Below are 72,089 nucleotides of genomic sequence, written 5' to 3' on the forward strand. Positions count from 1 at the left end.
AGTATCTTTTCTCCTTTATGCCAGATCTCTCTTTGCCTATTCGTTAAAAGGTTTCTGAATATTTTTTCTTTTCCTTTTATAACTAAAAAATATCCTTCCTATTGTTTTATATGTTTGCATGCAATTTAGGTTCTCATTTCCCTTCAGGCAGTGGGTTTTCAGTTAATTAACATTTTTATTTCACTTTATATTACTCTTTTGCTCTTTCTCCCTCTGCTATTACACAGACTTACCAGCTTGTCATTAATAACTTCCTCCAACTGATGAGGATAGGTCATATAGATCAAACACTCTACTAGAAAGATGAATGTGCTCTACAAAAATTTAGGAGGAGGAGGAGGTTGTTACCTCCCTCTTTGAAGAATTCCAATAATGGTGAACTCATTACTTTCTGAGATAGCACATTATTCTGGTACAACTTCTGTAGATGGGAAGTTGTACTGTTTGTATTTGTTTTGTTTTTATTAAGTTTTCTTTTCAGGATAGGATATGATATGGTTGGATGAATTAGAGCCTGAGGCAAGGTATGAACTAGATGACTTCTGAGATTCCTTTCTGATTTTGAAATTCTGTGAAGTTATCTGTTCCTAAATGACACCCAACTGAATTTAATCTGTTTAGTCTTGATGTACATTGTCTTTTAAATCTCTAGGAGAACTAGCTAAGGCTCTCTTTGTCACCTTCTTGAGTGAATTAGTCTCCCTCGGTTTCCACTGTCTGGGAGAAAATTTTGGTTTTGGATTCAACAGAATTATTCATTAGGCTTTCCAAAAGAGATTCCTAAAATACTAATAATGAGGATTAGTTAGTTCCTGATTCCATATGCTTTCCTATATAAGATTTTATAGAGAGCATATTCCCATATACCTCCCAAGAAAATTTCTCTCCTATTGGACTTTGCTTCTTTAAAAAAGTATAATCCAGTCATTGGAACATTGCCAGAGTCTTCTGGGAAGGCCCCTGGACAAAAGGCATGACTCCATTTCAGAGGTGCTGATTTGAGAGGAAAAAGTTGCTAGCCTCTCTTACTGACAAGCTGAAACTCTTGAAAAGTGAATGATTGCCTACATTTTGCTTCATATATTCATCTCTATACTTTGATGCTAATAGACATATATATATATATATATATATATGTGTGTGTGTGGAGATTATATAAGTATACTTGTGCTTAATTGTAGTCTTTTGAGGGAGGGGGGGGAAAAGGGGAAAAAAAGAATAAAGTAGTAAAAATTTTCACAGCAGAGAGAAAAAGGGTATCTTCAAACTGCCAAGAAATTATAGATCTAGGAAAATAATAGCAAAATTTATTTGGAACAAATAGGGAAAAGAATTTCAAGGGAATTAATGAAAAAAAAAAAAAAGCAAACAAAGATGGCCTAGCGGTACCAGACATAAAACTACATTATAAAGCAGGAGTCATCAAAACCATTTGGTACTGACTAAGAAATAAAATATTATTAATCAGTGGAATGGATTAGGTACACCTGTCACAAAAATGAATGACTATAGTAATCTAATGTTTGATAAACTCAAAGACTCCAGCTACTGGGATAACATGCCATTATTTGACAAAAATTGTTGAGAAAATTGGAAAATAACATGGCAGAAGTTAAACATTGACCAATATCTAATAATATTAATCCAGATAAGGTTGAAATGGGTTTATGATTTAAACATAAAGAAAGGATGATACCATAAGCAAAGTAGTGTAATGCTGGAGAAACTGAGCAAGGCAGAGGTTAGAAACCAATTCAATAGTTTATTAAATGGACAGAGATAGTGGGACCAGTACTGGGATAGCAAGATTATATATAGGATAACAAGAACAATGACATAATGGGGAAGGTACCTAGGTGGGGATAACGTAATGGTGGGGGAGGCCCCTAGGAAGATACAATGGAGGGAGATTACTGATATTCTAATGACATCTAAAATGGAGAAACCTTTATCCTGTGAACATTAAGAAGGAATGTCTATAACCTAAAGATATAAAACCTTCATCTCATCAACCATTTAAGAGGGAATGATTATAGCCTAAGGTTTTGGGGCAGAGCCACTGAGGTAGACCTTTATCTCATCAAACATTAAGAGGGAAACGTTATAACCTGAGGCAGAATAATTAAATCTGACAATTGGAGAAACTGTGTCAAGACATTAAAAGGGAACTTTGGTACAACAGTAGGAGAACAAAAAATAGTCTATCTCTCAGATATGCGGAAAAGAAAATAATTTATTATAGAAGAAGCATTAGATAACATTATGGAATGAAAAATAGATAATTTTGATCAAATTAAATTAAAAAGGTTTTACACAAACAAAACCAATGCAGACAGAATTAGAAAGGAAGCAAAAAGCTACGAGAAAATTTTTACAGCCATTGTTTCTGATAAAGGCCTCATTTTAAAAATTTATAAAGAATTGACTCAAATTTATAAGAATGCAAGTCATTCGACTCCATTGATAAATGATCAAAGGATATAAAAAGACAATTTTCAGACAAAGAAAGTCATTTCTAAACATATGAAAAATGTTTCAAAACACTATTAATGAGAGAAATGCAAATTAAGACAACTCATGCCACTTCACACATCTCAGATTGGCTAAGATGACAGGCAAAAATGTGGGAAAACTGTGACACTAATGCATTGTTGGTGGGAGTTGAAAATGAAGCAATCATTCTGGAGAGCAATTTACAATTATGTCCAAAGGGCTATCAAACTTTGCTTAACCTTTGCTCCAGTGGCGTCTCTATTGGGTCTGTAGTCCAAAAAGATCATAAAGGAGGGTAAAGGACCTGTTAATACAAAAATGTTTGTTGCATTCCTTTTTGTACTGGCAAGGAATTGGAAATTGAGTGGATTACCATCAGTTGAGGACTGGCTGAATAAGTTATGGAATATGAATGTATCAGAATATTATTTTTCTATAAGCAGTGATGAACAGGTTATTTTCTGAAAATCCTGGAAAGACTTATATGTACTGATGCTGAATGAAATGATCAGAATCAAAAGAAGGCTGTACACAGTAACAAGAGTATGTGATGATCAGCTGTGATGGATTTGACTCTTTTCAGCAATGAAGTGATTCAAGGCAATTCCAACAGATGTGATGGAAAGTGCCATTCACATCAAGAGAGAAAGCTATGAAGACTGAATGTAAAACATGGTATTTTCATCTTTTCTGCTGTTGTTATTGTTTGTTTGCTTGTGTTTTTTTTTCCGTTATGTTATTTTTTTTCCTTTTGATCTGATTTTTTTTCTTGTGGAACTTCATGAATGTTTAGATAAACATTTTTAGAAAACATTAGATAAACATATTTAGAAAATATGTTTAGAAGAAATGTTTATGTTTAACCTATATCAGATTGCTTGCTGTCTTAGGAAGGGGGAAGAGTGAGAAGAGGCAGAGAAACACAAAGTTTTGCAAAGGTGAATGTTAGAAATTATTTTTGCATGCATTTGGAAAACTAAAATGCTATTAAAATAAAATGTAAAAAAAGAAAAATGCAAATTAAAAAAAAAAGAAATGTTCAACAAAGCAGATAACTTAGGATGGACCCTTTGAGGAAGTAATCTTTGTGTTCTTTTATAAGATTCATAAATGTTAGATCATATAATTGAGTTATTGAGTATTAGCCAAAATTTCTGTGACAATCTGGTTATGATTAGTATATGATACTAATGATAGTATATGATAGTATCATGATAGTATATGAACTGAAAATGATATGGGTAGTTTTTTGTTTGTTTTTTAAAAACAGGTTAGTTTGCAAAAGGTACATGTGGTTTACAATATCTACAAATTTGCTCAATCACCCATCCAACGTTATTCATTTTTTAAACAATAACTTTTTCTTTTCAAAACACATGTATAGATGGTTTTCAACATTCACCCTTGCAAAATCTTGTGCTCCAAATTGTTCTCTCTCCATTCCCCTTCACCTCCTCCACTAGACAACAATACAATATAGGCTTTACATGCGCAATTCTTTTAAGCATATTTCTACATTTATCATGCTGCACAAGAAATAAAATAAAAAAAGGGGGGAAATGAAAAAGAAAAAAAAAACAAGCAAACAACAACAAAAAATGGTGAAAATACAATGTTGTGAGCTAAACTCAGTACCTATAATCCTTTCTCTGGATGCATATGGCTCTCTCCACCACAAATCTATTGGAATTGGTCTTACCTCATTCTTCAAAAGAGCCAAGTCCATCAGAGTTGATCTGTCATGCCAAAGTTGCTTTTAATAGGGTGACCCAGTTCCTCCAATTGTCCTATTTTGTTATTCTGCTTTAGGTTAAACCGTCCCCTCTTAATGTTTGAGATAAAGGTTTTATAGACATTCCTTAATGTTAGACAAGATAAAGGTTTATCCATTTCAGATATCATTAGAATATCAGTAAAGTCATTGTTCTTGTTATTCTATAAAAAGCTTGCTGCCCCAATACTGGGGGCTAGACTCTTTGAGATGACAGTCTAGTCTAGCCCTGGGATCAACATGGATCCATTGGTCCCAGTATTTCTCTCCATTTAATAAATTATTGGATTTGTCTCTAATCTCTGTCTTGCTCACTTTCTTAGGCATTACAGATCATCACATAATCTTGTTTTTGCTGAATACTGTGTTCTCTTGGCTCTACTCACTTCATTTAGCATCTGTTCATGTAAGTCTCTCCAGGCTTTTTTGAAATCATCCTGCTGATCATTTCTTACAAAACAATAATATTCCATTATGTTTATATGTCATAACTTATTCAGCTATTCCCCCAACTAAAGCCATCCAATTTTAGAGAAAGCTTTTGGAAACTAGATTTTTCAAAATCAGGAGATTCTGAACAAAAGGGGGAGGTTCAGGGGATTTGGTAGGAAGGGAATCCTTAGGGGTCAGAGATAGCTTGGTAAAACCAGAAAAGAAACATTAATCTCCTCACCAATACATAACTTTTTGTCCCAGCCTCATGAGAGAGTGACTATTAAAAATAACAAAATCCCAGACTTAGTCTGGGATACATGGCTTCAGTTCTAGGTTGTCCCAGTTTCTTTTTATATCTATAAGTTTACCTAAGATCCTTGTAATTCCTGAGGCTAGGATTTTTTTGTCTGATGGAAATGCCAAAATCAGAGGATGAGAGTACTTCCTAGATAAAAAGGAAACAGGTGCTTAGTAGGCATGTATGTGAAGTATAAAGTCAATTCAATAAGTATTTATTCAATATCGTTTATGTACCAACATTGTACACAGTACTAGAAATGCCAAGAGAGGCAGTGACAAAATGATTAGATTGCTAGATACTAATCTCTCCTCTAATTTTTATTCACTGCTCCCTCTATTGATGGGAAGTAGAGGTACACTTAAATCTAGGAGTTCTTCAATATTCCCTAGGTTCAGAAGCAATATGTTTCATGAAGGGGAAATAATAATAATAATAGCCAGCATTTATATTAAAATCAGAAAGACTCATCTTCTTTTGTTTTCAGACATTTTCTAGCTGTGTGACTCTGCAAATTATTTGACCCTGTTTGCTTCAGTTTGCTCATTTGGAAAATGACCTGGAAAAGGAAATTACAAATTGATCCAGTATTATTGCCAAACAACCAAAAATTCTAAAATGGGGTCCATAACTAAAAAATGACTTCTATAGCAGCAACATCATTTATGTAGTACCTACTCTGTACCAGAAACTGTGTTGAATGTTTTACAAATATCTCATGTGATCCTTACAACAATCCTAGAAGGTAAGTACAATTATGACTCTGATTTTATAGTTATGGAAACTGATCTGTCGAGGTTCAACAGCTAGTTAGTTTCTGAGGCTGGGTTTGAACCTGTATCTTCTATCTATCTATTCAGACTTTATTCTATTCTACTTAGAATCTATCACCATTATTTTTCCTAACTACCACTCAAAGAAATGAAAATAGGAAAGCAGTCATTTTCTTACAAATGATTGGTGGATAGAGAAAAATAATTATGGGTAAAAGAAATGCATAGCTGTTTTCAGAAGGAAAGAAAAGGAATTAATTTCCAAGTTTCAGATTAATGTGGATTGCCCTTCTCTAACTTCTTCCCTCTTTATTCCCCACTCTAGAAGCCCCTTTTCACATGCTCCAGAGGGAAGGCTCAGTGAACAAAATGTATGATTGGATAGATCCTCACAGGCCCAGGAACAGTCATGGAATGAATTATCTTCTGATTTATCTGCTTTTCTGTCCTTTTGTTATTGAAAATGATGTGGAAGTTCTCCCTATACAACAGAGGCTAGTTCAGGTAGTATAATAGAATTGTCATTAATGGAACATGTCCTATTTATCTTTGAATGCCTATAGAACAGAACCCCAGTATATCATTTTGCATGTTTTCCCATTCTTATTTCAGAACACTCATTCTCATTTTTATGACACTTGGTAATCATCTCTCTCTTCTATATGTGTTTCTTGTTTTTCTTTATAGCATGCAAAAAGATTCCAAATATGAATGTATAAAAATGTATAGAGTTAAACTTTCTCTCTTTTTGTCTCTGTGTCTCTCTGCCTGTCTATCTCCTCCTCACTCTCTTGGTCTGCACTACTTTAATTGCCTCTGCCTTTATAGTTGTCTTTTCCTTTCTTCCCCCTTTTTCTCTCTGCCTCTTTCTGTCTCTCAAAATGATTTTTACATTTACTTTTCCTGTGACTCTAGGGAAAGGGTTAGCCCAATATAGAAATATCTGTGCAAAGACTTAAGAATATACTAGGTCATATCCATCAACTTCCATGGCATTATCCAAAATACACTAAGCTGGTGATCTTAATAGTAAGATGAGAGTCCCCTGAGAGAGCAGGGCATGACTCCAAAGTATGTATGATAAACAGAAGGGTGGAAAGTATTATACATCCCCACCCACCCAAGTCAATCTAGGGATTTCTGTCCAGTATAAACTTATCTTGCTTTTACTGTTTACAGCTCAACTTCTCTCCCAGCCAAGAAGGTCCTGACCTTTCTTTTTTTGTGGGGCCTGATAGATAATTAGATGGTTACTCCTGCAAGGAATTATAATCAACCTTGAGAATTCACACAAAGAGCACCTCAAATGCTCTGGGAAAGACTGTCACATCCCTTTCCTTAACAATCATGGGACAGGGCTGGGTAGAGGGGAAATAAAGATAGGGGTACAAGATTAGAAAAAATTTTGGAAAATTCAGAGGCATAAAGTAAGTACCTAGCCTTATGGCTTGGGGTTGAGGTGAGGAAAGAAGGAAGCAATGAATGGAAATTATTAACGTGATTACTGTTTTGTAGCTAATCTCATCACTTTACCTTCTCCCTAGGAAGCTAGCCTCATCCCATCACCCAGGACCAGCATTTTATAAATTCTCCAGGGAACTTCCAGAAAGATTCCATAGTTTAGAGTAGGACTGGAGTTTCAATCATGTTGCCTTCTCTTCTCATCATTGCCTTTTTCCTCCCCTGCTGTTTGTCTGTTCCAGTTATTCCCAAAAATGTTGTTGATGATGTGAACTTCTTTAAGGTAAGTATCATGTACCTTTCTTTCATTTGCAGCGCTCATAGGAAGCATGGCCAAATTTCCTTTCTATTCAATTAATGTTTAATTCAGTATTTTCTGTATTTACTAACCTCCTCTGCAAAATGAAGGTTTAGACTACTTGTAAATGTATTGTGCTTGTCAATTGAATTAGATCAGTCATGGAAATCTTCATATAGAATATGCCTGGAATATTCTGATGCCTCTGACTCGGGTTCATTTTTTTCCTGTTTCCTTTCTCCTAGAATTACTTCCATCAATTCTTCTTGACCAAAGAAAAATCCCAGAATTATTCTCTGGAGTCTCAATTGCGCTTCTTGCAGAATTTCTTCAAATTAGAAGAAACTGGCTGGTTAGATGAGCCCACAAGGGCCTTGATCCAGGGGCCTCGATGTGGGGTTCGAGATATTGCTGATTACTCCTTTTTTCCTGGGATGCCCAGAATTGAAAATAACCCTGTAACATACAGGTAGGTGTTCTTCGACCAAAGAATGAAAATATGTAGGAGATTCTTGAAGGGAAAAGGAGGAACGGGGTGTGGAGGAGTGGGAGAAGAGGAGATAGAGGGAACATTGTATTGTCAATTAAAAATTGAATTCACAAGAGAATTCATTAATGTTAATATTAATCCATTAATAGGAAAAAATTTGTAGAATTATTTCTTGTTCCCAGTCTTATTGTGAATTCAGGTACCTGATTCTAAAATTCAATATTCCTTCCAGGTGGTTATGATATCCGACACTCAGTTTTGTCACTTCCATCTCCCTTATTGCTCTCCCTTTCATATTGTCATTCTTAGAATTGTTAACTATCCAACAAGCATCAAGCCTAGGAGAGTTGAAATAATCATGGAGAAGGCAATGCAAGTCTGGAGCAATGTGACCTCCTTAAAATTCCAAAGAGTATATAAAGGACATGCTGACATTGAGATTTTTTTCTTCTCTAGAGGTAAGAAGACAAATGGAAAATTGAGAATTCCCTCAATCATTGAAGACCTTTCCTTATCCAATTAGCCAACTAATTAGCTTGCTCAGGATCTGAAAGCATGTTACAGTAGTAAATTCCTTTCTGAACTGCTGTTTGTTCTGCCTCTCATTTGGTACTGAAACTATCATCACCATTAGAAAACTGAGGTAAACAGTACTGAATTCATATTTAAAATGAGGAATTCCTGACTCCAGATTCAATACTATCGACTACTTTTCTGAGTATAAGCAAAGTGTCCCCCCACAGTGACTCAATCTAAGTCAATGTAACATGGGATGGGTAACTTCTGGAATTTGTCAAACTTCCAAATAGCATGTCCATGTCTTTTTGTTTCCCCAGTATGATCTCTCAATTCTTATCTGAATGACATAGTTTAAATTGCTTAGCACACAGTCCCTGTTATACTTTATATAAAGAGAAAACAAATCCCCTGTTGCTACAGATCATGGTGACTTCTACCCCTTTGATGGAAAAGGAAAGGTTTTGGCTCATGCTTTTCCTCCACATCCTTACTACCCAGGAGCTATCCACTTTGACAATGATGAAGAATGGTCATATTCTGAGAACGGTAAGTCTTGACACCTTTTTGAGGAGGTTGTTTTATTTATCCCAGCCTTCACTGACTCCATATGATAATGCAAGAGACACTGGGAAGCAAAGATTTTGGATTCCAGTGGGTCCTAGCTACCATTTTAATCTTCCATGTTTCTCCTTTCATTTTGTTTCTTTCTAAATCAGGGACCAACCTCTTCCTGGTAGCTGTTCATGAGATAGGCCATGCTCTGGGTCTAAACCACTCTCAGGATCCAAACGCCATCATGTTCCCCCCCTATAAATACCGGGACACAGAACATTTCACACTTGGTGATGATGATATAAAAGGGATCCAGACCCTTTATTCAAGGTTAGTTCCTTAGGAATAAGTGGTTGAATATAATAAATCCTCAGTCTATTGTTTTGTTTTGTTTACCAATGGTCTCAGAAAACTTCCTTCTCCACTCCCCCCACCACCACCTTGATAGTTGTAATTTTTTAGCCTAAAGATAGGTGATAGCTCTTAAAAACGATTTCCTTTTCTATCACCTATGTGTTGGGCACTTTTAACTTGGAACAAACCTAGGGGTAGGTGCTCTTGAGATAGGCAGACTTGAAGTGGCTTGCACTGTGGATCTTGGCTATCCCTTGATGAAGGATGAGGGTGTGCTTCTCTTTTAATATAAATATCATGCATATTCTACATGGGATAACCCATTATGTCACTAACACCAAAAAACTTAGCCACTGGGCAGCTAAAATACATGCTCCAGATTATCACATTGACGAAGACATGTAAGAAGGGGGAAATTAAATAGGCAATGACTTACTAACCCCTGTCCTAATTTTCATTTTCTTAACTTTTTTCTTTATCCTCAGCCCAAAAGACCAGCAAATATTCCCAAGCTCTAGCCTTGGTGCAGATGAATCCTCTTCCAAAGAAAGTAAAATTTCCCCGACTCTAGAAGCAAGCCAGTAATCTATGGAGAATTCTTATGTTCCCTGGGAGGTTTGCTGGGAGCAGAGGGGAAAGGAATGGGTTTCAAATACATTTTAAATGTGAAACTACCACCTTATTTGTAAATAAGTATATATAATATATAATAATATAATATAATATAATAATATAATAATAATATAATATATATAAGTATATATAATATATAAGTAAATTTGTTACTTATTTGTAAATAAGTTGTAAAAACTTGTGTAAATAAGTAAAAGCTTGTTTTGTGGGATGATTTTCGTGGGTTTTCTTGGTTAAAAAACGTCATAATGGTTTGCCAATTCAAGTGAGGATTCAAATGGCTCATGTCTATACATACTCACTGTTGCCCTCCTTGTCCTCTTGGTCTTTATAACTCCAAGTTGTCCAGTGGGTAGAACTCGGCCTGGAGTCAAAACACTAGGGATAAAAAAATCTGGCCTTACAATTAATAACTATTTACTTTTCTGGTACTTGGGATAACAGTATCTCCTAGTGCTCGTCTGATAGAAAAGTGCTTTACAAATGAAATTGTCTACTCTTATAAGGATTGTGTGTGGATTCCATTGCTCAGAAGCCTACATCCTGGTGTTATCAGTTATGCTCATAACTCCATGAATGAACACCAGAAAGTCAAGATAATCATTAGCTCTTGTCTTGGTGCCAGCTTGATGTATTTGCCATGGTTACAGAGCACACATTAATAATAAAATAGGATCATAGATTTTAGAGTTGGAAGAGGTCATTTAGACTAATCCTTTTTCATTTTACTATTAGGGAAACACATACTCTGCAGAGAGATGGGGAGGGAAAAAACAATGAGGGTGGGCAAGTGAGACAGGGAGAGGAAGATTGGCCACAAAGTGATTAATTTTTCAACAAAACTAAAACACTTAGTGGGGATTATTTAATCTTTTATCAATTATATTGGCTAGTATTGCAGAAAAATTATTATCAACATCATGTTATATAACGTCTATTTCTCTTGACAAATTGGAAAACTTGCCATAAATTTCATGCAGAGGCTGACTGGCTTTTTGGGTGTTGCCAAGGGACCTTGAATTCTTCCCGGGAAGTTTCTGGACAGAACCTGCTGCAAGCTGGAGTGCCAGGATATCACTTTGGTAGTTTCAGGTGTCAGGGCTCGGGGAGTGCTGACCTCTGGAGTCTCCCCACTCATACACACACACACACACACACACACACACACACACACACAGAGCAAATCTAAAGTGAATACATAACTCAAATGAAAAGATTTGAGAAAATAGTTCCAACTTCCCAATCCCCTTCTTCCCTCAATTCCCTTGGAGGTGTGAGATCCACAGGTGTAATGCATCACCTCTATTTTTAGACTTTTTCAATGAAATGATCAATTATGTTGATATTGTTTTTAATATCATTGAAAACATACTTTTAAGTACTTGTGATGATTCTCCATCTCAAGAGGAAGTATAGGGGGAAGAATAAGATAATTCAAGAAACAGACATTAAAAATAAATAACAAAAATAAAATAATATATAAAATTGAAAAAGATTAAATAAAGAACAGGCTAGCTACTAGCTAGCTCCAAGAATATACTAGGTGATTTTTTTTTTAAATCAGGATTTCCATAAACTAGATTTATTTTCACAAATGAGTTTTATTAGATAACCACTGATACCTTCCAACTTTTAGATTTAAGTGATTTTATGAGCATGCTTATTAACCAAACAGCTAACATTTGTCAAATATATTATTGTTCATTACTAATATTGCTATTAAATCCTTTTTTTTTCTACAATTCATTCTCATCTCCCACAATGAAATGGTGTGGCAAAGATTGTAAGGAGGAAAAGCATGAGGATGGGATCCTATGAAGAGAGTTGGCAGGAGAAAGAACTATCAAAAGCTTTTTCTTGGGGATCTGTATCACAACCATAATGTGTGTTTTATTCAGTAGTTGATACTTGGGCAATACTAGTCAGATAACTCTGGGTACTAGCATAGATTTTTATGTCCTATTCAGCTTAGGATGCCCATGAGATTTGAAGATAATTCCCCCAGCAGGGAATTAGAACCTTTATAAAGTCCCTCATTGGAAGCAGTCTAAATTATTCAAAGAGAAAGAATACAGGGAGTCAAAGCTTCTTGTCAGCGGAATTATTCCGGCATTGGCAGAATCTCTAATCCAGAATATAGTGACCAACCAAGACAGGTAGGAAGACAGCTCCCTGAACCAATACATCTAGTCCAACTGTCTCATTTTATTAATGAGAAATTTAGGAAAACAACCTAAACTTTGGTAACATAGTAAATGGCAGAGCTAGGATTTCTGACAACAGAACAGTTGTCCTTTCTAGATTCACTTTCCTTATCTATAAAATTAATTAGCTGGATTAGTAGTCTCATGAGAATTATGAGTAAAAGATGGAAGATATAAATAACATCATTCCAGGTCACTGAAAGGCCTGAGATCTGGGATTCAGAGCTGTAGACTAGTAGCAGTAAGGGCCTTTTCCTTGAAACAAACCCTCATACCTCCTGTCATCAACACAGGTTGTTTATGTCAGAGAAACATTTTCTCTATCCTAGATGTAAATAGGTTTCCCTCTCTTTCTGACTCTCCTGTCAGGAAGGTATCTGACCATATCAGAAATCAGAGAGACTGGAGAACAGAAAAAGAAAATTATTTTTCTTTTTATAAGAGGTCAGATGGCCCATATTGAGTCAAGGGCAGAGAAACTTTGAAGTTTTTCTCAATGACAACCTAGAAATTGAAGATCTATCTGTTCTTTTTAAACCTCTCTCCATAGTTCAAAGAAACAGAACTGTGATATTGAAAAAGGATTCATGGAAAAGATCCTTGAAGGCATCTGGCCACTTCTTACTGGTTATCTCTGATTTACCTAAAAGATTAAAACAAAAACAAGAAAGACCTCTATATAATTAGCAAAGATGCATTGAATTTGACAAAGGTTGAGAAATAAAGCGAGACAGAGGCAGGAAATGGACATTTACTAATGATTAGACAACATACTAGGAGCACAGAGAAGGTAAAAATTTCAAGACCTGTTGGTGTCAAGATTTCTAAACCCAAAGAAATGAGATGGGCAACAAGACCAAAATCAGAAGATTCTGGGACCTGAAAGTGGTACTATGTCAGGAGGTCCAAATAAAAAAATGTCTTAGGAAATGGTATGTCTTTGACCTAATTCTAAAATCTTCAGTCACTTTATTTGAGGCTCTTTATGTTCCCTTCTTTAAGCTAACATTTCAATAATTCTCTTAGGTTGGTAAAGTGCTTTTCTTTATTTTTCCATTATGCCATGTCTTCTCTAATTCAGCCAGTTCCATATAAACATAGGTTTACAATATAATTTTTCCCTACATGAATAATTATTCTTCAAACACCAGAATATTAACTTTCTTTGAACTTCATTTTCTTCTATGTAAAATAAAGTAATTGTCTTAGATCGTCCTTGATATTCCTTCTAACCCTGACAAAGATAAAGAGGAAAGGATAAAGAGAGGGATGAGGAATTTTGTAAAAAAAAAAAAAAAAAATTAAATTTAAATTTAAAGAAGAGAATTGGAATTTAAGTAATAATCTCAACAATAGTAACTTTAAAATGGCAGCACAACCTGAAGAATAATTTTCATTAAACCATTCAATTTCATCATTTCAAGATTTGGGGCATCTTAACCTTTTTTATTTTTATTTTGTTAGTTTCTTGAACCACTTTGGCTATACGGTAAAGCTGATGGATATATCAGGACAATAATTTTTAATACATAAAATAACATAGGATAACAAATATCTAATATTTATTTTAATCTAATCCAATATTTAATCTAATAAAATATAATAAAATAACAGCTTACATTTATAAAGCATTAGCTATGTGGCAAGCATTGGGCTAAGACTTGATAATTATCTCATTTGATCTTCACCAAAAAAATCTTGGGAGGTAGATATTATTATCTCCATTTATTGATAAGGAAACTGAGGCAAGTAGAAGTTAATTTACTTTCCCAGGTATATGCAGCTAATAATTATTTGAAACTGAATTTGAACTTAAAGCTTCCTGATTTAAAGGAAATAAATTATATTGAAATATAGTTTTCAAAAGATATATATTTTTTAAAAGTTCAGTGCCTCGGCCCACGAGGCAGAGTGTGTGGACCCTGGAAGAAAAGAGATAAGGGCAAGAGAGAGGGGACCCACAAAATGGAGGCAAGTCAAATCATTCTGATCAAGCCTCATTTTAATGGGTGCAATAGTACAGATATATATAGCAGTAGAAAAGAAGGCAGGGTTGTTCAAACACAGTACAGGGTGGGGGTCCATGACAAAGGGTTGGTATCCCGCCCAAGGATGAACTGCTCAGATGTTTCTGGTTGACAGGAAGCTCTATGATGTGATTAGGGGATACCTAGATATCTGCCCATTCAAAGTTAGGATGTGATTAGGAGATTCCTATTCAGGAAGTCTTTGATATAATGTGATTAGGAGATTCAACCTATTCAAGGTTGGCCTTATGTGGCTGTAGATTAGTGCCTCCTCCCCACAGTTCAGGAATCATAAATTAAAGGTGATTGCATATGGTTTCCTTTTTACCCACTTAAAGATTAATCAGTAAATTCAACAAATATAAGTCCCTATTAATGTATAAACAAGGAAGAGACATATAAGGTATGACTTTTATCATATGTGGAACTTAAAGGCAGTCTAGGAAATCTGGATACAAAAAAAAAAAAAAGAAGTCCCTAAGGTATTAGGAACAGCCATTAAAAATGTTCTATTAGGAAATGTGTGTCTTGTTCCAGGAAAAGCAAGGATGAAGTGTAGCTGAATCTCAGAATATGTGGTGAGAAGGAACTTAGAGTGTAAGAAAACTACAATGGGAGGAAGAAGTGAGAGAGACTTTGAATGCCTAAAAGAATATTTTATAATTGATTCTGTGATTAGTAGGAAGATGTAAGTACAAGTACAAAGGACAACAACCATAATCAATCATACCATGTTTATTGAGTAATGAAGAGTGTGTGGAATAATGGGGGGAGGGAGTGATTACATTTTTAGATTTCCACTTTAGGAAGATCACTTTGAAGACTAAGTTTAGGATTTGCTAGATTGAGGGAGATACTTCTGGTAGAGAAACAAACTAGTAGATTAATGTAGTCAAGGAAAAAGGAATTGAGGGCTCGTTCCAGGTTTTACTAGTAATAGAGAGACACATACAAATGATGTTACAAAAATAAAATTGATAGATCTTGTCAAAAGTTTGGATTTGAGGAGTGAGAAAAAGAAGTTAAAAATTATCAGCTTCTCTTGCCTGTCTGGGGGACTGGGAAAATGATGATAACCTCAATAGTAATAGAAAACTTAGAAAGTAGGGGATGTTAGAAAGTTAGAAAGCTTGAGGAGAAAAACAATTAATTCTATTTTGGATCATTTTGATTTGAAGATATCTCGAGGACAACCAATTCAGTCACATATAAAGTTGAAGATGCAAGATGAGGTCTGCAAAGAGTTTAGAACTGGATAAGTAGAATTGAAATTCATCAACATAGAAATAATAACTGAATCCAGGTAGCTAATGATATTATTAAGTGAAATGGTATAGAGGGAAAGAGAATAAGCATTCCAATGGAGCTTTGTGAGAGACTATAATTAGACATGATGTGAAGGTGTATTCAGCAAAGAATTCAGGAAAAAGCAGCAATACAAAAATCTGAAGAGAAATAGTTTCAGGAATAAGAGGGTGATGGACAGTGTTAAGTAATACAAAGAGGTCAGAAAGGAAAAAAAATTTAAGAAAAGATTGTTAGAAGTCTGAAGACAGATTATATAGACTGAAGAAGAAAGAAAATAAATACCTCTATTACAGGCAGGCTTCTGGGTAATTTAGTCATTAAAGAAAGGAGAGATATGAGATGATAATTAAGGAGGTTGGATTTTATCTAGTGAGGGTTTTTTGGTTGGAGGGAGGCTTTTTTGTTGATGGTAATGGGGAAGATATGCTCAGGTTTGTAGGTAATAGAGAAAGAGAGAATGGATAGGAGAAGAGTGAAGATAACTGAGTGAGTGGGAATCATTGAATGGACATTGTCCTATAGAAGAAAGGATGTAATAGAAGTAGTTCTTGAGAAAATTAAGAAATTGTGTGAAGTCAGCAACAATGAGATGAGCCAAAGCAGTTCCATTTGTTCAGTAATGAAGAGAACCAGCTACACCCAGCAAAAGAACTCTGGGAAATGAGTATGAACCACAGCTTAGCATTTCAACTCCCTCTGTTTTTGTCTGCTTGCATTTTTGATTTCCTTTTCAAGTTAATTTTACCTTATTTCTAAGTCTGATTTTTCTTGTGCAACAAAATAACTGTATGGATATGTATACATATATTGTATTTAACATATTCTTTAACATATTTAACATGTATTGGTCTACCTGCCATCTGGGGGAGGTGGGGGAAGGAGGGAAAAATTGGAACAGAAGCTTTTGCAAGGGTTAATGCTGAAAAATTACCCATGCATATAACTTGTAAATAAAAGTATATATATATATATATATATATATATATATATATATATATATATATAAAAGCATATATATATATATATATATATATATATATATGTATATATATATATACAAAAAATAAAAAAAAAAGAAATTGTGAAGTTAGGATATTTAAAGGAAATAGCAATGCATATATTTTGAAGTCATCTAGTATGAAGGTAATAGTTTAAATTCCATTTTTCTTACTTCTTCTAAGATTCAAAAGTTCTTAACCTTTTTTTTTTTTTATTTTGAACCTCATTTCAATCTGGTGAAAGCTTCTGGAACTTTTTTCAGAATGCTGTTTTTAAACACATAGTAAAAACTAGAGCATTGCAAAGGAAACTAAATATATTGAAATCAAATTACCATAATATTTTAAAAAGATCATAAACTCCAGGTAAAGAGTATCTTCAAATATTCTCCTTCCCATCTGGTCAAAAGTGAATTTCAGAGATAGTTCCTTTCTTCTTTTCTTCTTCCTCCAATAATTGCCCTGACTATACCAGCAAAGGTTTCTATCTGAGTTCATGTAGAGCCTGAAGAGTGAGTTAGGTATTTCATAACAATGATGTGAAAAATATTATTATCTAATAATTTTCAGAATTGATAAAGAAAAACAGATAAGGTTCATGATTGAGATGCAACTAAGGGCTTTAGAACTAAAGTAATGTTGTGATATAGAGTCTAAAATAGAAGGTGTGTGTGTGTTTTACTCAGTATTTTTCTAGAACACCAAAAGTTTAGCCAATAAGGAATATGTGCAATGACTAAACTTAAATAGTTGAGGCAGGCTTAGGTTAAATAATAGAACAATGAGGTGGACATTTAAGGAAAGGAAAAATAATAACTTGGTTGGAGAGACTGATATAATAGCTAGTGGGACCTATAGTGCACAACAATACAAAAGGGATTCTTTCATATGAATTCGGGCAGAAATAACTGAAAGAATGGATGAATCACTACATCCCAAAGAGGCAACGGATATTGAGAAAAATGATCATCTTAACTGTGAATGACTTATTCTCTGCAGGACAATGATCCAAGATAATTCCAAAAGGAATTGGAATATTCCAATTATAATGAAAAATGATTATCTACCTTCATATAAAGAACAGATGGAGTCTACATGTAGATTGAAATATACTTCTTTTTAAAAAGTTTATTTTTCTTGTTTATTTGGGGGATTATTTTTGGTCTGTGTTTTCTTTTATGACATGACTAATATGGAAATATTTTACATAACTGAATCTGTATAACCTATATCAAACTTCTTTGTTCTCAATGAGTGGGGGAAGAGAGGGAAGAAGGTAAAGTATCTGAAACTAGAAATTTAAAAAAAATTGTTAAAAATTGTTTTTTCATGTAGTTGAAAAAAATTAATTCAAAAAATGCTCATTTTAACCTAGTATTGGGAGATAAAAGGAAAATAAGAGGAAAAGAATTTCAGGGATCCAAAGTCTTTGTATTTATTACATGCTTTCATTGACTCAGTAAATATTTATTAAGCACACACTATATGTCAGGCACTGTACTAAATGCTAAAAGGCAAAAGACTTATATAGAATAAATAGGAAATAATTAACAAAAAAAATTATGAGGGTTTGAAGAACACTTCCTGTATGTGGTAGGATTTTAGATGGGACTTAAAAGAAGCCAGGAAAGTTAATATTACTCATGGTTACTGCACTTTAATCATAACAACAATCATTTGAGGTTATGCTACAGATATTATGAAGATGAAAAAATAAGCCAAGAGGTAATGTTCCTTGCTTAGGTAGTGTTATTCACACAGCTAAGAAATGTCTGAAACAAGTTGTAAGCCAAAGTCTTCACTTCAAACTCTTAACAGTCTTTCTAGTTTATCAGCTCTTCTTTCTATCATTCAGAAGATCATGAATTTTGAGCTGGAAGGATGCTCAGAGCTCACTTAGTTCAATCCTTTTAAGTTATAGATGAGGAACCTGAAACTCGAGGAGGCAAATTTCCCTCTGAGAGGTCACAGAAGTGGTAAGAATCATATTTTGATTTTTGGACTCCTGAAATCAGGCCTAGAGTCAGGAATACTTGAACTGAGTTCAAATCTGGCTTGAGACTCTTCCTAGCTGTAAGACACTGGGAAGGTACTTAATCCTCTTTGTTTCAGTTTCTTCATCTATACAATGAGTTTTGCCCAGAAAACTCCAAGTGAGGTCATGAAGAGTTGAATGTAACTAAAAACTGACTGAAAAACAACTCCTAACCCAAGATTCAGTGTTCTTTCTACCATGCCATATTTCATATGTGATAAACATGACACATACAATAGACTGATGAATTAATGCTTATTTTGATATATTATCTGATCTAAAGGCATGGGGCTTTATCTACTGGACCACCTGGCTTCCTCATTTTCATATAATCCCTTCTAAAATGTTATATAAGACTCTTGCTTTCTGTCATTATATTTTAATGTCAATATGTCAAAACTTCTTTACATTACCCTTCGTCTCTTGAAGACTTACACTAATATTTGGTCAAAAGAAATAGAACTCTGACCTGAAAAGATCCAGATCATTTAAAATGATGCATTCTGTGCATCTTAGATGTGATAATTTAGTGTTTTAGAATCTCTAGATTTTGAGGAATTTGTACTAATATGTAATCTAAACTTCTAAAGAGATAATTTAAGTATACTTCAGTGAATAAATATAAAAGATTTCTTCTTAGCGATTGACATTGTAATTTCTTTTTCACTCTGGCAGGCCAAGCTTTTTCCCTCATGAGGCATATGCAAGCATATAATGATGCCATCAAACAGCACTGATACCATGGACCCTGTTTTCCTTCTGAAGGGTTTCCCAGGACTTGAGTCAGTGCACATCTGGCTCTCTATCCCCTTCTGCCTTGCTTACCTAGTGGCTTTTGGAGGGAATGTTACTATCTTGGCTGTTATTTGGACAGAGCCCTCTCTACATCAACCCATGTATTACTTCCTGTCCATTCTGGCTTTGACTGACTTGGGCATGTCACTGTCTACACTGCCTACCATGCTTGGAGTTCTATGGCACAATATACAGGAGATCCATGCAAGTGCCTGCTATACCCAGCTCTTCTTCATCCATACCTTCACCTTCCTGGAGTCTTCAGTGCTGCTGGCCATGGCCTTCGACCGTTTTGTTGCCATCTGCTTCCCACTCCACTATTCTACTATCCTCACCAATGGTGTCATTGTCAAAATTGCCCTGGCTTGCTTGCTGAGGAGTATGGGGGTTGTCTTGCCCACACCCCTGCTTCTGCAACGGTATCACTACTGCCGAGCCAACACCCTCTCCCATGCCTTCTGTCTCCACCAGGATGTACTGAAGCTGTCCTGCTCAGATGCTAGGGTCAACAGCATATACGGACTGTGTGTGGTTATTGTCACCCTGGGCATAGACTCGGTCTTCATCCTAATCTCCTATCTTCTCATACTTTGGGCTGTGCTGGGCATTGCATCCCATGAAGAGCGTCTTAAGGCTCTCAACACCTGTGTGTCCCATGTTTGTGTGGTGCTTATTTTCTTTGTGCCTGTAATTGGTGTTTCTATGGTGCACCGCTTTGGGAGGCACTTATCACCTATCATACACATCGTGATGGCTGATGTCTACTTACTTCTTCCACCTGTACTAAACCCAGTTGTCTACAGTGTCAGGACCAAGCAGATCCGTGCAGGGATCATCCGTAAATTCAGGACAAGGAAGCTATTTTAGGGGATACTTACTCCCTTAGCCATCCAATCATTATGGGATTATTACTCCCTTGCCCCAGACTGATGCTAAATTATTGTTTTTAATGAAGACCTATCATTGAATGTTGCTTTTTCTTTGAAATGTCTCCCTTCTCAATGGCATATTCTCTTAAAGGATTTTATGACATACAATATGCCTCACTGTTTCAGGAATTTACCCACTTCCAAATAGAATCAGAGCTTTGACATCCTAAAATTCCAGATCCCAGTTACCATGGCTATTGACTTTAGATCATACCCACTCCTCAATCATTGGGAAGTGTCTCTCTAAGTTGCCTCCCTAGCTCTATCCCGACTTCTTTCCACTGTCTCCTGATAGGCACTCTATTGATGCTGAAATAGATATTTCTTCCTAGAGATAACTAGAGAGTTTAGTTGATCTTTAATATATAGCTACTCAGCCAATGCAAAAGACAGGGAAAGTGATGCAGTTAACTCACGTTCATATAGTTTTCCAAGGTTCATCTTACATTCAGTATAATGCTTACATATATTACCTCTTTTAATAATAAGTGTAGATAGATAGGTAGATAGATATAGATATACAACTTAGTATATACCAGACCTTGTTCCAAATGCCTTTTATAAATGTTTTCTCATTTGAACCTCACAACTCTGCTATTATTACCCTTATTATATGAGGAAACTGAGGTGAGCAGAAATTAATTGACTTACCCAGGGTCATGCAGCTTCCACAAGTTACATCTAGTTTTACTTGATTATCACAACAACCCATAGCCCAATCACTCCCCAAATAATGGAAATTCACTCAGTTTCTAGTTCCTTGCCACTTCAAAAAGGGCTGCTGCAAACATTTTTGCACATGTGGTTCTTTTCCCTTTTTTATGATCTCTTTGGGATATAAACCCAATAGAGACACGGCTGGATCAAAAGGTATGCACAATTTGATATTTAGACATAATTCCAAGTTGCTCTCTAGAATGGTAGGATCAGTTCACAACTCTACCAGCAATGTATTAATGTCCCAGTTTCCCCATGTCTCCTCCAATATTTATCACTACCTTTTCCTGTCATCTTAGCTAATTTAAAGGTGTGAAGGTGACTCAGAGTCATCTTAATTTACATTTCTCTAATCAATAGTGATTTGCAGCATTTTTTCATATGATTAGAAATGGTTTTAAATGCTTCACCTGAAAATTGTCTGTTTATATCTTTTGACCATTTATCAATTGGGGAATGACTTATATTATTATAAACTTGAGTCAATTCTCTATGTACTTTAGGAATAAGGCCTTTATCAGAAAGCTTGGATGTAAAAAAAGTTCTCCCCTCTCCCCCCAGTTTTCTGCTTTTCTTTTAATCTTGGCTACATTGGTTTTGTTTGTACAAAAATTTTGAAAATTTAATATAATCAAAATTATTCATTTTGCATTTCATGATGTCCTCTAATTCTTCTTTAGCCATAAATTCTTTTCTTTTCTAAAGATCTAATAGACTATTCCTTGTTCTCCCAATTGCACATAATAGCACCCTTCATGTCTAAATCATAAACCCATTTTGAACTAGGCATATATTAATTTTTTTGTTTATTCATTCACTCATTCTTTCTTATTCTCATCCTGTTATCGGTTCATGTACCCATTACTTTCTTCTTCTTTTTCTTCTTGTAGTACAAAGCTCTATGCTAAACATGTCTTTATTGAAAATCTGATTTTATTGTGAACTGTGAATAAAAAACAAAACAAGGGGCAGCTAGATGACATGTTGGATAAAGCACAGGCCATGAAGTCAGAAAGATCTGAGTTCAAATCTGGCTTCAGACACATAATACTTCCTAGCTGTGTGACCCTAGACAAGTCAGTTAACCATAATTGCCTCAGCAAAAAAAAAAAAAAAAAAAAAAAAAAAAACATATATATACATACACACACACATTCATGGCTCCATTGGCCTCCTGTCCAACATATATTACTGTCCTAATGTTAATATGCTAGATATCTGAATTCAGAGACCTTGTCCCATCGATTTGGGAGAGAAAATTAACTCAGGCAGTGATTTCCTCAGGACATGGATTTTATTATTGTCATTATTGAAAAAATACATATAAAGTGCTTTGTAAATCTTAATCCACATATGCGTCCACAATCATGCTAGTTGTTGTTCTTATATTCAATTGAAATCACATATCATTGTTATTAATATAATTGTTTTAAATATTAAATAGACATTGGGTATTGATTTGAAAATTTTAGGTAAAAATAAATAAACCATATTAGACACGTAGGCTGAAAAATGAGTAAACCCATATAAAGCAAATAAATTAGGTCAAAGTGTCACAAAGTGCAGCAACTTCAAGAAACTATCACAAATCAATACCTAGTCAGTCAGTCAATAAATCTTTATTAAACATTTACTCTCAGTCAGGCCCTGAGTTAATCACTCAAGATACAAAGAAAATAAACAAAAACAAACACAAAGCAAAAACAAAAATAATTCCTGCCCTCAAGGAGCACACAGTCTAATAGGGGAGACTACATACAAATTACAAAGATCAAACAGAAAATACAAAAGAAAGAAAACACAAATTATAAATTTAAAAAGCATTACTTCCAACCACTTGATTAGCTTTTCACACCTTCCCAATACTTATATAGATGTTCAGAGGTATTTGTATATCTCCCTTCCACATAAAGATTAGTGCTCAATTGAGGTCCCAAATGAAGGCATTCCAGAAAGCTTTTCTCAATAATCTTATTAAGTGATAAGAGTAAGAAGCATGTTATGACAAAGGTTCTATTTTGAGATCAGAAAATTCTCTGCCACTTAATGTAATATCTATTTGAGCTTGCAAAAGTCACTGGAATTCATGGGCCTTCACTTTCTTCATATTTAAGATGAAGAAATAGGACCACTAAAGTTTCACTTAGCTCTTGATTTAGAATCCTATCATCAAGTAATGAAAACCTCACATTTTCAGTGGAATCTCATTTTATTTTGAAAGCTCCTGTTTTTGTTACTTAGTTGAAATTAAGCTTTGTGTCTCTTCTAAGCATCTTTTGTCTGCTCTAAGTAAATAAACCAAGTTTTTCCTTTTCTATTTAACAGTGCTTTAATTGCTTACACACAGGGTTTCTTTTTTAGCTCTAGTCATTATCTGTCTCATTTCTTCAATTTTCTCCTCTTTTTTGGGAAAAATACCATCAGTATAGGACCTTCATGGCCAATGCAAGTGGCATTCTAAGCAAAGGTAGGTTCTAAGTAAAGGTAAGTTATGATCAATTCTATTAAGAAGAAGACATACTAGGCCCCCCTAGCCCTTCTGCTTCTTAAACTTCTTGAGGATGCGCAGGCGAATCTGCTTGGTCTTGACACTGTACACAATAGGGTTCATGAGTGGTGGGACAAGCAGGTAAACATCAGCCATCAAGACATGGACCATTGGGGAAGCATTCTGCCCAAAGCGGCGGATCATGGACAACCCAATCATGGGTGTGTAGAAGGTAAGCACAGCACAAATATGGGAGATGCAAGTGTTTAGAGCTTTAACACGCTCTGCCTTGGAGGCAACACTCAGCACTGTGACTAGTATGAGCATATAGGATAGCAGAAGCAATACTGAGTCCAATCCCATGGAAGAGATGACTACCATAAGGCCATAGATGCTGCTGATTCTCCGGCTAGATATTGTCAGCTTGATGAGATCCTGATGCAGACAGAAGGGGTAGGAGAGAGTATTGATGCTACGAAATTGCAACCTTTTCAAGAGGAAAGGGACTGGGAAAACCAGGATAAGGGCTCTTCCAGCACTGGCTAGCCCAATCCTAAAAATTACACTATTAGTGAGGATGGCTGAATAGCGGAGAGGTTCCCGAATTGCCACAACACGATCAAATGCCATAGCCAGCAACACAGCTGACTCAATGATGGAAAAAACATGGATGAAGTACATTTGGACTGCACAAGCAATGAAGGAGATCTCCCGGGCATGGAACCAAAAGACACTGAACATAGTGGGCAGGGTCACAGTAGACAGACCCAGGTCTGTCAAGGCCAACATGGACAGAAAGTAGTACATGGGCTGGTGGAGGGAGGGCTCTGTCCGAATGATGAAAAGGATGGTGATGTTTCCTGCAATGGAAATGATGTAGATCAGGCAGATGGGGAGAGAGATCAAACTATATTTGGCCTCCAATCCTTGGAAGCCTGTTAAAAGAAACTGAGGATAAAGGGCTGAGTTATTGAAGACAGACATCATACAGGATGGAGTAGACTTTTTTTCCTGGAAAAAAAGAGGAAAAGTCACTAGATTTCCCTGTTCTGATGCACAAAAGAGATGGAAAATACCATCATTTACCATTTTCAACATAATCACTAATATTTTCATTGTCATTAGTCCTTTCACATTTATATGGAGGACCTTATACAGAGCCACTATACTTCTAGATCCTGTAGAGAATGATAGAAAAGTATTTGACCTGATCTCCACCTATTGAAGACCAGCTGGGGAAATTAAGAATATGCATGAAATAATTTTCATGGAAGAAAACTCTCAATATTCTATTTCTGGGTCTAATATTGAACTGCAAATGTTAGGGAAGGAAATGTGCTGTAAAGATACTTTTGGCATAGACTAGGGCACAAAACTTTTAATTAGATATCATCAAAGGTAATTTTTATAGTGAGTTTAATGCAGGTACTGACAGGCCAGATTCAGAGTCCATAATCTTGTATATCTGTAAATATGGCTGTATCAGGCAGTGGAAAAAGAAATGCATTTGAAGTTCTGGATTTTCTATTTCTTTCTTATATACTTTTGGTATATAAGATAAGTTATTTTGTTTGAAACTTAGTTTTGTTATTTATAAAATGGAATTATTGCTCTAGATGCCCTTCTTGTTAATTATATGAATCTTCCCAGTGATGTCTACTTTAGGAAGATACTCATAGTCAGAACTATTTACTGACTATAAATAGGAAGATACCCTCATTTAACCAAACAAACTGATACAAGAGGCAAGGAAAACAAATATATCCAATAATTCTATGAATGAAAAATCTCTGACTCTAGGATATGATCTCAAATTGTTACCTCTGAATTTTAATTCAGAGATGTTCCACTGATTTCTGAGTCCTTTAGGAAAACTACTGTTGGTTTAAATAAATACCATTATCAATGAAATAATGTTATTTTTCTTTGTGTCCCATTGCTTAATACAATTTCTGAGACACAGTAGAATTGAAAAAAAATTAATTGAAATGAACTGTTTCAAAAATTGATAATACATTATCACCTGAAGCAGACTATTCAAATTGCTTTGATTGAAGCAGCAAATAAAATTTTTGAACTGCTTTGATAGTTAGCAAGTGGATCAATACACTGATCAGCTAATATTTGCAACTTTCTTTTCTCAGTTTTGTATTTCCCCAATGTACTCATTCAGTTCTGTTTAATATTGACCTTTATTTCCTCTTTATCTTACTCACTAGGTGATGGCTTAAGGTTACAAATACTGGACACTGAAGTCTCATCCTTTTGTAACACTTTAATATTCCTGAATTCTCTATCCAAAATGACACTCATCAACGCATGTTTACAAATAGCTTTGTAACTCGATATCTCATAATGTATTGTCTAAAACTGCTCTACAATATAAAAGTAGCAACTGGTATCTTGCTGACTCGACTGCAGTAGAGAACATATGAATTCACAGCTGAAGCCTCTCTCTCCATTATGCATTTGTATTTATGTGTTTATATGTACAAATATTTGCATGCATGTGCATATATACTATATGGATGTGTCTTTAAATATAGTTATCTATACATACAATATTCCCTTCCACACTGAGACTTTCCCCATCATGGTTTCTATAGATTGTGGGTTGGCATAAGAAATTAAATGGGAATTTGAGGGGAGTGTTGAGGACCATGCCTAGGTGAAGAGGCAGGTCAATTCTCCGAGAGCCTCCACAGCTGTGAATCATAACATCTGAAGGAGTTGCAAAGCAGCCTTTACTGACACAGGTGTTGCTTGTGGACTGGGAATGAAATATATTAGAGTCAGAGAGAAGAGGAGAGAGGTCAGAAAACTCAACAGCTTCTCAGTAGAGAGGTTAGAGAACAGCAACTACTTCTCACTCTCCTTATATCATCATCATCATCCTCTCACATGAAGAGATCCAGTCTACAGCTCTGAGTTAAACCTCCAGCAGCCACTGGCAGGTGGCTCCCATATCACAACAGGAGACTTTTGTGGAAGCCATAGATGATAATAGAAAAAGTTGAGAAATCAGAAATACATAAATTATATTATTATATAGTATCAAGTCCACATTTTAAAAAAAGAAAGAAAAAGAAAAAAAATCAGAATTCTTCTCTGGTAAGGAGGGAGGGCCAAAAAATTTAGTTGGATTTTCCAGATCAACTCAAGGGTGCTGCATCACTAACCGTTGAGAGGTGGAAGGGATAAATGTATGTGACAAATTTTGAACAAATTCTCAAATAATTTATTTGCTTTTGTAGATTCCACTTTGTGAGCTCCATGAAGATACCATGATACCATGGAAGAGAAATTCTACCTTTGTTACTTACTACCTGTATTACCTTGGGCAAGTCATAACTGCCCTGGACCTCAGTTTATTTATCTGTAAAATTATGTGAATGGATTGGACTGGATGATCTCCATTCTTTTACAATACTCGGGCTTTAATCTTGTGATCTTATCATTCAACAATTTCAGATTGTCTTCCATTTACCCAGGAATTCTGTGTATCACTGAGAGGTAGTATATCCTTAATGATAAAACCCTTAATCATTTATTGATGAATCCCCTATTTTTTCAGAATCTGTGATATTTCTACATGGATTGACTGGAAGGATTCTTTGAATTGCATATATGTGTATGTATATGTGTGGATGTGAATGTGTGTAAATATGAAAATATATGTATATATCAATGTGTATGTATGAGAATGTGTATATGTGTGTATAAAACCATACATATATTTGTATATATTGTATACATTGTTTATTGTATATATATGTATATAGTGCATATATAAAAATACATATAGATATAAATATATATCTCTCTATATAGAATCTATTAGGCAAATCAAGGAAGGTTATAAAGATCATAGAATACATTTTGAATTTATGGGAGCCGTATGATGTAGTGGAAAAACTATACTAGACTTATAGGCAGCTAAGTGGTACTTTGGTTAGAACTCTGAGATCTGAATTCAAATCCAGCCTAAGATTTTCACCAACTGAGTGATCCTGAGAAAGTTACTTAACCTTTGCCTGCCTCAGTTTTCTCAAATGTAAAATGAAGATATTGATAACATCTCTTTCAAAGTGCTATTTTGAGGTTCACTGAGATATTTATAAAACACTTAGCATAGTGTCTGGCATAGAACAGTTGCTATATGAATGTTTATTTTCTTCCTTCCTTCCTTCCTTCCTGCCCACCTGCCTGTCTGCCTTCCAATTGAAGGGCTATAAGAAGACATCAAATTCTATTCCTAGCTCACCTATTGACTAATGTTATAACCTTGGTTAAGTAATTTTTCTTTCCTGGGTCTTTCATTTCTTCTCTGTACAGTGAAAGAGTAGGTCTAGATCAAAGATTCTTAATTTTATTTGTTTGTGTTCCATGGATTCTTTCAACAGGCTGGTAAAGTCTATAGATCCATTTTTGAATAATTAAAAAAATATATATATACAACAAAAATACATGGGATTATAAACTAAACCAATTAAACTGAAATATTATTATTAAAATTTTAAATTCATCAACCATAAGTTAAGACTATTTGGTCCTTTTCATATTTTTCTAAATACTTGAAGTACAGTCTTCTATTCTTGTCTATCATGTCCCTCTACAGTCTCTTCCACTATATGAATCCATGTTTATTTCTCTCAATTGGCCTGGGTTACACAACTTTTATTATAAGTATATATTGAAAGTTTGCTAAATCTTTAAGAATAGGAAGCTGAGTCTCAGCCTCATCCCTGACCTCAGGCTATTTCATTCTCATAGCATACCTTCCATATTCTCTTTGCTTAGTAAAGCATACCTACCCTTCAAAAATTATTCTAAGACCCCACCTTCTCCCCAAAGCCTTATTGGACTGTTCACCCCACATTATCTCAAGTCTCTAACTTTCTGTCAAACAAAATTTATTCCTTTAATTCTAAGTGTATTGATGTTAGATGGCCATCTGAACAATAAATTATGTGAAGTCCAAAAGAGAAAGAGACAGAGATAGAGAGATAGAGACAGAGAGAGAGAGACAGACAGACAGACAGAGACAGACAGAGACAGAGAGATATATCCAGGATGATATCAAAATTGCAAAATTGGGTGCTGGAAAGGATGGAGGTCCCCTAGTTATGAATAGGGAAGATGAAATGGAGGATTTGAAAAGAATGAAAATATTTTGGCTATGTTGAGTTTGAAATGCCTATGGGGTCATTCAGTTTGATATGTTCAAAAAACAGTTTGTGATGGAGGAATGGAACTCAGGAGAAATAGTAGGACTGGATAAATAGATCTGAAAATAATCTACACTTTGAGAGACTATTACCTAAATACTTACTAAACCTTCACTTATCTCCCTGAGTGGAGAAACTCAAAGAACATATTGACCACAATTCTCTCTCCTATAGTTATTTTTAACTAAATTGTCTTGGGCATCTGCTCTTCCTGCTCCCCTCCCAAAGTAGCCCAAGCAACCTGTTCACCTCTCTGTCTCTAGTTGTAATAATCCCTCCAAATCTCAAAATTCTTCCTGAGCACCTCACACTTAGCATGCCTCCTTTCCTGTCATTCAGCAAACAAAAATCTATTAAAATATCTAACATGTTCCAGACACTGTGCTGAGCACTCAGGATATAGAGAAAGATAAAAACATGTTCCTGATTCCAAAGAGCTCATATTCTAATAGAGGAGACAATGTTCAAATGGGTTATGTACATATAACAGTAATAGAATGTAAATGCAGTGATCTTCAACAGAAGAAACTAGAAGTGGAGGTATGGTGGGACTAAAAAAGATATTTCTGCAGGTGTTGAGGTTTGAGCTGAGTTTTGATCAAAGCTGTGGGAGCCAAGAGGCAGAAACAAAAAGCATTCTGAATATGGAGAAAAATCAATGAACAAACACTAGTCAGGAGGTCTAACAAAAAAGTTTCTTCTTAGGTAGCTGTTGGCAATGGATAGATAATAGGGCTTAGAGTGAGGAAGATATGAGTTCAAATTGAGCTTCAGATAATTTACTAGTTTTGTGGACCCAGTCAAATTACAATTTCTTTTTTCCTCTTAGTTTCCTCAATTATAATATGGATATAATACTCTCACCAACCTTGCACAGTTGTGAGGATCAAATGAAATATTTTTAAAATGTTTTCAGCCTAGTGCCTGCCACATATTTGTCATATATTTTCCTCAAAATAAACAAAAAGTCCTCTCCCCATGATAGCTCTCAGTACCCAGTGGTTATTCTTAGAGAAGAAATAGTTTTTGTTTGTTTGTTTTGTTTTTTGGTGGACATAATTTAAGGGCTCTGGAGCCCTGTTCAGCTTACCTTTTCCCCTTAGCTTTCTCTCCTTTGTCAGCAGCAGACCAAATCGAATGCCAGCTCCTCAACTTCTCACTTTTATAGACCTTGCTCCTGGAGGGAAAAAGCAGAATGAGCAAGGAATAATCTTTTAAGAGAAAAAATGCCTTGGGAGAATAGGAAAGAGAATGCAATAGACTCAGATCTCTGGTTTATACAACCCACCAGCTCTTCTAGAAAGCTGATAAAGTGCTATGACAGGCTTGTCACAAAACCAATCTGCAAAGTTAGGAGAACAATACCTTCCCTGTCAGGGATTACGTTCTCCCTTTTGGCCAGTCCCTGACTGCAAGATCAGTGCCACAGGAAAAAATGGAAATCTATTATTTTCTTCCAAGGTCCCAAAGCTTCTAGAGTTATTCCTTAGAACACAGCTAATTACTTATTTTCAGAAGATTTGGAAATTTCTGTGTTTCTGGAAACTAGGCAAAGAATAAGAAAGAAACTAGGGAGAAGTAAGTACCTCTGCAAAAAGTCAGATGAAAAGAAACAAAATGAAAACAGCCAGCATTTTTGAAAAAAGCAAATTATTTCATGAAAGCTATATGGACAGGTAGGTGGCACGGTGAATAAGATACTGGGCTTAGAGTCAGGAAGACACATCTTTCTGATTTCAAATCTGATCTCAAGCTCTTACTAGCAGTATAACCCTTGGCAATTCACCTTGTGGAGTTTAAAATTATCCCATCTACAGTAAGAGAGTCTGAGACAGAGGTCTGAACCATTAGCATTTTATAAGAGTCCCTGGTTCCTTCTAATGAAGTAGACCTCAGATGTTCCTCAAAACCTGAGATCCCTCCTCCCTCCAGGGCCCTATTTTTATAGGTCTAGATGTCTAATCATTGTGGAATAGCTATACCAAATATAGAATTCCAATGAATAAGAAAAATAGTAAATTAGCTGGGTAACAAGTTGGTGATTCAAGGATTATCTCCATATAAGATGGAAAGGCTTCTCCTTAATTTAAATAGGAGGAAATGGTATTAGCTACCACAGTCAAAAATGGTCTGCAGGTATAAAGATATTTTGAGGTCCTTTTTATGTATTTGTTGTCTCTGTCAATCTGGATTTAGTCATCATCACAAGACAAAACAAGAGTGGAGGGCCTTTAGGTAACTAGTTAAACAAGTGAACTTAGAATCTCTCTGGAGATTCTCACTACTCTGGAGACTTATGTACAAAACTTTGTTATGATTCCATCAAATTGGTTAATATTGATTTGAATAGAGTAAGGGTCCAAAATGAATTATTTCCCTGATACTTATCCCTGTTAGCCTCAGTTTTTTCATCTTTAAAATGAACTAGAGAAAGAAAATGGTAAATTTTCCAATATCTTTGCCAAGAAAACTATAAATTAGGTCATAAAAATATGACATGAACAATAAATGAATGAACAACAACAATTATGTTTTATATTTAATGTCCTCTGAAATGTAAACAAATATAATTTAAGTTCTTTGTTAAGAATAATACTCATCACTATTACATCACTTTACTTCTATTCTATTACACTATTACATCACATTACTTCACTTGTCTTGGCAAGATCATGTGTCTGTGAATGAGAAATAGAAAGAATCGTCTTTTTTTTTTAATTTTAGTTTTCCCCAGTTGCATGTGAAAATACAACATGGAGAGGAGTTATACATGTACATTCATTTTTTAAAAAACATATTTCCTTATGAATCCTTGTTAGGAGAAAAAAGTCAGAACAAAAGGGGGAAAAGAAAAAAAATTGAACATAACAAGTGATGATTTACATTGTCTCCATAGTTCTCTCTTTGGGTGTGGATGGAATTATTTCACCCAAAATTTGTTAGAATTGCCTTGGATCACTGAATCACTGAAAAGAGCTAAGTCTGTCATACTTGATCATCACTCAATTTTGTTATTTCTATGTATAATGTTTTCCCAGTTCTGCTTGTTTCACTCAATATCAGTTCATGAAATTGTTGGATTTTCTAAAATCAGCATGCTCCTTGTTTTTTTTTAATAGAACAAAATTATTCCATTACTTTCATATACCATAACTTATTTAGCCATTTCCCAGTTGATGGCCATCTACTGATAGAAAGAATGATCTTCATGAACTATGGATTCAAGAAAATAAAGCTTCAGGAGTAAATAGTATTTAGGGAGGTATTTTTAGATTAGGAATTTTTAAGTATTTTGTTTTTGTTTTTGTTTTTGGTCACTCTAGATTCTCTGTCTAGTGTAGTAAATGAATGCCTTCTCATAAAATTTGTTACCTAATATTCATGCTTGAAGAAAGTGCTAAATTTCAGTGAGATATATGAAAATAAGCATGTGATTTTTCCCTTGTCCAAATTCGTGTACCTTTTAAAATCTATCCATAGAATCCTTGATTTAGATACTATTTCAAGACAAGAACAATAGCAAAAGAAATTATGCTTGGAGAATATGTTTCCATACTGTCTCCCAAGGAAATCTATTTTTCTATGTTTTGTAAATAGCATTTCAGTAAAGAAATGATATTGAAATATTAAATTTTAAATTTCTTTGTAGCTTCCACTATTTCCCATTAACCTGGTACATGAGAGACTTGATAAATGTTTAGGACTAATTGACCCTAGACAATTCATGTAATTTCTATCTGGTCCAATTTGCTGATATTTAAAAATGAGGGTGATAATAATAGCACCATAGTACCATAGCTGAGCAAAGATGGAATAATATGATGCCCTCTCTTGAACTGGTTCTTCCTGTTATATACCTATTTCTACTCCCCAATTTAGGTTCATTTTCCTGATATTATGTCTGGTTATATGAATTTGTTTTCTTGGTGAAACTTGATCCAATTTTTCCATTTCCTCCTTTTTATACTTTTCTTGGACCATGCTTATTCATCACTCTGCTTTCATGCCAGTTGTGTCCTCTTTCTTCATTTTTGTAATTGCATATTGATGTCTGGTATATCTAGGCAGCTAATATTTATCTCATTATGTGTACAATACAGTATGGACACAGCCTCCATCATAAAAGCAGCTTTGAAATATCATTATTTCCATTTCATTGCCTCTTCAGAATAACTGCTTCATAAGTAAAGAGAGGGAATAGGAGGAAAATTACAGTAAAGAATTGCCTTCTTAAGAGAAGACTGAATACCTATCTCCTTGCATGAGACATAGTTTACCAGGAAATATTTTCCCCTGATATCTGACGTAAATTCTTTAGAAAAAAATACCTTTTTATGCATATTCTATTTTCTTTTTTTTTTTTTCATATTTCATTTTCAATGGAAATAGGGAAAAATAAGTTTACACTATCTCTAAGATTCATGATACTTTGTCTTTTACCACCTGTAATGTTCTTTGTTTGGTTTTCTGGGGGTCTCTGGAGATCTTGGGAGCAGCTTTCTTTTCAGCTCAGTAATCACAACAAGAGTAGCCAGGGGTTAAAGCCCAAATACTGTCTTAGGTCTTTCAGTCTTGTTTCCTTTCCTGGTGCCCAGCTAGCTTTCTTATAGTCCAGATTCTTTATTATTTCTTTCCTGGGGCTGGGCAGCTTTCTGGAGAGCCTTTCAGACCTGCCTTGGTCTCAGTGGAGAAATGCAGGAGGAGAGCCTGCCACCAGTGGCTTGACTGAAGATGGGATGAAATGTCTGTCCTTGCTTCTGAGAGCTTGAGATTCCACTTGTCTTCTCTGCCCTCTGAAAACTTCTCCTCTCTGGCTCTCAGTTCTTGCTTATATGCTCCACACTGAAGTATAAAACAATCATAATATCACTAGGAAACCATTATTTGTTGTAAGATTAAATCAACCATACTGAACCATGCTAAACTAGATAACCATTGTCTCATTAATTGCAATGACTTAGCACCTTGTAAGAATCTTTTGTTTCAAGTTCAGAGTTCTGGCCCATAACAACCACCCTTCTATTTCTGGCTTTCATTTCAACTTGAATTATTTCAGCAGCCTTCTAAGTCATTTTCCTGGCTCCATTTTGTCAATCTCATTTCCAGGGCTGGGTCAGTGTTTGGGAGCTCCTAAAGGAAAGTGTGGGAGAGAAGAAGAATTAGATTGACTACCAAAGTGAAGGTCTGCACAGCCATTGTGCTGATCTCAATATTACATGCCTGTGAAATCTTAATGGTATGGCAGCATCATGCCAGGAAACCAAATCATTTCAATTTGAATTCTGAAGATCATGTGGCAGGATAAGGTATAGAGTATTGAGATCTTTTCTTGAGCTGAATTGCCAGGCATTCAAATTTTAGGGGGAAAAGTGCCACTCTGATGGGTTGAACACATTCTTTAAATGCTAAAAGGCATATTTGTCTAGAACACTATATGGAAAACTCATAGAAGTCAAATGTTCAAATGAAAGTTAGAAGATGTGATACAAGGACACTCTCAAGTTCTCTCTGAAAAATGTTGGAATTGTGAGATATGGGAGATGCTGGCTCAGAACCACATAGTATGGCATACTTGGATCAAAGAAAGCACTGCATTCTATGAGCAAAACAAAATTCCAGTATCTAAAAAGAAATATAAGATGCTCAAATTTATTTACCTTTTAAACAAAATTAAAGGCAATAATGATCTCTGTTTTTCCTTCTAACAAAAAGAGATACATTATGGATTTAGAAAGACAATTTTACATTGCTTAAAGGAAATTTACTTAATGCAAATAGTTATAGCTACATTAAAATCAGAAAATCATAGGTTTTTTGTGGGGTGACAATTTTTTAAATGCAGAATGAATTTTTAAGTATTTAAAGAGGTTTGGATTATGTATGAAGGAATTCCTCACATGTTACATTTTTATATATTTCATTCATGTGAATTTTCAGATGTTTAACAAAAACTCAGCATTATCTGAACACAGTAGCAACAACACAAGGGTTAGTAACATTAGGGAACTAAGCTACTTTTATAAAAATAAGAACCATTCCCCACCTGATAAATAATCAAAGGATAGAAACAGGCAGTTTTCAGAAGATATCAAATCTATTTATAGAAATATGAAGATGGCCTAACAATATTTGATCTTATACTGTACTACAAAGAGAAATAATGACAAACAGGAGCAGATAGATGGAATATTGGATAAAGCACCAGCTCTGGAGTCAGGAGGACCTGAATTCAAATCCAGCCTCAGATATCCACCAATTATGTAACCATTGGCAATTCATAATCCTGACTGCCATCCTTACTCCAAAAAAAAAAAAAAAACCCACAAAAAAACAATGTAATACTGGGCAAGAAATAAAGTGATAGATCATTGGAATAGATTATGTACACAATATATAGTAGTAAATGACCCTAGTAATTTAGTGTTGATAAATCCAAAAATCCAAGTTTTTAGAAGAAGAACTCACTTTTTCACAAAAATTGTTGATAAAACTGGGAAGCAATTGGACAAAAATCGAACAACATATTATATCGTATACCAAAACAAGATCAAAATGGGTCTGTGAGTTAGACAGAAAGAATCATATCAAAACAAATTAAGAATCATGAAATATTTTATTAATTAGATCTATAGATAAGGGAAAAATTTATGACTAAATGAAAAATTGGGGCTATAAAATGGATACTTTTACCTTAAATTAAAAAGCTTTTATAGAAACAAAACCAAGGCAGCTAGGATTAGAAAGAAAGCAGGAAGTTGGGAGGAAAAAAAAATTTACAGCAAATTTCTCTGATCGAGTTCTCATTTCTTAAATATATAGAGAATTTTGCCAAATTTATAAGTCATTATGAATCATTCTCCAATAGATAAATTGTGCAAAGATATGAACAGGAAGATTTCAAAAGAAGAAATCAAAGCTCTCTATAGCTATGTGAAAAATGTTTTACTAGTAAGGCAGAAACTAGGCACTGAACCACCTCTAACACTGTATACCACTGTATACCACTGTATAAGATAAAGTTGAAATGGATTCATGATTTAGACATAAAGAGTGATATTATAAGCAAATTAGAAAAATAAAGGATAGTTTGTCTCTCAGATCTATTGAGAAGAAGGGAATTTGTTGCCAAAGAAGAACTGGAGTTCCTTATTGAACACAAAATAGGTAATTTCGATTATATTAAGTTAAAAAGGTTTTGTACAAACAAAACTAATGCAGACTAGATTAGAAGGGAAACTGGGAAAACATTTTTTACATTCTAAATTTCTCATTTCTAAAATATATAGAGAATTGACTCAAATTTATAAAAATTCAAGCCATTCTCCAATTGATAAATGGTCAAAGGATACGAACAGACAATTTTCAGCTGAAGATATTGAAATAATTTCTCGTCATATGAAAAGGTCTTTAAATCACTATTGATCAGAGAAATGCAATTTAAGACAACTCTGAAGAAGCACTACATACCTCAGATTGGCTAACATGACAGGAAAAGATAATGATGAATGTTGGAGGGAATGTGGGAAAACTGGAACACTAGAACATTGTTGGTGGAGTTGTGAACTGATCCAACCATTCTGCAGTGGAATTTGGAACTATGCCAAAAGAGTTATCAAATTGCATATCCCTTTTGATTCAGCAGTGTTTCTACTGGGCCTATATCCCAAAGAGATCTTAAAGGAGGGAAAGGGACCCATGGTATACAAAAATGCTTGTGCCAGTCCTTTTTGTAGTGGCAGGAAACTGGAAACTGAGGGGATGCCCAACACTTGGGGGATGGCTGAATAAGTTATGGTATATGGATGTTATGGAATATTATTGTTTTGTAAGAAACAACCAGCAGGATGATTTCAGAGAGGGCTTACATGAACTGATGCTAAGTGAAATGAGCAGAACCAGGAGGTCAATGTACATAGCAACAACAAGATTAAACAATGATCAATTCTGATGAATGTGGCTCTTTTCAACAATGAGATAATTCAAGCCAGTTCCAATGATCTTGTGATGAAGAGAGTCATCAGCTAGAGAGAGGATTGTGGGAATAGACGTGGATTACAATATAGCATTTTCACTCTTTTTGTTGTTTGCTTGCATTTTATTTTCATTTTCATTTTTTTCTCTTTTTGATCAGATTTTTCTTGTGCAGCAAGATAATTGTATAAATATGTATATTTAACATATTTTACTATGTTTAATAAATTAACAAAATTAACAAGATGGATTACTTGCCATCTAGAGAAAGAGATGGAGGTAAGGGGGGAAATTGGAACACAAGGTTTTGCAAAGGTTAATGTTGAAAAATTATCTATGCATATTTTTTGAAAATAAAATACTTTAGACTGACTCCCCAGTTCTCTCAGCCCTTAAATACCCTATTACAATTACATCATTATAGCATACTGAGTATATGTGAACTAGAGAACAATTACATTACTATACTAAGTACCAAGTATATGTAAACTAGAAAACCATCATCTCATCAATTTCACTGAGTTAACACCTTGTTGTAAGTACACTTGTTTCAAGTATACTTCTCCAGATTTCCTCCCTCTACAAGAAACATCTATGTTTTAAAGTGTTCATATACTCTATTCATATATGACATGGAGTAGAATCTCCTGAATTCATATTTTTCTGATCAGCCACAGTTGGCCAGGTGGCTATTTCTTGATCCCAACACAGCGATGTCATTTTGTCCCTTGTTGAGAATAAAGGATAATAACCAACCAATCATTTATTTAATGGCACAAAAAAATCATCAACTTTATTGTTCACTCCTGTCTTCTGTGACAGGACAATTCTGGACAATTCTATTCTTATTCTTTTTTCTATACAAAGCAAATTTCGTGGTAACTAGGTTGGTGGATATGACCATAAACAATTTTCTTCCTCTCTTTCGATTTTATAATTTTTTTTTTTTAAAATAAGGTTACCAGTGTCCAGGCAAGCAGAGTTTTACTAGATCTTGTTAGGTGCAGATTTTATAGTCTATTTCTGGTAAAAAGCAGAGGAGATAGTACAAGTTATACATATGCTCCAGGGACTTATCAGGGATAGAAGGGTAGGAGGAGACATTCTGTATCATGACACCAGGCATATTTGACTTGATCATGAAAATTGAACAAAACAGGATGGAGATATCTGTATAAGTATTCTTTGAATTATGCTAGTAATTTCTGTAGTTGATAAGCCTTAAAGTTTGAGGCCTATTATAAGGCCTTCCTATTAAAAACTACATTCTTATGTAACTTATATTGAATGTGGACTAATATATTGTTTATGTTTATATCTATTGCTGACTAATTGATAATAATCATAACCCATTATAATTTAAGTGGGAATCTTCAATAAATTCATTATTTCATGGGGGAGACAACATGCAAGCAATGGGGTATTCAGAAAAGACTAACACCTCTATTATAAGGGCTTGCTGAGCCCCTTTCAGGTCTTCTTACTCACTTTTAGTGTTCACCTGATACTCAACTCTCACTTGTATTTTCATCAGTCCTTGTGGCCATGAGATTTACAGTCTCCTAAAATTAATAAACTAAGAATTTTCTTAAAATAAATTTTAAAAAGTGGACCTGAAAACTCCACCACTTATAAAACTAATAAAATCACAAAATTAAGTCAGAGATACCTCTTTGAATCTTTATCTGAACAAAATCTTTTCTGTAACACACCTGACAGATGGTCAGCTGGAGCTCACAAGAAGTTCCTCAGCAAAAGGAAACCTACTATTCCCCATATTGCTTCATAAAATATGATATAGTGAGATTAATAACATTTTCTTTTATATCTTCATATCCTGATCATCAAGTATTTGGTTTTCACCCCAAGGTTCTATTAATATTATTTCTCTTTAACCAAAAACTTACAGGTTTTTTTTACCTTTAATACTATGGGTAAAAATGAAATACTTAAAAAAATGGCTCGCTTACTTTAAATCTCTGTATTTCAGGTGTCTTTTTCCAAAGGGTAGATTTATCTTTCTATCTATCTATCTATCTATCTATCTATCTATCAGTATTTGACCTTATCTAATTTTTCCTGTGGTCTTTTGGCCAGGATTTGTATAAATCATTCCAGGGAAATGGAACTAAGCATATTCATTTACTGAAGAAAACTGAAGAAGACTAACATATCCTTGGATAGTGCATTTAAAAGGAAATTTTATGGGATCAGTTGAATTATGGACATTCTTTTTCTTTGCTTTATTAGATTTTACACCCTTTGCCCCCAACATTTTATTTATAGCTGAATCTATTTTATCCTATAATCTATGTAATTAATGTAATTACTTGATATGATTTTACAAATGTTATCATAGTTAAATTGCTTTCTCTTAAAATCATATTTTATGCTCTTTATCCCTCATGCTTAAAATTCTCTCCACCTTATATGTTTCCTGTATTCTATAATTTCCTTCAAGCTCCAAAAGTTCACTTTCTACAAAAAATTCTCCCCAATCCCCATTAAAAGTTATGACTTTCTACCATCTTTTACCTACATTTTATCCTTCATTTATCTTGTTTGTACATTGTTTCCATGTTGTCTCTCCATTAGACTTGAGTTGATGGATGTCATTTTTTTCTTCCTTCATATTTAGCATTTAGCATAGTACCTGGCATATAGTGGGCATGAAATATATGCTAATTAACTTTACTTGAATTATTAACTAGAAAAAGAAAAGGGATAAGTAGTGACAGAAAAGGCCAAAGAAATGTAGAAAGCTGAAAATAATTGATTTCTCATGAAATATTATTATGAAAATGCAACCAATATTATTATCAGAAAATAACCTTTGTTCAAATGGAACCTGGAATTAGGACTACAATTATATTCCCTTTAAATTGAAACATTTGTCTCGCTTTCAACTTTGTAAATCTACAGTCAGCAAAGTCAATTTATAGCATTCCCTATCAATAATGTTGCACATCTTTGAACTTTGGGGAAAATATTAAATATTATACAAAGATAAGGCATAATTAGTACTATTGAGGAGGGAATCTAGCCTCTCTATACCTTTTGCTTTTGGAACTTCTTAAGGATGCGCAAGCGAATCTGCTTCGTCTTGACACTATATACAATTGGGTTCATGAGTGGAGGAACAAGAAGGTAGACATTTGCCATCAACACGTGTACTATTGGGGAGGCATTCTGTCCATAGCGACGAATCATGGATAACCCAATCATGGGTGTGTAAAAAGTGAGCACAGCACATATGTGAGAAATGCAGGTGTTGAGTGCTTTAACACGCTCTGATGTAGAAGCAATGCTCAGCACTGTGGCCAGGATGAGTATATAGGAGAGAAGAAGCAGTACTGAGTCTAGTCCCATGGAGAAGATGACCACCATGAGGCCATAGATGCTGCTAATCCTCCGACTGGATACTGCCATCTTAATGAGATCCTGGTGCAGACAAAAAGAGTAGGAGAGGGCATTGATGGGTTGATATTGCAGCCTTTTCAAGAGGAAGGAGGCTGGAAAAACCAAAGTTAGTGCCCTTCCAGCAATGGCCAACCCAATCCCAATAATTACCCCATTGGTGAGGATGGTTGAATAGCGCAGGGGTTCACGAATGGCCACAAAACGGTCAAATGCCATGGCCAGCAATACAGCAGACTCTATGATGGAGAACACATGGATGAAGTACATCTGAATCAAGCAGGCATTGAAAGGGATTTCCCGGGCATGGAACCAGAAGACACTGAGCATAGTAGGCAATGTAGTAGTAGACAGACCCAAATCTGTCAGAGCCAACATTGACAAAAAATAATACATAGGCTGGTGGAGTGAGGTATCTGTTCGAATAATGAAGAGGATGGTAGAATTTCCTGCAATAGAAATAATGTAGACTAGACAGATGGGGATGGAGATCAAACCATACATGGCCTCTAACCCTGGGAAACCTGTCAAAAGAAACCGAGGATAGAGCGTGGAAGAATTGAAGACAGACATGTTGCTCACTGGGATGGATTCCTTTCCTGTAATGAAAAGACAAATATTACAATTCTCTAACTCACTGATCCTCAGCGAGTATAGTGGTCAATCAGATCATACTTATCATCACTACTTATCATCATCATCATCATGATCAATAGCATCAAATATCTCTATATCTTTATTTTCATATCTGTAGCTCTTTCTCTCTCTTTCTTTAATTCTATAGAGATATGTGTGTATGTTTATGTGTACATATATGTGTATATACACAAGTAACCACATATAGAAGAGATGGAGAGACAGAGAGTATCTATAATCTAGCAGTTTATTTATATCTTTATCTATATCTATCATTTTATCTATCTATATTTTGTTATTCAATTGTTTTTAGTTATGGCTGATTTTTCATCACTCCATTGAGGATTTTCTTGGTAGCAATATTGAATCACTTTGTCATTTCCTTTTCTAGTGCATTTTATAGATGGAAAACTGTGGCAAAAAGGATTAAGCGCTTATCTGGAATCACATAGCTAATGACTGTCTGAGGCCATATTTGAATTTAGTAAGGCCCTCCTTGACTTCAGGCCCAGTCCTCTATTCCCTGTGCTATCTAGGTGCTATCTTTTATATATATATATATATATATATATACACACACATATCTATCTATTTATCTATCTAGTTTCTATATATCTAAATAAACAGGCAATAATGTAACACATTGCAAGACATTAAGCAGTATAGAAGATACAGTTATTGCCTGTAAGAACTACTTATGGAATTGAGATATTAGTGAATGAAATGTTTAGAAGAAAACTTTTCAATCCATCTTTCTCTTCTAGGCATTGCTTTATAGAGAGGAGGAAAATATCCCAGAAAGATACTTGTGGTTGCCATAGCCAATAAAAGGTGGGATTGGCATCAACATAATTTAAAAAATCCCATAGCAATTTAAATCCAATCTTACTCACTCCCAATAGCCCATAGTCAGACATGGCTAATGGATAAATTGGCACAGTATAGGGATTAAGTGCTAATTTGCTATTAAAAGCAGTACATCCTGATTTCTGTTCCTTTGAGTAAATAACTTCATCTTACTGGACCACACTTTCTTTATCACTACAATGAAGGTAGTGAATTATTAGATATCCGACTATCTTCCAATTCAAATCTTTGTGATTAAATTAAAATTCCTGAGATTTCTATTTTCACAGGTTTACTCCCTGACAGGAAGATCAAGAGTCTTATATATAGAGAGAGCAAATAGTTCTGTGGATGCAAAATCTCCTTAGAATATATGATCGACTCCTAATTTTTTTCACCGTTAAAATTGATTACAGTGACCCCCATCATATTTTATCTTTCATCCAGAAAAATATAAGTTGTTATGAGAAATCATCTTGCTTCAAATTCTACCTTTATTGTATTCTGGCTTTTTGGAACAGGTAAATTACTTAACATCTCATTGACCCCCAACAACTCTCTAAAACTATAGGTTGCAGATCAGTTGCAGATACATATTGATTAAAACAATTTTCTTCCTGGGAATTATCTACATCAATGAAATAACTATTGTGTTTATACATACATAAATGCAATTGTTATGACTCACCCACCTCTGACAAACTATCACTCATAGCAGTGAAACTCTAAGACTGTCTTCTGTAACTTAGCCTCCCATTTCTATCCTGAAATTATGGATGTACTGGTAAATGTTTTACAACTGGTACAACAAAAATAAAATAATAATAAAAATATATATGAAATATTTTAAAGGTAAATCTGCATGATCAATTTTTTCTTCTTCACTTTGATAAATCTAAATAATCAACAAAATAAAAACTTAGGCTTTGATTTAGTGTTTGCTAAATTTAAATTTAAATCTTTACACCAATGACTCAGCAATCAATTCTCAAGAACCTGTAGGACCTGGTTCCAGAACACTCATACTGAAGTCATAAATAGAGGCAATTCAGATTATTGATTGTACCTCACCTTATGTATTTGCATAATCTCTTCTTTATTTTTGTATAATATTGGAGGTGTGATTACATCTATCTTCAAAAAATCTGATTTGCCTCAATTAAGGACAATAATTTTTGTTTAAGTTGCTATTCATTTTTCAGAGAATCATACCAGCTCACAACTGGAAAGAACTTCAAAGATATTTAATCTAATGCATTTCTAAATAGAAAGTATGTATGGAACAAGTCTAATAAGTGGAACAATAGCTAGAAGACCTTTAGCGATTGAGAAATTACTTTCCTCCAGGGCAGTTCACTCTAACTTCAGACATCTTATTCCTTGAATTAAAAATCACACAATAAATAGGACTGACAGAGTGTTAATAAATTGGGCAAGGCAATAATCATAAGAGAGAATCCCTGCACCCTTTCTTAATTAGTTCAAGTAACCTAATTTGAAACCACATCCATGAATGGAAGAAAAAACATACAAGCAAACAAAACAAAACAAAACTGTGTAGAGGTGAAAATTTATGGCAGAAGTGCAAGATTCTGCAGACCTAGAAAAGGGGAAATGTTCACATTTTCAAAAGATGAAGATAATGGAGTCCATAAAGTATAGCCAACAATTCTGATTTCAAAACCTATCCAAGTTCTAGAATCTTTAAAGAAATAATAAATTATTGCAAGAGCGAATATACCAACACAAAATTATACTCACTCTTCACAAATTTTTGGCTTAGATGTCCCATAGAGCAAGTGACCTCAGATCTAGATTCCATATTGGGGATTCTAAAGATTAGGAAACCACATGGTTATCTACAAGTGTACATGGAAAATATTTTCAGAGCAGATGTATCAGTTTAGAACTTTGAGCAAATGCATAAAGAGAAACCCCCAAATCTGCCTGTGTAGCTTTATTGCTTATGGAATCTACAGGAATTAAAAATTCTAGTCTGCCTGTCCCTACTGGAAACATTCATCTAATTGCTGTTTGGAAATTCATGTTTAGTAGTGGGACATTCTATATAACAAAACAAAACAAAACAAAACAAAAACGTTTTGTCCTTTATCATAACTTCCCCTTTTCTAGAATCTTATTATTCCCTCCTAGGCTAGACAGAATACATTTCCTCACTTCCTTCAAATGCAAGCTAAAGTCTCAATTTCTGCAAAGGAGCCTTCCCTGGTTCTCACTAATCTTTATGACTTCTTTTCTATTGACAATCTCCAATTTCCTTTTTTATCTTGATGGAGAATATTGTTTGCAAGTAATGCTACTCCATTAGACTGTGAATTCCTTGTAAGCAAGACTATTTTTTGCTTTTCTCTTGTACCCTCAGTGTTTAATACCATGACTGGAGGTGGCTAAGAACTTGTTGATGACTTTTGATGAGGTTTTGCTTAGGACATTAGTAAAGAAAATTCTATAATTATAAGAACAATATGGAATAAAGTAATGACTCCTTGATGGGATGGTTGAACATGTGGTTATTAGTAATTTGTGTAATCTGGACAAAATAATTTTTTATCTGTGAAGCTTACTTTACTCTTCTGTAAAACTGGAATGATTTGGGGGAAGCTAGGTGATTGATATAATAATGGCCCTGAAATCAGCAAGGCTTGAGTTCAAATGTGACTTTAGACATTTACTAGCTATGTGACTCTGATCAAGTATTTAAACCAAATGCCTCCAAAAATAATAAAACAACAACAAAAAAAAAAATTGGATGATTTTCTTAAATGATCTCTAAGGTCCCTTCTAGCTTGTGTATTTTATGGTTCTACACAGTTCCACATGCAATTTTCTTTTCTTTCAAGCCTAGTCTCTGCACTCGCCCTCATTACCATATTGCTTCACTCATTTTCAACAATTTGACTTTACTCAGGCCAATTCAGAACATCTTTCTTCTCTGAAGATATCTTTTAATCCTTTAAAGGCTTCTCATTTCACAAAATCTTATTCAGAACATTCCTGCCCACACTAAACTCTGTTATAACTAATCTCCTCTTTGTATTTCTCTATCACTCCTTACTCTGATATTAATCATTTTTTTTTAATTCTTCATTCTTTCATTCATGTGATAGTGCCACCCTCACCATCCCCCCAATAAGAAGTGTACTGTGTACAATGGGGGGATAGGGGATATAATGACCTTAATCTTAGTACCAAAATATAATCATACCATTACTTATTGTCACTCAAGTAGCTTAAGATTTAAGATGGCAAAAGGAATCTGGGAGGAATGATTTAATTGTACCTGATCATTCTAAAACAAAGTGAAGCTTGTTAGTGAGGAAAAGGGCTTTTGAAGTATAAAGGGCTATTTAATAATAGAGGCTAGACTGTTCCTTTCTCTTTCTTAGAAGTTAACAGACCTCAGACCCAAGGCACTAACTGACCTTTAAAGAAACCCAGTTATCCCTCTCCTGCTATTGAAGAACTCATCCCCAAATTTCCTCTCCTAGACATTAAACCCCATTCCCAGTCTTGCCAGAGGGAACTGAGAATCCCTTCTTCACTCTGACCTGTCCCTGCTTCTCTATGGTAGAGTCTACTCCTGTGGGGGACAGATACTGTTATACTCCCTTACAACCTCTGGACCATTCATTTTACTCTTAATTCTACTGTATGTATTGTTAGTTAGAGGGTGATTTCCTTGAGACCAGAGCTTATTTTCTTTTTAGCAAAGCATTTGAACTCTACTGTTTAGGGGCAGCTAGGTAGCACAGTAGATAGAGCACCAGCCTTGAAATCAGGAGGATGTGAGTTTAAATGTGTTCTCAGATACTTAATGCTTCCTAGCTGTGTGGCCCCGGGCAAGGCACTTAACCCACAATTGCCTCAGGAAAAAAAAAAGAACAAAATAAATAAATCTATTGTTTAATAAATGTAGCATGTTTAATAACACGTTTTTCATTAATTCATATTACAGAATAGCCTTTATTATTCTGTTCCCAAGTGAATTGTAAATAGGATGTAAGAAATTCATCTGATTTTTACTTATCTTCTCCAGAGATAGTTAATCTCAGTTAATCCACTCACACTGACTAGGAAACTTACATATGCTCAAAGCTGGTTACCTTTAAAACTAGTTATTGTGGGGAAGGTCAGTGGAACCACAATTCCTCTCATAATCCCCTTCAACTTGGTATATAGGTGGAACCACTCTCAGGTGGTTTCAAGAAAGATAAAACTATTTTGATTGATATATCTGATTTAAACTCCTTATGATTTGGCAAAATTCCATGACTGAAAGACGTAAAGTTATTTGTGGGCCTTGTCCTCATTGGGAATAGAGAACACCTAGTCTTCCTCTACTCTGCTAATAAAAGAATTTTTCCAGTCTACTTTCTTTCCAAAGGAAAAACTCAGTTCACAGAATCAGTTAATCATGGATTTCTCCCCCAAAAGATGGGATTGTGTTCAGTCAGCAGATTTTGTGCACACATCCAATCCCTTCCTGCTCCTTTCTCTTTCTATATCAAATAACCAAGTGTTTAATAATCAGTTCTTGATTTTTAAAAAAAGTCTTACTCCCTCTCAAGATCATTCCAGTCACTTTCTTACTGAATATCCCCTGCAAATTCCCTCTAGCTTTTTAACCCTGTGAACATTTTTACATGGAGTCGTTACCGTGGCAAGCAGGGAATATTTATCCATATGATCCATAGGTTCGTCACTTTGTTTTGGCTCAGAATCCTCTCTCAGATGCTTCTTCTCTTCTCAGCTTTAAAAAGCCTACCTTCACATCTCTACAGATTTCCAACCTTATAGCCAGTGACTATTTCCTTGGCAGAAGCAGGGAAAAGGGGCAACTGCATAGATTGTAATCTAAAAGAAAAAAAAAAACAAATTATGATAAAATAAGACATTACAAGTAGCAAGGGATTGAGGTTATAAAATGTTTCAACAACTTCTTAACACATATGGCTTCCTATCCATCAGTTACCCTGGAGTTAGGGGATAACACTTTATGCATTGAGCATCTCTATTTTCTATCCAATCAGGTACAATGAAGCAATTATCTGTCCCTTAAGGGACTCTGCTCTCCTTTAGAGCAAGGACCAGACCCAGAACCTAAATTTTTTTTCAACATTAGCCTTGAGGGAAGAAGGAATCTCAGCCTGTACTTGGAGAATGACTTCAAGTCCCTAAGAACTCATATAGTCACCCTTTCCCCACCTAAAATATGAACAGAAAGTTGATTTTCTTGCTTGAGTAGCACCCAGAAGTTCATCAGGGAGTAAAGATTATAGATACATTATCTGGTAGTTCAAAATGCTTTAGGATATAGAGGAAGCATAGACAGTCTGCCTTTGTGAAAGAAAAGAGAGAGAAAGAGAAAGAGACAGAGACAGAGAGACAGAGACAAAGAGAGACAGAGAGACAGAGACAGAGACAGAGACAGAGAGAGAGAGAGAGAGAGAGAGAGAGAGAGAGAGAGAGAGAGAGAGAGAGAGAGAAAGGGAGAGAGGGAAAGAGAGAGGGAGGAAGAAAGGAGGTGAGGAAGGAAGGGAGGAAGGAAGGAAGGAAGAAAGAAAGAAAAAAAGACTTTGATAAAATACATATTTCAATTTTTTTTTAAAGTATTAAAGAGTCTGACTTCTGTCATTTATGAAGGCTAATACCAATACCACCCCTGTCAGTTAACATGTTTGTGTTCTGGTCTCTTGTTTTTTCTATGTTTAGAACAAAAAAGCAACAGGTGCAAGGCTGGGGTTAGGGATCAGACAAAATATTCCTTATGGAAAGGAAAGGCCTGAAGTTCTTGAATACTAGACACAGAGTTAAATAGGATCTGCAAAGGTGTAGAAGAATCATACATTCAGAACATCAAATATCTAGAAATGGAAAAGACTCTTTGTCATCCAGTCCAATTTTCTCATTTTAAGGGAGAGGTAACTGAGGGTTACATAGTTCAAGAAGTGGTCTAAATTCACATAGCTATCAAGCATCAAAGACAATATTATAACCCATGTCCTCTGATCCCAGAAGTGGTAGTGTGGGTAGAACATTGGGATTAAAGTCAGGAAGACCTGAATTTTGATTTGGTGTGAGACAATTAATTACTGTGTGATTGATCTTGGATGAGTCACATAATATCTGTCTGCTTCAATTTCCTCACCTATAAAATGACCTCCCAGGGTTCTTGTGAGGAGATAATAAAAAAATCTTTATAAAGTACTTAGTACTTTTATAATGTCTGTCATATGGAAATACCTCATAAAATGTTTGTTCTCTTCCCCTTTCTTCTTATTCTCTCTTTCTCTTGTGATACTAAGTGGGACTGAAAACTGTCTTTCATTTATAGAATATCTTATAACACTGGTACAGAAATTTAGCCCCACTCCTAAAATGCTGGGCTTGAACATTAATTTAAATTCTGCTACTTGCAATCTTATTAGCTCTGGTACTTTGGACAAGTTTCTTTAGCTCACTAAAATGAAATTTCTACATTTGTAAAATATTATATATTGTTTAGAAAATCTCTGCAGTTCTCAAAGTCACTTTCATAGAGACCTTGCACTTTCTAAAGGAGATATAATTGTGACAAAACTGTATTAGTCTCTCTGTTTTTGTCAATTTGTCTCTATCTCTATATTGGTCTTTCTGTTTTTCTGTATTACATTTCTGTTTGTCTCTCTACTGTCCCTCTCTTTCTTTGTTTCTATTTCTCTTTGTCTGTTATCTCTGTTTTGGTCTTTCTTTGATCTGTCTGCCTGTCTTTCTCTGTCTCTTTTTGTCTCTGCCTCTGCCTCTCAGTCTCTTTCTCTTTGTGTCTCTGTTTCTCTGTCTCATCCCTTCCTGTCTTTGTCTTCTTGGATGTTTGTTTCTGTCTTCTCTTTACATTGTCCCTGTCTCTGTATTTCTCTCTGCTTCTCTGACTTCCTCCCTGTCTCTCTGCCTTTCTATGTGTCTTTCTTTGTCTCTCCATCTCTATCTCTGTTTCTCTGTCTCTATTTTTTTCATTTTTTATTAAACCTTTTTATTTTCAAAAACATATGTATAGAAAGTTTTTAGTATTCATCTTCACAAAACCTTGTTTTCCATATTTTCTTCCTTTCCCCTTACTCTTTTCCCTAGATGGCATGTAATCTAATATATGTTAAACATGTGCAATTTTTCTACACATATATTTCCACAATTATCATGGTGCAAAAGAAAAATCATATCAAAAAGGAAAAAATGAGAAAGAAAACAAAATGCAAAGAAACAACAATAATAAAGGTAAAAATGCTATGTTGTGATCCACATTCAGTTCCCATAGTCCTCTTTCTCTGGATGAAGATGCTTCTCTTACACAATACTATTGGAACTGGCCTGAATCATCTAGTTATAGAAGAGAGCCACACCCATCAGAATTGATTTTTATATTATCTTTCTGTTGCTGTGTAATGTTCTGTTTTACTCATTTCACTTAGCATTAGTTCATGTAAATTTCTCCAGGTCTCTCTAAAATCATTCTGTTAATCATTTCTTATAGAACAATAATATTCTATAACATTCATGTACCATTACTTATTCAGCCATTCTCCGACTGATGGACATTTACTCAATTTCTAGTTTTGTGCCACTACAAACAAAGCTGCTACAAACATTTTTGCATACATAGGTCCTTTTCCCTTTTTTAAATGATCTCTTTGGGATATAGACATAGTAGAGACATTGCTGGATCAAAGAGTATGCACAGTTTCATAGGCTGTGGGGCAGTTTCAAATTGCTCTCCAGAATGACTGGATCAGTTCACAACTCTATCAACAATATATTAGTGTCCCAGTTTTCCCACATCCCCTCCAACATTTATCATTATCTTTTCCTGTCATCTTAATCAATTTAAGAGATTGCATAGTGATACCTCAGAGTTGTCTTACTTTGCATTTCTCTGATCAATAAAGATTTAGAACATTTTTTCATATATCTATAAATTGTTTTAATTTCTTCATCTGAAAACTGTCTGTTCATAGCCTTTGTCTTTGTTTCTGTCTGTTTCTGTAACTCTCTCAATTTATTTGTTTACCAACTTCAGGCTTTGTGAAGATTGGGTATTTTAAAATCAGCAGGAATCCGGAGTTCAGGTTAGGGGAAAATTGTCAGTCTTTATTCTCAGTGAAGAAGGATGGGAGGTGGAAGAGAATCGTCGATAGCAATGTGTGCAGCTGAGTCAAGAAGCTAGCTAGACACGCAGCCACATGACCAGCAGCTAGGAGAATGGATCCAGGCCCAATCTCTCCCAGCTTCTCTTCCTGTTCCTCTCTCTGCCTCCACCCACCAAAATCGTCATTTCCTGTACAACACATCAGGACTTGCACAGAGAGTGGGCAGGGACCATTCTTTATCCAATCATGTATATTAATAGAGTATAGTCCAATTACTATTTAACCTCATGTACTTGGGACCTAAGTGCATCAACTCAAACTTCAGCCCATTACAAGGCTTGGATAATTTTCTTTCCTATATACATTTCTCTCCTCCGGGTTCAATAACTCATATTTCCGGGTTCAATAACTCATATTTCCATAATTCTTTTTTTCTTTACTCCAATTTGAACTCCATTAAATATCTGTTCACTCTTACTCTAAAAAATAATTGCCTTTTCTTGCTTCAATATAGTATTACCTGCCCTCCATCAATGACTGTATACTCATCACTATATAACTACTTACACTCACACTTACTTAGAGCACAAATAATCCCAGATCTTGCCATCACATTTTGAAAGATAGTCCGCATAATGAACAGGGGGTCAGATTTAAGATCAGGAAGACTTGAGTTCAACATTTGTCGCTAATACACCTATCTCTTTGTAGCTGTCTCTTTTAACCATGGTGTAGTTATTTATTGTTGCAATGATTCCAATTATTTGACTGTTTAAAATTTAGAAAGCATGTTCTATTAAATTATCTTTGTGAAGTAGGTTTGAAACTAATTTTCATGAAAAGGAAAGTAAGATTCAAAGGGACAAAAAGCTTTCTCTATATTTAGATAACTAGTAAATATTGATTTTTTAAATTCAGGGCCAATCTGAGAGATATGTAGTGGTACCTTAAAGTTAACTTAATTTGCATTTCTCTTATTTAAAACATCTTTTTATATGACTAGAAATGGTTTCAATTTTTTCATTTGAAAATTGTCTGTTCATATCATTTGACTATCAACTGGAGAATGAATTCTTATAAATCTGAGTCAATTCTATATATATTTTAGAAATGAAGCCTTTGTTAGAACCTTTAAATGTAAAAATGTTTTCCCAGTTGATTGTTTCCCTTCTAATCTCGTTTGTATTGATTTGTTTATACAAAATCTTTTTAATTTAATATAATCAAAATTATCTATTTGTGGTCAGTAATGAACTCCAGCTTCTTTGACCACAAATTCCTGCCTTCTCCACAGATCTGAGAGGCAAACTATCCTTTGTTCTTCTAATTAGCTTATAACATCACTTTAAATCATGTTTAAATCTTGAACCTATTTCAATCTTATCTCATTATATGGTATTAGGTGTATAATGCCAGAGAAACTGAGATAAGATAGAGATTAGAGAGTATTTAATATTTTATTTGAAAGGGAGAAATTTACTGAGACCAAATGGATCCATGGTTTGGTCCCAGAGCAGAATGAGACTATTGTCTCTAAGAATCCAGCAAACAATCTGAGTTCTCAATGACACATTCTCAAATACTGGGGGTAGACTGAGGCAGAGGTGGAGTCAGGATGCTAAGAGCAGGATTGAGACTCTGAGAAGGTGGGGGGAAGGCACTTGAGATGACATAATGGGGGGAGGTACCAGAGAGGCATCTTGATAAGATGGTATATGATAATCTGGTAGCTTGGGTTGGGGAGAGTCATTCTGATATTCTAAAATATAAGATCTTTTATCCTTATCAAATAGTCTGATGATTAAGAGGTTTTGCAGGATTGAGCAGAGGAATTGAGGCAGAACAATTCAGGGACAATTTAGGGAAACTGAATGAAGACAATTTGGGAAACTGAGTCAGAATAATTAGGGAAAGTGAGTTAGGATAATAAAAGAGAACTGTGGTACAACAGATGTGGGTCAATGCCTAGTTTCTGAGATACTAGTTTCCAATTTTCCCAGCAGTTTTTGTCAAATAGTGAATTTTTATACCAAAAGTTGGGATATTTTGTCTTATCAAACAATAGATTAATTACTATAGTCATTAACTATTTTGTCCTGTGAAACTAAGCTATTCCATTGAACAACGCCTCTATTACTTAGTACCATATGGTTTTGATAATTGCTGCTTTATAATCGGTTTTAGGTCTGGCATGGCTAGGTTAACTTCATTTGCATTCTTTTCAATAATTCCCTTGAAATTTTTGTCCTTTTGTTCTTCCAGATGAACTTTGTCATTATTTTTTCTAAATCTGTAAAATAATTTCTTGGGAGTTTGATTGGTTTGGCACTGAATAAGTAGATTCATTTAGGTAGTATTGTAGGTAGTATTGTCATTTATTTGTTCAGTCTACCCATGAGTACTTTATAATATTTTTCCAATTGCTTGATTATATCTGACTTTATTTGTATTAAAAGTATTTTGTTATATTTCTGACTTTGCAGGTAGGCTCCCAAATATTTTACATTATATTATGGACAGGTGTTTTAAATGGAATTTCTATTTGTATCTTTTGCTATTGTACTTTGTTGGTAATATATAAAAATGCTGATGATTTATGTCTATTTTGTATTCTGCAACTTTGCTGAAGTTGTAAATAGTTTCTAGTGATTTTTTAGTTGATTCTAATAGGGTTCTCTCAGTATACTATCATATCATCTGCAAAGAGTGATAATTTGGTTTCCTCATTACCTATTCTAATTCCTTTAATCTCTTTCTTTTCTTATTTACAAAGCTAACATCTCTCATGCAATATTAGATATTAATGGGGATAGTGGCAATATTGTTTCACCTTATCTTATTGGAAATTGTTCTAGTTTGTCCCCACTACATATACTTGCCAATGGTTTGAAATAGATACTTCTCATCATTTTAAGGAAAACTCCATTTATTCCTATACTTTCTGGTGTTTTTATTAGGAATGGGCATTGGATTTAATCAAGTGCTTTTTCTGCATGTATTGAAAAAATCTAATTTGATGATTGATATAGTCAAATATGCTAATAGTTTTCCTAATATTGTACCACCGCTTCATTCCTGGTAGAAATCCTTCTTGGTGATGGTATATTATCCTGGGGATAACTTTCTGTAATCTCTTTGCTATTATTTTTTAAATTGCGTCAATATTCATTAGGGAACTTAGTCTATAATTTTCTTTCTCTGTTTTCACTTTACCTGGTTTAGGTATTGGCACCATATCTGTGTCATAAAAGGAATCTGGCATAACTCTTCCATTTCCCTATTTTTCCAAAGAGTTTGCACACAATCAGAATTAATTGCCTTTAATTTTTTGATAGAATTCACATATAAATCTATCTGACCTTGAAGATTTTTTCTTAGCGAGTTCATTAATAGCTTTTTCTATTTTTTTTTCTAAAATGGGACTATTTAAATAAGTAAATAAGTAATTTAATTATTTAAATTAAGTAAACCAATTTAATATATTATCAATTTTTTAAATTCATCAACCCCAAGTTAAGACTAGTCAGTCCTTTTAGTCTCTTGCATGTTATTTTTTTAAACCACTTCAAGTACAGTCTCTTACTCTTGTCTATCATGTCCCTCCACAGTCTCTTCCACTCTATGAACTCATGTTTATTTCTCTCAATTGGCTGGGTTATACAGCTTTTAATATACATTGAAAGTTTACTAAATCTTTAATAGAAATCTATCCCATCCCCTTCCTCAGGCTATTTCACTCTCTTGACATACCCTCCTTATTTTTTCTGCTTATCTAAAGTTTACCCACCCTCCAAAAGTTAACCCAAGACCCCATCTTCTCCACAAAGCCTTTCTGAAATATTCCACCCCACATTGTTATTTCATGTCTCTGAGAATTGACTCAAATTTTTAAGAATTCAAGCACATTAAAAGATGCTCTAAATCACTATTGATCAGAGACATGCAAATTAAAACTCTGAGATACCACTACATACCTCTTACATTGGCTAAAACAACAGGAAAAGATAATTTTGAATGTTGGAAGGATTATGGTAAATCTGGGGCACTAATATATTGTTGGTAGAGTTGTGAACTGAATCAATTATTGTGGAGAACAATTTGGAATTATGCCCAAAGGGCTGTCAAACTCTGCATTCCCTTTGATACAGCAATGTTTCTACAGAGTTCCTATGCCAAAGAAATCACAAAGGAGGGAAAGGGACACATGTGCAAAAATGTTTGTGGCAGCCCTTTTTGTAATGGCAAGAAAATGGAAAATGAGTGGATGCCCATTAGTTGGAGAATGGTTGAATAAGTTATGATATGTGAAGTAGTTCAATCATTCTTATATTTTCTCTTCTTGATTTGTTCTCTAGATTAGTTATTTTTCTTATGAGAAGTAAATAAAGAAAATTGTCCTGAAGGGTTAGAACAAGAGAGTAAAATAGAATTAGAAAAAAAAAATCTATTGATCACCAAATGAAATAGATCTATGAGGAAAATATACCAAATCTAGAAACTTCCAATTCAAGAAGAAAACATTATGAACAATAAGAAAAAAATAATATATTGAAACCACAATAAGAATCACAAAAACCCTAGCAGTGGCTACATTAAAGGATTGCAGGTCTAGGAACACTATATATTGAAGAAAAACAGAACAGGGATTGTGGCCAAAAATGTCACACATCAAACTGAAGCATAATCTTGAATTTGAGAAAGTGGAAATTAAATAAATTGTCATGTTTTCTGAATATTTTTTGCAAAAAAGTCCAAACTTAATAAAACATTATATATATATGATCCATGAGAAATATGAGGTGAACATAAAAGACTAAGAAAAGGGACCCAAAAAAGGAAAAACTTTTTATTTTCTATGTGGAAATGTAAAACATAGATCTAATATTGTTATTAGTAAGTGGATAGTTCAAAAGAAATTTTGAAATAGATTTCAGTGTGATATCATTCTAAAAAGCAAACCCATGAAAGAAAAGATAAAAAGAGTAATTAATACTATATGAATGAGGTAAAAGAGGAAAAACTGATACAGGTGAATTAGATGGGGGAAGAGGACTGGTGGTTCTGAAACTCTACTCTCATTGGGAATGGGTCAAGGAAGATACAATGCAATACATACATACATACATATATATATATATATATATATATATATATATATATACACATGTGTGTGTATGTGTGTGTGTCAAGGGCTATAGAAGTCTTCTAAATTCAGAAAAATATAAGAGGGTAAGGGGAAAGGGATCAGGGAGAGGATTAGGGAAACATTTTAGAGGGAACCCAATTCATATAGGATCAGGATTAAAGAGAGATATATATCCATTTAGAGGAAATATAAGTGTTCTGAATTTGCAAAGAAATAAGAGAATAAGGGAATAAGGAAAAGGGGATATAGAGTGGTGTGTAGATTAAGAGGAATGGAATAAAGGTTTGTAGATTAATAAGAATGAAATAAAGAAGGAAGGAAAGTGTTGGGAGTGAGGATAAAAGAGGGATCTTAGAGGTGAGGGTAGATTAAACAATAGCAAGGCAAGATAGTGGGTAGAAGTAAAGTAGAACACTTAGAAGTTATAAGAAATAAGAGATATAAACACATAATAAAAAAGATCAGTAGTACAACTTATTAGGTTTAAAAAAGTAGGAGAGGTAAACACTGATCTCAGACAAAGTTAAAGCTAAAGTAGATTTAATCAAAAGAGAAAAATAAGGAAACTACATTCTATGTCAGCCATATCAGTCAATATTGTTTTAGACTATTTAAAATAACTAGAAAGTATAATGTTGTAATATTGTTGAGGTATAAGAAATGAAGACGATGGATTTAGAAAAAAAAAGAAATTACTTGGGCTTATGAAGGAAGATGTTATCCATTTTCAGAGAAACAGAGGACAAACAAATGTAGTACAATCTTACAAAGCTGTTTATGAATGTATATGTGTATGTAGTTTATGACTATAGATATCTGTGTATATGTCTGTATATATCAGTGTATTTGTGACTATCTGCAATTAATTGTAGCCTTTTTGGGGTAACAGAGGGAAGAAAGAGGGAAAAAAGAATAAAGTAAAAAGTATTCATCAAAGAACAAAAGAAAGCCTGTAAGGAATCAAAGAAACTCTTGAAATGAAAATTCATAGATTTATATTTTGAATCCTCTGTGATATACTGCTATGGCCCTGGAAATTTTTCCCCCCTATTTTGTATTTAAGTTTTAAGTAAATAAATAAGAAAAGAAAAAGAATTGGGTCCAAAATAGTAGTCTTATTACTATTTCCCTAATCATTCAGTGGATGAATTCATTGAAAAAAAAGCCAAGAAATAGGTAACTGCCCTGTTATTGATAAATTAATAAAATTATTATACTAATCATTTCCTACCACTTAGCAGTAGATGTTCACTTAATTTTTTTTAATGCTAAACAATAACAGCAGAAAAAATAATAGCACATAATTTATGTGTCCTAATATAATTTTACATCTATCTATCTGTAATATGATTATATATATGTTTGTTCTTTTGTATTGGTACATATGTATATGTAACTAATTATCTCTATCTATATACATCCATATATATATGCTTCCTTGATCATTTATTTATTCATTCATTAACTTATTAATCCAATCATTTAGTTATTTACTTATCTTTTTAACTATTTATTTATTCTTTTTCTATTTAATTATTTGTATGTACATATATAGCCATAAGATCTCAGGAGTGAGGAGATGATTCTTTAGTTTTGCTTCTCAAATTTAGTCTCTACCAACTTAATGTGCAATACAGAGACCTATGGTCTTATTTCAAATTGTATAGCTCTTTAAGTGGCTAATGGGAATTGTTTCACCTAGCAAAATGGCTTGAGAAGATGTCAGCATCAAAATTATCCAAGCAATATTTATTTATTAAGCATCTCCTATTTGTCAGGCACTATGCTAAGCCCTGTGCATACAGAAAGGGACCAAAACAAAACAACAACAAAAAGTATCTGCCCTCAAAGAACTTCCAGTCTAATGGGTATAGGGACAAAAATCACCTGAATGACTAAAAGAGAAACTGAGGTAAAGCTCTGAACCAAAACATTTTATTAAAGGGAACTGACACCTTCTAATGAAGTATACCTCAGCCCTTTCTCATGATCTGAGATGCAACTTCCTTGTGGGTCGTATTTTTAATAGTGGTAGATATTTAGACACTCAAGAATGGCTATTTCAAATACAGATTAATTCCATTTATTGACACATAACACATAAACTAGACAAAATAATATGTCAGCAGGGTTACAGGTAGGGAGAAGCAGCAGGTATCTTCCTTGAAGTGGTCAAAATATGGATCGGCTCTTCCTTAAGTTGGACTAGAGAAGATGGTACAAATTATATATATGCTCCAAGAAGATATCAGGAATGGAAGGGGAGGGGAGACTTTCTGTACTCTGCTACCAGCCATACTTGGGAATTGAACAAACAGGATGGAGATAACTGTCAGCATTCTTTCAGCTATGCAAGTAAGCTCCATAGCTGATAAAGAAGTCTTAAGGTTTGAGGCTTATTAAAAGGTCCTTCTATTAAAATCTAAATTCTTATATAACTTATATTGAATGTGATTGATGTATTGTTTATGTTCATAGTTATTATTGACTAATAATAATAATTGATAGCTACTTACAATTTAAGTGAGGATCGTCAACAAATTCATTTTCTCATAGGGGAGACAACATGCAAACGTGAGGTATTCAGAAAAGATTAACACCTTTAGTTATGAGTGCTTGCTGAACTCTTTCAGATCTGCTTCTCCACTTTTGGTGTTCACCTCATACTCAACTCTCACCTGTATTTTCATCAATCCTTGTGGCCATGAGATCTACTCTATCTAAAAATAGTAAACTAATAGAGTTTTCTTAAAATAAATAAACTTTGCTTAAAAACTCCACCACTTAAAAAACTGATAAAATTACAAAATTAAGTCAGAGATACCTCATTGGATCTTTACCTGAGCAAGTATCTTTTCTGTAACATACCTGAAAAGTAGTCATATGGAACTCATAAGAAACTTTTCAGTAGAAGGAAACCTAATATGTCCCAAAATGCCTTACAAAATATGATATAGTGAGATTAAATAGCATTTTCCTCTATATCTACATATCCTGATCATCAAGTATCTGGTTTTTACCTCAAAGATCTATTAATATGGTTTCTCTGTAACCAAAAACTTACCTTTTTGACCTTCAATGCTATGGGCAAAATTGAAATGCTTAAAAAAAATAGCTTGCCTACTTGAAATGTATTTCAGACATACTTTTTAAAAAAGAGTAGATCTATTTATCTATCTATCATCTATATATCTATATTTGACATTATCTAATTCTTTTTACCAGAATTTGTATAAATTATTCCAGGGAAATGGAACTAGCACATCAATTTACTGAAAAGAACTGAAGAAAACCAACATATCCTTGCATTTTGCATTGATAGAAAAATTTTATGGGATTAGTTGAATTATGAGCATTCTTTGCTTTCTTAGATTTTGCACCCTTTCTGCCTAAACATTCTATTTGTATCTGAATATACTACAATGTTTATATTTAAAATTTCATGGTTATGTATGTTTAATTTATTTACTTGATATATATTTTAAAATGTTCTCATATTTAAATTTTCTCTTAAAATTATATTTTAATTTTATATCACACTTATTTTTCCAATATATCTCTCATTGCTTTGCTCCTCAAAAATCATCCCTTGTGACAAAAGTTTTTCTTAAGTTAAAACAATTAATTCAGCTAAATGAATCAGCACATCCACTATGTCTCATAGTATGTTTAAAACCTCATACTTGTAGTGCCTTCCTGTAAAGAAGGAAGAGAGATATATTTCCTATAATAATTTTCCTGGGCCAAATTCAGGTCTCATAATTATTCCAGACTCATTATTTTTCTTTTTTTTTCTTTTTGACTAGATAAAAAAAGACCATTTTTAAATGTTACTTCAATCAAACTGAGACTGGAGATTTAAAAAGATCACTGTATCCAGGGCCATAACCAGTCATCTTGCTCTATATCTTAGCTCTGGACTACCTATGGTTCCAGAGGAGAAAGAGATACTCATGACTTTGCACAGCTACCCTAACTTAAATCCAATTCATTTGTAAATCATGACATTACCTTCCTTATGTATCCTCTTCAAGGATAAAGAATAAACAGTAACTATAAAGAATGCAGTTTAAGCTTTTTTTTTTTCATTTTTCTTGTAGACATATACATTATTTACCTAATTCTGATTACTTCATTCAGTTCTTATAATTCTTTTCAATCTTTTCTAAATTCTTCAATTCAATATTGGTGACAGTATAATAAAATCCCATTACATCCATACACCAAAATTTGTTTAGTTATTACCCATTGATGGGACATATACTTTGTTACCAGATATAGGACACTGCATAAAGTACTGCTGGCAGTGCATATGTTGAAAAGAGATTTACATTTATTCTGTTTTAATTTGCCCAGTTGGAAATCTTGACACTTATCCTTTCCTGTTATCTTTCTTAGCTTGCCCAACATTTCCCCTTTCTGACTTAGAGCAGAAACTTTTTTTTAAACTAATTCTCAAGCTTCTAGAAATTGCAAAGACTAATCTACCTATGTCATATGTAGCATTTCCATTGCTTATCTTCTGTCTGGTTTTCTCTCACCCGAAGTCCCCCGAAAAAAAAATAAACAAAATAAATTGTTTCCTCATTTCTTCACTGAACTATTCCTTCAGATTTTACTCAGTAAGCATTTCTTAAACCTCTACTCCCTATTTATATTACTGTAACCTTTTTGGAATTTCATTATAATATGTCTCATTTTTATCTCAAGTATTACCTTCTCTCCCCAGTACAGGCCTTCATCACCTCAAATCAGGAGTATTGTAATAACCTGATTATTGAATTTTCTGCCTTAGCCTCTACCTTATCTAGTATATATCTGGGCTTTTAATTTTATCTTCCTAAAGCACAAGTCTGACTATATTATTCCCTTTTACTTATAATGGCGCTCTAGTCAGTGGCTTTCTATAACTCTATGATCAAATATAAATTGCTCTTTTTGAAATTCAAAATGTAACTTGAATCCCCATTAATACTTATATCTTTCCACTATTCCTCACCCACATTTCCCCCTTCATTTATCTTGTTAGCACATCATTGTTTTCATGTTGTCTCCCCATTAGAATAGAGTTGATAGATGTCATGTTTTCTTTCTTCATAATTCCTAGCATTTAGTATAGCACCTGGAAAATAATAGTCATGAAATAAATGCTAATTAACTTGAATTGTTAACTAGAAAAAGGAAAGGAACAAGAAGGGACTGAAAAGGCCAAATAAAAGGGAAATCTACAAAGTAATTGTTTTCTTATGAAATATTTTTTATCAGAATATAACTAATATTATTATCAGAAAATAACTTTTGTTTGAAATAGAAATTGGAATTAGGACTACAATCATGTTTATTTTTAAACTGAGGCAGTTTCAACTTTGTATATCCATAATCAGCAAAATCAATTTATAGCACTCACTGTCAATAATATTGCATTTTTTTAAACTTTGGGGAAAATATTAAATATTATACAAAGATGTAGTATAATTAGTACTACTGAAGAGAGAATCTGTGAGTCTCTCTATCCCTTCTGCTTTTGGAACTTCTTAAGGATGCGCAAGCGAATCTGCTTCGTCTTGACACTATATACAATTGGGTTCATGAGTGGAGGAACAAGAAGGTAGACATTTGCCATCAACACGTGTACTATTGGGGAGGCATTCTGTCCATAACGACGAATCATGGATAACCCAATCATGGGTGTATAAAAAGTGAGCACAGCACATATGTGAGAAATGCAGGTGTTGAGTGTTTTAACACGCTCTGATTTAGAAGCAAGGCTCAGCACTGTGGCCAGGATGAGTATATAGGAGAGAAGAAGCAATACTGAGTCTAGTCCCATGGAGAATATGACTACCATGAGGCCATAGATGCTGCTAATCCTCCGACTGGATACTGCCATCTTAATGAGATCCTGGTGCAAACAAAAGGAGTAGGAGAGGACATTGATGGGTTGGTATTTTAGCATTTTCAAGAGGAAGGAGCCAGGAAAGACTAAAGTCAGTGTCCTTCCAGCAATGGCCAGCCCAATTCCACTAATTACCCCATTGGTGAGGATGGTTGAATAGCGCAGGGGTTCACGAATGGCCACCAAACGGTCAAATGCCATGGCCAGCAATACAGCAGACTCTATGATGGAGAACATATGGATGAAGTGCATCTGGGTCAAGCAGGCATTGAAAGGGATTTCCCGGGCATGGAACCAGAAGACACTGAGCATAGTAGGCAATGTAGTAGTAGACAGACCCAGATCTGTCAGAGCCAACATTGACAAAAAATAATACATAGGCTGGTGGAGTGAGGTATCTGTCCGAATAATGAAGAGGATGGTGGAATTTCCTGCAATGGAAATAATATAGACCAGGCAGATGGGGATGGAGATCAAACTATACATGGCCTCCAATCCTGGGAAACCTGTCAAAAGAAACCGAGGATAGAGCGTGGAGGAATTGAAGACAGACATGTTGCTCACTGGGATGGATTCCTTTCCTGTAATGAAAGGACAAACATTACAGTTCTCTAACTCACTGATCCTCAGCGAGTATAGTGGTCAATCAGCTCATACTTATCATCATCATCATCATGATCAACAGCATCAATTATATCTATTTCTCTATCTCTAGTTCTCTCTCACTCTTTTCCTCCCTCTCTCTCTCTTTGTCTCTCTGTCTGTCTGTCTCTCTCTCTGACGCTATAGAGATATTGTGTGTGTGTGTGTTAGTGTATAGATATATGTTTATATACACAAGTAACCACATATAGAAGAGGCAGAGAAACAGAGAGTATCTATATCCAGCAGGATATTTATTTATTATTTATTTATATTTTGTCATTCAATTGTTTTCAGTTATAGCTAACTCTTCATGACCCCATTTAGGGTCTTCTTTGTCATTTCCTTTTCTAGCTCATTTTGTAGATGGAAAACTGTGGTAATCAGGATTAAGTGCTTACCCAGGGTCACATAGCTAATGACTACATATTTGAATTGAGGAAAAAACATTTTCTTGACTGCAGGCCCAGCCCTCTGTCCCCAGTGCTACCTCCATGTCATCTTTTCATATGTATGTATATACACATATCTATCTGTCTATCTATTGTTTCTATATATCTAAATACATAAACAGATAATAATGTAGTACATTGCTAGATAGTATGTAGTATAGATGATACTAGTTGTGAAGATGAGATATTAGTGAATGAAATATTTAGAGGAAAACTTTTCAATTCATCTGACTTAGAGAAAAATTCTTGTCATTGCTTTATAGAGAGGAGGAAAATGTCCCAGAAAGATAATTGTGCATGTCATAGGCAATAAAACTTGAATTGGTATCAGTACAATAAAAAAAAAATGAACATAGCAATTTAAATCCATTTATATTGTGATTCTTACTCACTCTATAGCTCATAGCTAGACAAGGCTAATGCCTGAATTGTCACAGTATAAGGATTAGGTGCTAATTTGTTGTTAAAAACAGTGCATCCTTATTTCTGTATTTTTGAGTAAAGCACTTCATCTTTCTGGGCTCCACTTTCTTTATCACTAAAATGAGGGGAGTGAATCATTTTATATCCAACTACTTTTCAGTCCAAATCCTTGTGATTAAATTAATATTTCTGAGATTTCTACTCTTAGGGATTTACTCCCTGACTCCCTGAAAATTAGGAGTCCTGTACAGAGGGAAATCAAATATTTCTGTGGATGCAAAAATTTCCTTAATGTATGTGATCTAGTTTTAATTTTTTTTTCCACTTTTAAAATTGACCACGATGATACTATTGTATTTTCTCTCTAACCCACCAAAATATAACTGGTCATGACAAAATCATCTTTGTTCAAACTCTACTTCTATTGCATTCTGCCTTTTTGAACCTGAGTAAGCTACTTAATATCTTATTGACCCCTCCCGGCCAACAACTCTCAACAACTATATAGATAGACTGCAGATCAGTTGTAGATATATATTTGAGAAAAGCAATTTTCTTACTGGGAATTATCTACATAAAAGAAATTGCTAGTGTGATTAGATACACAAAAATGTACTCTTCTTCCCCCCAACAATTTATCACCAATATTAGTGAAATTCTAAGACTGTCTTCTGTAAGCTAGCCTCCCTTTTCCATCTTGAAATTATGGATGTGCTGGTAAATGTTTTACAACTGATTCTCCAAAAAAGAAAAATTATGATAAAAATATATATGAGACATTTTAAAGTTGAATCTGCATGATCAACTTTTTCTAATTCACTTTGATAAATCTAAGCAATTAACAAAACAAGAAATAAGGCTTTGATTTAGTGTTGGCTAAATTTTAAATTCTAAATCTTTACACAAATAACTCAGCAATCCACTCTCAAGAACTTATAGGACCTGGTTCCAGAACTCATACTGAAGTCATAAATAAAGGCAATTCAGATTATTGATTAGACTTCCCTTTATGTATTTGCATAATCTCTTTATTTTTGTATGGTGTTGAAGGTGTGGTCACCTCTATCTTCAGAAAATCTGATTTGCTTCAATTCAGGACAATAACTTTTGTTTAAGATGCTATTCATTTTTCAGAGAATTTGGAAAGAATTTCCTAAGGTATTTAATCTAATACATTTCTAAATGAAAAGTATGTATAGAACATATCTAATAAGTGGAATACTAGCTGGAAGACCTTCAGCAATTGAGCAGTCATCATCCTCCAGGGCAGTTTACTCTAACTTCAGACATCTTCTTCCTTGGACTACAAATTGCACAATAAGTAGAACTGATAGGGTGTTCTTAAGTTAGGCTAAGAGAGAATCATAAGAGACAATCTCTCTACCCTTTCCTAAAGAGTGCAAGTAACCTGATTTGAAACCATATCTTTGAGTGCATGAAAAAAAAAAAAAAAAAAACAAGCAAAAAACAAAACAAAGTAAAAATGGGTACACATGATTTACCAAGATATTGACTATGATTTTTAGAAGCTAATGGCAAAAGTGGAAGGTTCTGCTGTCCTAGAGAAAAGGAAATGTTCACATTTTCAAAAGAGGAAGATAGTGGAGGCCTTCAAGTATAACCCAAAAGACTGGTTTTAAAATCTACCCAAATTTTAGAACTCTTCAAAGAAATAATAAATGAATAGTAAAAGAATGAGCATACCAGCACAAAATGATACCTACCCTTTCTTCACAACTTCTTTGTCTTTGGTTCCCAAAGCAAGTGACCTCAGACCTAGATTCTATATTAGTGAATTCTAAAGATCAGGAAACCACATTTTCAGAGGAGATGTATCATTTTAGAACTTTGAGCAAATTCATAAAGAGAAAACCCCAAATCTACCTGTGTAGCATTATTGCTAATGGAACCTATATGAATTAAAAATTCCAGTCTGCCTGTGCCTACTCAGAACATTCATCTTATTGCTGGCTGGAAGTTCATTTTTAGTAGTGGGACATTCTATATTAAAAAAAAAACCAAAAACCAAAAAACATGTTTTGTCCTTTATCACAACTTCCCCTTTGCTAGAATCTTGTTATTCCTTCCTAGGCTAGACAGAATAGATTTCCTCATTTCCTTCAAATGTCAGATAAAGTCTCAATTTCTGCAAAGCAGCCTTTCCTAATTCTCACTAACCTTTATAACTTTTTTTCTGTTGATGATCTCCAGTTTATCCTTTGCTTATCTTGATGGAGAATGCTTGTTTGCAAGCATCGTGTACCCTATTAGACTATGAATTCCTTCTAAGCAAAACTATTTTTAAATTTTTTTTTATTTTTACTTTTCTCTGTATCCCTACTGTTTAATACATTGCCGGGAGGTGGTTGAAAACTTCTTGTTGTTGACTTCTGATGAGAAGTTTTGCTTAGCACATTAGTAAAGAAAAATTCTGAAATTATAAGAACAATATGGTGCAAAGGAATGACTACTTGATGTGTTGGCTGAACATGTGGTTGTTAGTAATTTAATTTGTATAATCTGGAAAAAATAATTTTTTCTCTCTGAAGACTTACTTTATTCTTCTGTAAAATTGAATGCTTTCAGGGAGTTAGATGACTGATACAGCCCTGACCCTGAAGTCAACAAGGCTTGAGTTCAAATGTGACCTTATATACATAGTATATACATACATAGTAGCCATATGACCCTGAGCAAGTCACTTAAAGCAAATTGCCTCCCAAAACAATAAAATTGGGTGATTTTTCTCAAGTGATTTCTGAGATCCTTTCCAGTTTCGTTATTCTACAATTCTACACAGTTCCACGCACAATTTCCTTTTCTTTCAAGCCTACTCTCTGTACTATCCACAGTTATCTTATTGCTGCACACATTCTCAGCAATCTGTCTTTACTCAGACTAATTCAGAACGTCTTTCCCTTCTCAAGATATATTTTATTCCAATTGATACTTTAAAAATCATATAATCCTTTAAAGGCTTGTCAATTTTACAAAATCTTTTTCATAACTGCTCACACTAATCTCTTTTATGTCTAACTTCCTCTTGGTATTACTTCCCTGTTACCCCTTACTCTGACATTAACCAATGATTTTTAATTCTTCAATCTTTTATTCATTCATTCATGTTAGTATCACCCTACCTTTCCTCCTATAAGAAGTATACTGTGTACAGTAAGGGCATATAATGAAGCTAATCTTAGTACCAAAATTATACTCATACCATTGCTTATAGCCACTCAACTACCTTAAGACCTAAGGTGGGCAAAAGAAAATAGGAAAGAATGATTTAATTATAATGATCATTCTTAAACAAAATGAAGGTCCATTCTGAGGTAAAAGACTTTTGAACTAAAAAGGACTATTGAATAGGAGAGTCTAGACTGCTTCTTTCTCCTTACTGGAAGCTATTGACCTCAGACCCAAGATACTAAATGACCTCTAAAGAAACCCAGTATTCCTTTCCTGCTATTGGAGAGCCCATCCCCAAACTTCTTCTCCTGGACACTAAACCCCCATTACCAGCCTTACCAGAGGGAACCTAGTGTCCCATCTGCACTCTGACCTGTGGCCTACTCCCTACTTCCCCATGGTAGTAGTCTACTACTGGGGGGCAGGCACTTTTAACCTCTGAACCCATTCACTTTACTCAGAATTTTTCTATATGCATTGTGAAAACAGAGGCTATTTTCTTTTCAGCACAGTATTTGAAACCTACTATTTAATAATACTTAACATCCTTAATCACATCTAGCATGCTTAATAAAATATGTTTTTCATTAATTCATATTACAAAGTCATCCTTATTATTCTTTTCCCAACTGAATTGTAATTAGGATATGAGATTCATCTGACTTTTACTTATCTCCTCCAGAGTGTTAGTTGATTCACCCACACTGAATACGCAGCTTCCATGTGATGAAAGCTCATTGGTTTTAAAACTACTTATTGTGGGGAAAAAAGGCAGAAGAAACATGAACTTCTCTGATAATCCCCTTCAGCCTGGCACACAGGTGGGAACCAGTCTGAAGAACACTAAAACTATCTTGATTGATATATCTTATTTAAACTCCTTACAATTTGACAAAATTCCATGACTAAAAGATATGAAGGGGCCTTGTCCTCCACTGCTAGAAAAAGAACTTTCAGAAAATAAGAAAGACCATTATTCTGACTCCCTTCCAACCCATTTTCTTCCCAAAGAAGAAACTCAGTTCACAGGATCACTTCACCACAGATTTCTCCCCAATTGATAGGACTGTGTTAAGTCAGCAGATTGTATGCACAAGTCTACTCTTTTCTTGTTCTTTTCTCTTTCTATGTCCACCAACCAATTCTCATTCTTTCTACCTGTCTAAATAGAATGAATCCTTCTCCCAAAATTGGTGTATATGAGAACAGTGGTTGGGGACCTAGTGCTTAATAATTAGTTCTTGATTTCATTTTTTTTTTTAAAGTCTTATTCCCTCTCAGGATCATTCAAGTAACTTTCCTATTGAGTGTCCCATGTAAATGTCCTCTAGCTTATCCTCTGAGCACTTTTACATGGAGTCATTACCATGGCAAGCAGGGAATATTCATCCATATGATCCATAGGTTCGTCAGTCTGTTTTGGCTCAGAAGCCTCTCTCAGATGTTTCTTCTGTTCTCAGCTTTAAAAGCCTGCTTCTACATCTCTACAGATTTCTAACCTTGTAGCTAGTGACTATTGCTGAGGCAGAAGCAGGAGAAGGGGGCAACTGTATAGTTGTGATCTAAAAGAAAAAAGAAACAATTCATGATAAATTAAACATTACAAATAGAAAGGATTGAGATCATCAAATGTTTCAATTGCTTCTCAATACATATGGATATCCATCCATTCCCTTGGAGTCAGGAACAACACTTTGTGCATTGAACATCTCCATCTTCTATCCAATCAGCTATAAATAAGTAATTATCTGTCCCTTAAGAGACTCTGCTCTACTTTAGAGCCAAAACCAGTCCCATTACCTAAACTTTTTCAACATTAGCCTTGAGGGAGAAAAGAATCTCAACCTGTACCTGGAGCATGATTTCAAGTCTATAAGCGTTCATTTAGTCATCCTTTCCCCACCTAAAATTTGAGCAGAAAGTTGGTTTTCTTGCTTGAGGTCCATCAGGGGGTAAAAATTATGGTTACATTATATGGTAACTCAAAATGCTTTAGAATCATATAGGAAGCATGGGCAGTGTGCCTTTGTGAAAGAAAGAAAAAAGAAAGAAAGAGAAAAAACAGAGAAAGAAAGAAAGAAAGCAAGCAAGAAAGCTAGCAGGGAGTGAGAAATCGAGGAAGGAAGGAAGGAAAGAAAAAAAGAAAAGGAAGGAAGGAAAAAAAGGAGGGATGGAGGTAAGGAGAGAAGGAAGCAAAGAAAGAAGGACCAAAGCAAGAAAGAGAAAGACTTTGATAAAACAGAAATATTTCAAGGGGTTGTCTTTTAAAGTATTGAAGAATTTGACTTCCATCATTAATGAAGGCTAATACCACTACCACCCCTGCCCATCAATACATATGTGTCCTGGCCTCTTTTTTATTTTTCCTATGTTTAAAACAAAAGGTAACAAGTTTAGGGATGGGGTTGGGAAACAGACAAAACATTCTTTATGGATGGGCCTAAGATTCTAGAGTATTAGACACAGAGTTTAATAAAGTCAGGGAGGTTGTAAAAGAATCATAGACTCAGATCATGAAATATCTATAAATGAAAAAAGAGGCTTTATTCTCTCATTTTAAAGGTGAGATAACTGAGGTTTACAGATGTTAAGTTGTCTGAATTCACATAGGTATCAAACATCGAAGATAGCATTCAAACCCAGGTCCTTTAATCCCAGAAGTGGTAGAGTGAATAGAACATAAGTACTAGAGTCAGGAAGATCTGAATTTTAAATTGGTGGGAGACAATTACTAACTGTGTGACCTTGGTCACTTAATATTTGTCTACTTCAATTTCCTCACCTATAAAGTGACATCCAAGGGTTTTTGTGAGGAGATAATAAAAGAATGTAAAGTACTTCGTACTTTTACAGTGTCTGTTGCATAGAATTGCTTAAAAAAGTGTTTGCTGCCTTCCCCTTTCTTCTTATTCTCTTTGACTTTTTTTTCTCTTGTGTCACTGAATGAGACTGAGAAAACTGTCTTTCATTTATAGAATCTTCTTATTATAACACTGGGACACAATTTGTAGCTCCACCCCTTAAATGCTGGACTTGGACATGAATTTAAATTCTGCCACTGGCTCTTTGGACAAATTTTTTAAGCTCACTGAAATGGAGTTTCCATATTTGTAAAATGATATGCTTTGATTAGAAAGTCTCTGAGGTCCTCAAAGTTCAAAATTTATCATCTATGATCTTATAATCCTCTATTATACATATCTATTCTCACTTTCAGAGAGACCTTGCACCTGCTAAACAGATATCATATTGACAGAACTTAGTCTCTGTTTTTATCAGCCTGTCTTTATCTCTCTATTGCTCTTTCTATATCTCTGTTTGCTGTCTGTCCTTGTTTCTCTCTGTCTCTGTCTTTCACTCTGTCTCTATCTTTCACTCTCTATCTCTATTTCTCTGTCACTGTTTTTCTCTGTGTTTGTCTCTGTGTCTCTCTATTTCTGTCTCTGTCTCTCTCTCTTTTTGCCTCTGTTTCTCAGTCTCTTTATCTTTCTGTCTCTGTCTCTGTCTTTGTGACTTTCTCTGTCTCTGTCTTTGCTTCATTCTCTGTCTCTCCATCTCTGTCTCTCTGTCTTTGTCTCTGTCTCCTCTCTCTATGCGTCTCTCTGTCTCTGTTGGCTCTTTCTTCTCTTTGTGTGTTTCTCTGTCTCTGTATGTCTCTGTCTTTCTGTCTTTGTGCCTGTCTCTCAATTTTTTTTGTTGTTTAAAAAGTGACTGTGATACATAACAATTTCTCAGGTTGATTGTATGATTAAGATACAAATCTGAAATTCTATGTTCAATTTTGGGCAACACATTTTAGGAGGGAAATAGATAATATAAAAAAGGATCTGAATAATGGAAGAATCTAAAGACTGATGGAGGGAAAGAAGGGTACAATGCTTTTTTCCCCCTTCTCTTGACTTTGCAAAGAAGCTAGGAAAGGATGATGGCTCTCCTTGAGCTATCATTGTTCTCACCAATGACCACAGTATCTTCTTTTTACGCTTCTATTTCTTTGCCAATATCATTTATATAATTTGGGTTGAGTTTATTTATAAACAAGTAATAAGTTTCAGAATGGATAAAATAGCTTCACCAACAAGATGATGGACCTAAGCATACCTAAGACAAAAATATATACTTCTATGAATTCATTTATTTTAAGCAAAATAAAATGAAATACTGAAATCATAGTATTGCTCTCCTGAATACAATAAAATTATTTAATTTCCTCAGTTTGATATTGCTTATGACAGTTCCAATTGAAGCAATTTAGAAGGTTTACTCCATTTAATGATACCTTAGAACTCTTCCCATTAGGAGAGATAAAGTAAGTTTATTTCTCCTAAACAGGATTATACAAAATTGTGGTGGTTGTTCTTCTTTGGCCAGAAATCCTAAAGGTCTTCCCTCCCAGATTTTATTTATACAAAACAATTTACTAGAAATAGCATTTTTAAAAATTGTAAAATACTTTGCCCAGAACAAACTTGTGAGGTAGCTAGTGAAAGTACTAATTGAATTTTATAATAAGCCTTAGAGAGGCCAATTGTTTTTTCTTAATACAAAACTAGTAAATGCCGAAGATTCAGAATCATTAGATATGCTAGTTATAGCAATGATGATGATGATGGTAATGATGATAGAAATATATTTTTTCAGAGAGTGTATTGAAATCTATTTGTGGTTCGATTGCGAAATCAATTAGGAGGCCAAAGAAAAGTGTGATTTTTCCCATCTCAAGTAATACTTATTGTGAGTACTCATTTTATTAAAGGAGATCAGATATATTGAACATAAGAGAAAATATGGGGTAAATAATATGACTTAGACTTGGAGTCAAGAATATCTCCATTCAAATTTCCCCTCTGACTGACTCAGTGACTGAAAAAATCCAAGTTTCTCTGTGTGTTGGACAATCACTTAAGCTTATTTACTAAGTAAAAGACCAATTATGAAGTTTTGAATTTTTCAAGAATATCTCAAATCTGTTTATGGTAAAGAAGGAAAGGACCACAGCTTCAGAATTGGAAGATAATTAAGAGAGAAACTAATCTGGTTTCAACCTCTCATTTAAAACAGAAATTGGAATATCAAAAAAAATTTTTTTAAAAAGCTCCAAATTCATAAACAATGACAACAAAAACTACTTGTTTTAAGTCAAATAAGACTTACTTATTTACACCTCCCATACTGAACCTTCCTATGGATATTTTGTAGGCAGGTCACATTTTAAGTGTTTTGTCTAATTATTAAAGATGTATCTGAGGAGAGCAAATAAATATAGCAAAACAAAGGGAAAATTGAATCACTATTGGGAAGAATTAGTGTTTGTCTGTGTGTATGTGTGTTTTTCTATGAATCCAGTTTATCTATGAAGTCTGTGAAAGGAATCTTTCCTTCTCTCAACACTGGACAGGCAACATGATTCAGTTAGAAAAATATTGAATTTCAATTTGGAATGATCTTCTTACTCTTTTTATAGAAGTTTCTCCAGGCTTCTCTGAAGTCATTCTGCTGATCATTTCTTATAGAACAATAATATTCCATAACATTCATATGCCATAACTTATTAAGCCATTCTGAATCTGATGGGCATTCATTCAGTTTCCAGTATCTTGCCACTACAAAAAGGATTGACATAAACATTTTATATATGTGGTCCCTTTGTCTCCTTTATGAACTCTTTGTGATACAGGTCTATGAAGACTGAGTTAGCACCCTGGATGTCTTAGAATCAGCCGCAGTCAGGATAAGCAAAAGTCCTTGGTCTTTATTCTTGGTCTTTAGGGGTAGAAGTGAAGGTGATGGATGCAGGATCTCCACGAACTCCTTTCTTCTTGTCTACCACCAAAGTGACTCTGGCTTGTCTTACTCTACCCCCTACTCCCTCCTACAATTCTCTGTATATACCAATTATCAAGCCAGCACAGAATAGTGGAAAGGGCCATTTTCCAAGCATATGCTAATAGAGTATTGTCCAACTGGTACTTAGCCTTAAGTGTTCAGTTATCTGATTCCAGCGCCATCAACTCAGAGTTTCAGCCCTTTACATCTGCTTTCTTTTGTTTTAGAACACAGGTGATCACACCATTCCTGACTTCTTGGGGAGGTGAGAACCCTGAAAAGGAGGTGATCATGCCCTCCCTGACTTTTCAGGAAAGGAGGTGAAAATACTGAAAAGGAGGTGATCATGCCACCCCCCAAACTTCTCAGGAAGGGAGGTGAAAGCACTAAAAAGGAGATGATTACACCCTCCCTGACTTCTCAGGAAGGAAAATGAAAAGCACCAAAGGGAAGTGTGGGTAAAGGGTCTTACTAGAAACAGGTATGCACAAACCCATCAGTATGGGAGGTATTACACAAACACATAGCAATAAAGCACAGGCTAGCAGTGATGACTCTCCCCACAGCCAGTGTAGGCTCAATATGGTGTAACAAACATGAATTGTACATGCAAGTAGTGATATAACAAACAATATGAATCAACATGGTGTTGTAAAAGATTTCCAGAAGTCCTAGAAGGAGGGTATGTAAACAACAGT

General features: G+C 34.5%; 5 protein-coding genes across 6 annotated transcripts; 2 read left to right on the forward strand and 3 right to left on the reverse strand.

Annotated features, from left to right (window-relative positions):
- Positions 1-7,415: 7,415 nt before the first annotated feature.
- On the forward strand, positions 7,416-11,389 carry LOC100915325 (matrix metalloproteinase-26). The gene is made up of 6 exons (XM_012545412.2): positions 7,416-7,514; positions 7,775-7,998; positions 8,329-8,477; positions 8,959-9,084; positions 9,255-9,420; positions 11,269-11,389. The coding sequence occupies exons 1-6, from the start codon at positions 7,416-7,418 to the stop codon at positions 11,387-11,389; spliced, it is 885 nt and encodes a 294-aa protein (XP_012400866.2).
- A 7,974-nt stretch (positions 11,390-19,363) lies between these two features.
- On the forward strand, positions 19,364-30,066 carry LOC100915585 (olfactory receptor 51L1-like). 2 transcript variants are annotated; one of them, XM_023499771.1, is made up of 2 exons: positions 19,364-20,267; positions 30,026-30,066. In XM_023499771.1, the coding sequence occupies exons 1-2, from the start codon at positions 19,364-19,366 to the stop codon at positions 30,064-30,066; spliced, it is 945 nt and encodes a 314-aa protein (XP_023355539.1). The 2 variants fall into 2 exon arrangements, with proteins under 2 accessions (XP_023355539.1, XP_003764852.1); XM_003764804.1 differs by lacking the exon at positions 30,026-30,066 and having other exon boundaries at positions 19,364-20,311.
- Positions 23,621-24,562, reverse strand: LOC100915848 (olfactory receptor 51G2-like). Its single transcript, XM_003764805.1, has one exon. The coding sequence runs from the start codon at positions 24,560-24,562 to the stop codon at positions 23,621-23,623; it is 942 nt and encodes a 313-aa protein (XP_003764853.1).
- Positions 30,067-39,825: 9,759 nt separating the features above from the next.
- LOC100916105 (olfactory receptor 51G2-like) lies at positions 39,826-40,770 on the reverse strand. The gene has a single exon (XM_012545453.3). The coding sequence runs from the start codon at positions 40,765-40,767 to the stop codon at positions 39,826-39,828; it is 942 nt and encodes a 313-aa protein (XP_012400907.2). The 5' UTR covers positions 40,768-40,770.
- Positions 40,771-60,472: 19,702 nt separating this feature from the next.
- On the reverse strand, positions 60,473-61,414 carry LOC100916369 (olfactory receptor 51G2-like). Its single transcript, XM_012545456.2, has one exon. The coding sequence runs from the start codon at positions 61,412-61,414 to the stop codon at positions 60,473-60,475; it is 942 nt and encodes a 313-aa protein (XP_012400910.2).
- Between the last annotated feature and the right edge of the window lie 10,675 nt (positions 61,415-72,089).

This window comes from Sarcophilus harrisii, chromosome 3, assembly GCF_902635505.1.
Source record: "Sarcophilus harrisii chromosome 3, mSarHar1.11, whole genome shotgun sequence".
Lineage (NCBI taxonomy): Eukaryota > Metazoa > Chordata > Mammalia > Dasyuromorphia > Dasyuridae > Sarcophilus > Sarcophilus harrisii.

Coding starts and splice junctions, on each gene's coding strand:
- LOC100915325 (XM_012545412.2), top strand. CDS start 7,416: ATGTTGCCTTCTCTTCTCATCATTGCCTTTTTCCTCCCCTGCTGTTTG. Junction 7,515..7,774: donor ATGATGTGAACTTCTTTAAG/GTAAGTATCATG, acceptor CCTTTCTCCTAG/AATTACTTCCATCAATTCTT. Junction 7,999..8,328: donor AATAACCCTGTAACATACAG/GTAGGTGTTCTT, acceptor TGTCATTCTTAG/AATTGTTAACTATCCAACAA.
- LOC100915585 (XM_003764804.1), top strand. CDS start 19,364: ATGATGCCATCAAACAGCACTGATACCATGGACCCTGTTTTCCTTCTG.
- LOC100915848 (XM_003764805.1), bottom strand. CDS start 24,562: ATGTCTGTCTTCAATAACTCAGCCCTTTATCCTCAGTTTCTTTTAACA.
- LOC100916105 (XM_012545453.3), bottom strand. CDS start 40,767: ATGTCTGTCTTCAATTCTTCCACGCTCTATCCTCGGTTTCTTTTGACA.
- LOC100916369 (XM_012545456.2), bottom strand. CDS start 61,414: ATGTCTGTCTTCAATTCCTCCACGCTCTATCCTCGGTTTCTTTTGACA.